General features: G+C 43.7%; 3 protein-coding genes across 7 annotated transcripts in view; 1 reads left to right on the top strand and 2 right to left on the bottom strand.

Moving 5' to 3' along the window:
- Positions 1-21,473: 21,473 nt before the first annotated feature.
- Positions 21,474-27,858, top strand: LOC139925858 (EF-hand and coiled-coil domain-containing protein 1). 3 transcript variants are annotated; one of them, XM_078283715.1, is made up of 9 exons: positions 21,474-22,244; positions 22,933-23,359; positions 23,533-23,667; positions 24,246-24,325; positions 24,728-24,902; positions 25,237-25,390; positions 26,299-26,412; positions 27,358-27,427; positions 27,554-27,858. In XM_078283715.1, the coding sequence occupies exons 1-9, from the start codon at positions 21,638-21,640 to the stop codon at positions 27,724-27,726; spliced, it is 1,935 nt and encodes a 644-aa protein (XP_078139841.1). In that variant the 5' UTR covers positions 21,474-21,637; the 3' UTR covers positions 27,727-27,858. The 3 variants fall into 3 exon arrangements, with proteins under 3 accessions (XP_078139841.1, XP_078139840.1, XP_071773462.2); XM_078283714.1 differs by having other exon boundaries at positions 26,266-26,412; XM_071917361.2 differs by having other exon boundaries at positions 26,266-26,412; positions 27,543-27,858.
- A 4,526-nt stretch (positions 27,859-32,384) lies between these two features.
- slc41a1 (solute carrier family 41 member 1) lies at positions 32,385-54,135 on the bottom strand. Of its 2 annotated transcripts, none has more exons than XM_071917340.2 (10): positions 52,950-54,135; positions 46,386-46,493; positions 40,365-40,436; positions 39,084-39,228; positions 38,813-38,959; positions 36,541-36,688; positions 35,927-36,006; positions 35,034-35,168; positions 33,724-33,872; positions 32,385-33,617 (listed from the first exon to the last, which is right to left on the bottom strand). In XM_071917340.2, exons 1-10 carry the CDS (start codon positions 53,433-53,435, stop codon positions 33,432-33,434), a joined length of 1,656 nt encoding a protein of 551 aa, XP_071773441.1. In that variant the 5' UTR covers positions 53,436-54,135; the 3' UTR covers positions 32,385-33,431. The 2 variants fall into 2 exon arrangements, with proteins under 2 accessions (XP_071773441.1, XP_071773443.1); XM_071917342.2 differs by lacking the exon at positions 52,950-54,135 and adding an exon at positions 47,260-47,303.
- Positions 54,136-67,565: 13,430 nt separating this feature from the next.
- Positions 67,566-71,623, bottom strand: part of klhdc8a (kelch domain containing 8A) — a 12,949-nt gene continuing 8,891 nt past the window's right edge. Inside the window, exons 5-7 of one of the 2 annotated variants that reach the window (XM_071917370.2) lie at positions 69,641-69,742; positions 68,751-68,935; positions 67,566-67,795 (exon numbers count right to left, since the gene is read on the bottom strand). In XM_071917370.2, coding sequence (XP_071773471.1) covers positions 67,742-67,795; positions 68,751-68,935; positions 69,641-69,742 — 341 coding nt within the window. In that variant the 3' untranslated portion in view covers positions 67,566-67,741. The remainder of the gene's footprint in view (positions 67,796-68,750; positions 68,936-69,640; positions 69,743-71,623) is intronic. The other variant, XM_071917371.2, reaches the window with a different exon arrangement.

Below are 71,623 nucleotides of genomic sequence, written 5' to 3'. Positions count from 1 at the left end.
CCTCTGGCCATGGTGACCTCCGCTTGGTACCAGGTTCCTTGGGCCTCCAGGATTTGATGGTAATCTGAAAAACAATTAGCAAATGATCCAATCATTCCTTGTGCTGTCCTAGATAGTGCACTTTTTTTTCCAGAGGGGTAAAAAATTGACCACACCAACCCTGATAATAACAAAAGCTGGTTTCCCGGACAGCTATTAAGCCAGGTCCTACACTACAGATGGTTAGTTGCTCATTAGCATATGCCTGAGGAAATGGAAAAGGGAATTTAATGTCCCAAGAAATAAATGAATTAATAAATAAAAAATATGGTATTTATTCATTGATTGATTTATTTTTGAAAATATTTATTTATTTTACTCATTTCTATAAATATTCCCACATTTATTTTACCACTTAATTCATAAATTTATTGATTGATTTATTCCTCTATTTGTTAATGCATTTATTTATTTATGCAATTATTATTTCATTCATTTATTTATTGATTTATTCCTTTATTTGTTAATGCATTTATTTATTTATTCATGTAATTATTATTTCATTCATTTATTGATTTATTTATTCCTTTATTTGTTATTGCCTTTATGTATTTATTCATTCATTCATTGATTTCTTAAAATGACAGTTCTGGTCCTTAATAGCTCCAGGCTCTAATAGACCTCGTACGTTGAATCACGTCAGCCTTGCCCACAGTTCCATAGCGATTTCTCCGTAATCGTCTCTGTCACAGTCTACGTTTAATGCAGTATTTTTTCCGTTCTACCTACGTATATTTATGTCTCTAATGGCACTGGGTCCGTTGATTTCTGTAACCGTTTTCTAGTCTAAGTAGTATTTTTGCTAGCAACAAGCTAAACACTTCAGTGCATATAATCTGTGTCACCCGCTGGCAGTGGGCTTCTACTCTGAGTCTCACCGCTCCCACGTTTTTTTTAACATGTTCCAAGTTTTTACCTTTTTTTTTTTTTTTAAATAATCAGTTATTTTGGGAGGCAAAGGATCAGCGTTGTTGTCGTGCCTCCTGTCAGTACCTTTCTGCAGGAAAACTAATGATCCTAAAACAATCAAACAATTAAATTACTCTTTGTTATCCAGCACAGGAGTGTTCAGCGCTGATGGGTCCCTTGGTTTTATTCGGGAATGTCGCTGCGTACGGCTGCTGGAAACAGTCTCCTTCTTCTCAGGCCTCCAGTTCTGGCTGGAAACTCTGTTCAACACCGTGAAGAAAGTGAGCTGTATCGCGGGCCAAATGTTTGCGTTCATGTTCATCTTCGCCCTGACTGGATGTTGCTGTTTTGGAGACCCCGACACGGGAGATCCTGAGCGATGGGGAAACCTAGGCTCTGCCCTCCTGACAGTTTTCCGCTTGGTGACCATGGACGGCTGGACAGAGATTCAGGAAGCCCTGGACGACCTGGGAATGGGCTGCAGCCTAATTTTCACCATAGTCGTCATCATTATTGGCCACTTCTGCTTGCTCAGCATGTTTTCGGCTGTGGTCTGCCAAGAGGTCGTTCGTGCACAAGAACGATGAGAACAATGTGAAAACCGAGCGGGAGAAATCACTGGCCCTGAAGATACGAGCCATCACCCAGAGGCACAAGGAAGAAATGAGACAGTTCATGCAAACCTGCAGGGGAAATGACAATTTTGAAAAGCTGGTAGAGCAGCTTAAGAAGTCTGCTCACTACAGAGACAACATGGTGACGAGCAAACCATGCACTAGCTTGGCCTTTGCTGATCTCTATCTCGCCACCCTAAACCGCCACGAGTACACACTGAACAAACTGAACCAGCTTAACAGTGAGATGGCGATGGTACTGCGTGAGCTGGTGGAAGAGAATCTGCTGCAAGAAAGGAGAGAAAGACCTGAGACTGGAATCTGAAAAAATAAACAAGTATTGATACTTGGATTTCTTGTTGACTTGTGTTCTGTTAAGCCAACTTCTCCATTTAGCACTGTCCTAAACAAATCTCAAAGAATAATGTTTGCATGTACCTAAAGCTCTGGGGGGAAAATGAAGAATCCTACTATAAAATGAGGAAAACTCTGTCCGTCCGTCCGCCCGCATCCATTTTGCTCCTCAATGGGTTGGCCAATCAATCTGAAACTGCACATGGGCATTGAGCATTGGCATAGGCAGGGACTGACGGAGCTGATTTTTCCATTTTCCCAAATTTACGCTGTTTATGCACCTTTTTGACAAGTCTGCGCGGAGCTGTGGCACGCGCATCCTCGGAAGTCTGCACGTAGTTGTGGCGCGCGTATCCCCGGGTATGGACTAGTTAAGAATAAATGAATGAATGAATGAAACTTGAATCACATTTATAAAATTAGAAAATGATCATATTGCCCTCTGGTAGTTGCGCTCAAAACTCGGCAAGAAAGGATTTGATCTCTGTGGGGAATTTGCTAAAAAGTCATGGGCTATTACCATAGACTGTAAAAAAAAAAAAAAAGATGGACATAGTGAGTGTGACGTCTGAAGGGCCCTTTTGAAGCCAAAAGTTGGAGTTCACGAGCGCTGCCATGTTGACATTTTTTGGAGCCTGAGTAGCCAGAGTGAAGCCGAAGGTTTCCCGCAGTGCCGCCTGCTATTGGTCCGTGATCGGCAACCTGTTGATCACTGGACAGGCGACCTGTCAATCACTCGGAAACCCTGTTTTATAACCGTTATATCCCGTTAATGATGCAATTAGTTTTGAAAATCGCCATACGGACACATATTAGAAGTAAAACTAGGATGCTGTCGGGGTCGACAGCAAGGGTATCTCCCCGAAATTCCCCAATCCTCGAAGGCCATTAAGTCAAATGTAATAAAAAGCCATTCAATAATCACACAATAAGACTCCAGGGTTAATCTTCCCAATTATATTGGTTGTAGGTCCCAACTATTTTTTATTTCACCAAATAATAAAATTTTCCTTCTGTGCTCTGTGAAGTAGGCCCATTTTCTCAGAAGCTTTTTAAAAAAAAAATTGGAGTAGTTTAATAACTAACTAAAAACGAATATTTCAATCAATGATAAATGCACAGTATATTATATCTGTGCATAGTATTGTGAATGAGTTTCATCTTCAACATAATGTTAAAGAGAGTGCTTTTCTGTAGCTCCAGTTCAGGGAGCGTTGGAGAGCCTGGTGATCAAGTAAAATACTTCTAATAGCTATAGTGAGCCCTTTTTTCAGGTTAGAGCAACAGCCCCTCAAAATGTCTGTGCACGTCCCTGGTGAAGACCATCAGTCGATCAAACCATGGGTGTCCAACAAGCATGTCCAGGGCTGTAAAAAACCTCCACCGCCAGACCTCGAGTCTTTGTCCCAGACTCATCTTTTCTTCTTCAGCTGAGAGAAAGTGAAGTGAGAGAGAGATGCCTACATTTCAAGCTCAGTCAGAGTGATTATTTTCTCTGTGAACTCACTGGATGTCAGTTGGTGGCAATGTCAACAAGGCTAATATTATATAGTTCCGGTCGAGTAATTTGATTGGACAGGAGGCATTCCATGAGTACTGATATGCAGTATGACAGCAGTGGGACATTTGACTATGTGTCACTCCACTTTACAGCTGTTCTAATATAAATATAAATTATATTTTGCTAATTTATTTTTCCTCACACTTTTAACACGTTCCACCAACATAATTTGCTCAAAATGATCCAGTGGCTTCTCTTTCAGTGCAGCATGTTTTGTCTCTAGGTGCCGGAGTAATTTCGATGGCTTCATAGGCTCATTTGCTAGCGTCTCCCCGCATACCACACACAAGGGGTTTAGCATCTCTTGTTGCGGTGAATCCATATTGTATGTAGCTGCTGTCATATTTTCGATTGAACAAGGGCTTTTTCTTCTTGTTGATGTTATCTCCAACCTCCACCTCGCCTTCGCTTGGCCTTTTCTCTGGTCTGGCGGCAGCCCCACCGAAAAAGTTTGTCAATGTCGTCTGTTTCTTCATGTTCTTTGTGTAGCGCTAGTTCGGTGCTAGCAAACAGGTGTATAGCGCCCTGCAAATGCTCAAGTGCTGTCATGGCAACAAAGCTGACGTAACTGACCAACTCGAATCTTCTTTGACAAAAGAGCGTGTTTTTACATGACATTGTTAACGTTAGATATAAAAAAAATGATTGGACTTTTTTTTTATATTTATTTTTTTATTTTAATCAAATTGGAAGAAAAGGCAACTGTGGGCATTCTCCCCACTGCCTTCTCACGGCCCGGTGGCAAATATGTTACAGTCCAGCACCGGCACCAACATTATTCCATAGGTTTTTGAAATAGAGCCGCCCCCAGGCCAGGAGTTTCAGTCCACACTCATTAACATAAATCGCTAGGAATAGACACTCGAGTACATCAAGGTGCCATCCTTGAATTTGAATCAACAGCGTCAGCTGTCCTGGCCACTATACAGATGGTGTTGATCACCAGCGTGAAGACGATCAGCCGATAAACCATGGGTGTCCAACAAGCATGTCCAGGGCTGTAAAAAACCTCCACCGCCAGACCTCGAGTCTTTGTCCCAGACTCATCTTTTCTTCTTCAGCTGAGAGAAAGTGAAGTGAGAGAGAGATGCCTACATTTCAAGCTCAGTCAGAGTGATTATTTTCTCTGTGAACTCACTGGATGTCAGTTGGTGGCAATGTCAACAAGGCTAATATTATATAGTTCCGGTCGAGTAATTTGATTGGACAGGAGGCATTCCATGAGTACTGATATGCAGTATGACAGCAGTGGGACATTTTACTGTGTCACTCCGCTTTACAGCTGTTCTAATATAAATATAAATTATATTTTGCTAATTTATTTTTCCTCACACTGTATAGCATGTTGGAATGAAGCTGCTCAGTAATACATGAAGCTTCACTCACCATTGTCCCTGCTGGTGTAATAGATGCTGGTCCAGTCATCCAGAGTGAGCTCCTGAAACAGAGCGAACATGCTCCTGAACAAGGAGCCAAAGTGATCTGGATCAGACTCCCTGAACAACCCGGTGAGAGTGACGGCAAACATGTAGTGGACGACGGCCTTGCAGATGGCGACGCCCGACGCGGTCCGGACAGACTGGACAGCCTCGGTCCTTTTATGTGTGTAGAGTTGTGACTTTAAAGTGATTATGTGACTAGACCTGACTGGTGGAAACTTGTAACAACTGTTTGTTTGCCTGGTTCCCACATCATGACAGTAAAAATTTATATTTTTGAATAGGCGGTGCTTTTGTGATAACCCTGTCAACAGAGCAGTAAAGGTCAGAACTTGAGAGTTAATGAATATTCCAAAATGAATCAAGGATGTTTAGGATTGTTGCATCAGGATTGTTTTTGTCTTCATCAGTTGGATGTGGTTTATTTATGTTTCCACTCTGATCTTATCCAACAGCCGTACTTTTAAATCACAGCTTTCTGGGATAACTTTTGCAATTGCTCTCTTGTCTTACGCTGTGAATGAATTTTTTAATTTAACTCAGGGACTGTTTCTGGTGTTTGTATGATCTTTATGTGCTTGACATACACCAAATTTCATTTCAACAGTGCTGTTTAGTTGTTTGAACCCTGATGTATGTTTCTTTTGTGAAATCTTTAGGGCTGGACCCGAATATTTGAGTATTTTGATATTCGTTCGTTGGGTAGGTATTCGGTTTTCAATTTTGGGATTCGGATATTCGTTTTTTTGGGGGGGGGGATTCGGATATTCGCCATGTTGAAGCTGCTTTTTTCCGCCGTTTAAACAGTAACGTTACACATGATAAAAACGTGCACTTACTTTGCTTGGAAAATAGTTGCAACTGATCCGAATAGCCAAAATAAAACATAAGGAGTAATGTGGGAACATCTGGGGCTAAGGCAATTATTGGCATAAAAAAATGTAGAGTAGCCCAAGCCTAATAATAACTTGTCCATAGGTGCATCCCCAGGCATCGCAGCCATCAACATCCTCAACCACACCCAAAACTACAGCAGACCCTACAGTTCCAAAAACTGATAATGGAGAAAAGAAAGAGAGAGATAACAGATGCCATAGTAGAGTTCATCGCTATGGATATGAGACCCATTAATGTAGTCGAAGGCGAAGGCTTCAGAAAATTAATGAAGAAGATGGAGCCTGACTACACTGTCCCCAAACGCTCCAGTATTTCACACACCCTGTCTCTTGGTGAGTATGGAGGCGTACATGGCTGTCACCTGTCACTTTATAACTCAGGAGTGGGAACACTGTGCCTTCGTATTGGAAACCAAATTAATGGAGGTGAGCCATACGGGAGTCAACATTGCACAACAGCTTGGAGAAGCGGCGGACGCCTTCGCCATTCCAAATTACAAGCGAGTAGCCGTTGTTCACGACAATGCCAGCAATAAGAAGCTGTGCACGGAGATGCTGAAGAAAGAACCGGAGAAATGGGGCAACGTTCAAGGGGTCTGCTGCTCAGGACACACGCTACAGCTGTGCATAAATACAGCTCTAAAACAGGACAGAATACGTCACACAGTTTCGGCTGCCAGGAATCTCGTGGGACACTTCAAAAAAAGTGCAAAGGCTACAGCTGCCTTGAAAGAGAAACAAAAGCAGCAGAATATTGTAGAGCACAAACTCATACAAGACGTCGCTACTCGTTGGAACTCTACATGTGAAATGCTTGACCGACTGGTGGAGCAACGATGGCCAGTGGCAGCTGTTTTGTCAGATCCCAGCATCACGAAGAAAGGAGATCGCACCCTGGACCTGACAGCAGACCAGTGGAAACTGGCACAGGAGACGGCAGAAGTGCTGGGGCCCCCTTATCACGCTCACAGAACTGCTATCACAGGAGGAGAACTTGTCGTTGTCTGCAACAGTGCCAATGCTCTTCAACCTGAAGAAACGCCACCTGTCACCGGAGGAGGATGACAGCCCTGCCATCAGAGAAATGAAGAAGAGCCTCGTCACGGAGATCGACAGAAGATGGCAACTGTTAAGTTTGGAGCCCAGCAGCATCTACCTCCTTTCTTCAGCACTGGACCAGCGATTCAAGCAACTGAAATTCCTCGAGAAAGAGAAGAAGGACCTCGTCTACATTGAGGTTAGACTAATATTTTATATTTAAAATATTCGGGAGGTGGAAGAAGAGCCGGCAGCAAGCCATGGAGAAGAGGAGACTGCCGCGCCACCACCAAACAAAAAGAAACAGCAGGAGATTTTTTCAATGCTGATGCAGTCTGAGTCCGATGATGAAGAAGAGGAAGAACACGATGGAGACAGCGCAAAGAAAGAGATGGAACAATATTTGAGAGACACGACTCAAGTCCAGTCTGGCCCACTTGCATGGTGGAAGCAAAACAGCGACCGCTACCCTAAACTGGCATTTTGCAGCCAAACACTGCCTTTGCGTTCCGGCCACTTCAACACCGTCAGAGCGCATTTTCTCAAAGGCTGTGAACAAGACCAGAAGGTCCCTTTTACCTGAAAATGTGGACAAACTCATCTTCCTCGCACACAACATGAAGAGAGTGTAGGTAGGCTTACGGCTTAGTCAAATGAAGCTTGCAACCTGATTGTGATTTATTTGTTTATTTGAAAGATTGGAAAGAAATTGTTCGTTTATTGAAATGTGTGCTGTGCTGCTGTTATTATAACTGCGCTAATTGCGCTACCTACCTTGTTCTATTTATTACAGTTCGTTTTATTCTATATAAGGCCATTCATTTATTTTCATTTAAATTGTTAATTTATTGAAATGTGTGCTGCTGTTATTATAATTGCACTACCTTGTACTATTTATTACAGTTTGTTCATTTATTTTTCGTTCTTCATATTATTTAAATACCCGTTGGTCCCCGGGCGCTGCACTGCGGCTGCCCACTGCTCCTAGTGTATAGGATGGGTTAAATGCAGAGGACAAATTTCGTTTCAATGTATGCGAGTACTGAGAAATGACAATAAAGAAATTATAAATAAATATAAATCTTATAAATATAAATCTCAAATCTTAAATTTGTTGGAGCTAGTATGCTGTTTCTGCGCTTCTGTTTCACAGCGCTTTGTCAGGCGTTGTCTCGGATTCGGAGCCGATTATTATGAGCATTTATGTAGGTCTGTAATTTATCCATGATAAGAAAAATTGTCACAAGCTGTTATGTCACAAAAAGTGCATAGATAGGACCTCGTTCAACCAAACCCCTCGGGATTACAAACATGCATAAAACACACCAAACCTTTTGGAAAATGTTTTTTATTAACAAATAACAATACAAACAACAATACTGTAGAATAACAGAATCCTTAAAAATGAATGCCTTTAATTAAACCGAAAGACACGTGTTGCAGCGCTATGCCGTCCATCTCAGCCGAGAACGGGAAAATGTCTGGCTGAGTCCTTCCGGAGTCCTGCTCAACCCCCCCCCCCATCCCCGCCCCGCCCCGCCCCGCCCCGCCCCCCCGGCCGAAGCTTCGAATAGTCGCTGTTGATTACTACCGAAGCTCCGGAGCCCAAAAAATGGTATTCGGGACAGCCCTAGAAATCTTAGCATTGGTTTATCAGTGTGGTATGAGAAAAGATCAACTTGTTGGTTGGTCTTCATATGTTTGCACCTGTTGTGATCCTTTTCCTTGAGCTTACTGTTAAAAGTGACTTGTATAAGATACAAAAAAATGCTTTTAAAGACTAATTGGATCGATGCTTTACTGAATCATTTAGTATGTTAGATCACTGGAACAGTGTCTGTGTATTCCATGCTATGCAGGAGGAATTTGACCTTGTCTAGTCAAAGGAGATTAATGGACACTCAAAGGATCAAAAATTGTTTAAACGCAAAACTTCCAAAGCTTTGATTTATGAAACCGTTACCAGTAAACACTTACCTCCGCCAAGGAGGTTATGTTTTCGGTGCTGTTTGTTTGTTTGTCTGTTTGTTTATCTGTCAGCAGGATTACGGAAAAACTACTGGCCCGATTTTCATGAAACTTCGTGGAAGGGTGTAGCATGGGCCAAGGAAGAACCCATTAAATTTTGGAGCGGATCCAGATCCGACTCACGAACAAGCAATAATAGCACGAACCTTGGCGGAGGTCTGCACTCTCCAAGTACCCTTGTAGTTACTGATAGTTTATGGATGGCCTCTGTGCCCATTTTTCTGTGTGGTTATCTAATTTCCAGTCAAAATAACCATTAAGTGCAAGTTTTTTATTTTTCAGTGTCAGAAAAAAATGCAGGAAACATATTTAACACAAAATTGCACAAAAGCCTCCACAACTAAATCATTTTTTTCAGTATTTAATGTGTCTGCCCTTTGCCGTTCTTACAGCTTCCATTCTTTCCGGGAGACTTTTTCAGATCTGAAGCAGGATTGCAGCTTGTTTTTGTTGTTGTTTTTTTCCCCCTCTCTCAAAGATGAAAAGTGGTGTCTATCTGATGGTGATAGTTTTGCAGGTCTTGCACTGTCAAACTCCTGTTCTTTCACTTATTTTCCTTTGACTTTCACCTTCCTAAATATGACTGATTAAGTAACTTTATAAAATACCAAAGCACTTGTTGGCAGGTCATTCTGGTTTGAAACATCACATCTCATGCCCCACCAGGACCTCTAGCAGTGAAATTCATCATAAACCTTCTGTGGCGTTGCTTTGTATTGAAAACAGGGTTAAATCTTTCTATTTTATACAATCATTTTTGCTCATTTTCATGAAGGGTGACAATAATTCTGGAGTTGACTGTATGCATCATGCAATTCCTGTATGATAATTTCTTCATTTTACAATGCATCAATTCACAGTAAATAACAATGACAGCAAATTGACTGACATGGATTGATTGACTGATTGACTGATTGCAATGCAACAGTGAATTTATTTGTTGCAGTGGGATTTCAGTCCCTCTGTTTCCTTGGCTGGACAGCCGGCGAACGGTTTGAAACAGCCGGCGGAAGAAGCGTCGGACACTGTTCTTCTTCTTGGTTTTTTTCACGTCCTGCTTCTCCTCAGTGTCAACCAGGCTGCTGGTCAAGCCTTCCTGGACTGGAGCAATGGCAGAGGAGCTTCAGTAGGGAGGCTCAGAGGAACCAGAGGAGCTTCAGTAGGGAGGCTCAGAGGAACCAGAGGAGCTTCAGTAAGGAGGCTCAGAGGAACCAGAGGAGCTTCAGTAGGGAGGGTCAGAGGAACCAGAAGAGCTTCAGTAAGGAGGGTCAGAGGAACCAGAAGAGCTTCAGTAGGGAGGCTCAGAGGAACCAGAGGAGCTTCAGTAGGGAGGGTCAGAGGAACCAGAAGAGCTTCAGTAGGGAGGGTCAGAGGAACCAGAAGAGCTTCAGTAGGGAGGCTCAGAGGAACCAGAGGAGCTTCAGTAGGAAGGGTCAGAGGAACCAGAAGAGCTTCAGTAGGGAGGCTCAGAGGAATCACAGGCGCTTCAGTAAGGAGGGTCAGAGGAACCAGAAGAGCTTCAGTAGGGAGGCTCAGAGGAACCAGAGGAGCTTCAGTAGGGAGGCTCAGAGGAACCAGAAGAGCTTCAGTAGGGAGGCTCAGAGGAACCAGAGGAGCTTCAGTAGGGAGGCTCAGAGGAACCAGAAGAGCTTCAGTAGGGAGGGTCAGAGGAATCAGAGGAGCTTCAGTAGGGAGGCTGCTATCTTAACTGCTATCTGTTGGGACACAGCTTTCCAGGGGAACATTGCAAAATCATATAAGAAGCTGAGGTTAGTTATGCTATATGCAAGCTACATGTAAAGGTTATTTCCAAATAATTTGCTTTGTGATATTGCAAGAAAATACACAATTTATTCTTTTGTGAATATAAATTAGTTTTATTACCTCCCGGAGGTTATGTTTTCGGTGCCGTTTGTTTGTTTGCCTGTTAGCAGGATTACGGAAAAACTACTGGCCCGATTTTCATGAAACTTCGTGGAAGGGTGTAGCATGGGCCAAGGAAGAACCCATTAAATTTTGGAGCGGATCCGGATCCGACTCACGAACAAGCAATAATAGCACGAACCTTGGCGGAGGTCTGCGATCTCCGAGTGCCCTTCTAGTTGGAAACTGTTGACATCAAGTCTCATGACTTCCAATGTGTCATTGTGCATGTGCTTATGGATGTATACTCTTCAGTCATCAGGCAATATATTGTCTCCAAAATAGCTTCACAAGCAAGTGTTCCCACTGTAACTGTTGGGAGTAGGCACCAATGGCCGCCTGGAGTCTGCATCACCACCGTTCACACCCACACCTCTGAAGCCCATTCGTCCTGCCAAAAGGCCGCGCCTGGACTTTGATTTTGAAGGTAATTAAATTAAAAAGCCAGGGTCAACAATTGCCTTGTGTCAATGTGATCAGACCACAAGTCAAATATAACAGGGATTCCTTGTAAACTTGGATTGCTATAAGCAGGGTAAGGCCTAGGAGGTTGAGTAACAATTGACAGGATTAAAGAAATTTGGTCCACAAAGCTGGTTCCAATATGTTGCCATAGCTACTTATGGATCTGCCAGCCACTGTAACGTTAGTCAGTAAATATAGATACAGCATTATTCATTCAAATAAATTGCTAACTTTAGATTGCCTATTCCTTAGCATACATAACTATGTAGCTATGCTAATTCATATTAGCAAACAATTAGCATACATAACTATGTATGCTAATTAACATTAGACTCATCATAAAGCTAACGTATGAAGGCGCGTCAGTTTACAGTTAACCAACACGGCATCAACTTACCATTCTGAAACATCTTGCTGTGACCTGTGCTGTTGAACTTGTTCCTCTTCATTCTCTGGATCTGATTCGGGCTCGAACATGTACGGTCTTGGAGCGGCAGCCATTATGCTAATGTCTTCTTGTTTGTTTGCTCTCTCCGAAGGAGGAGGGGGCGGGCCTTCCAGAAGGGCCAGCCAATCAGAGCAGAGGCTCATTAGCATAAGAAGCTGCTTATGTAAAACAATTCTCTTGTAGGTGGGAAACAAGCACTGGAAAGTGAATAGCTAAAGATATAGTTAAACGATTTTTACTGGAAAAAAACTTCACAGATGTATTTTATAGACACTAAAGTTTCAGAATAAAACACTGACACAGCTGTGTAGTAACGTTATAACTTATTTAGTGAACTTAATCGACAATACTGCCGAAGAAACAAGAGCGTCCATACCACAACAACAAAACAAAGAGCGCCCCCCGTGGACAAAATAAAACACCATCAAATTACAACATAAACATCACATGCGTTATAAGCCATAAACATTACAGACACCAGGTAACCCCTCCTTTAAGTCTCATAGTAAAGTAGTCACCAGTCAAAATATTTTTTTTTTTTTTTTTTTTTTAAACCAGGTGAGTCCCTCTGAGACTAGGAATCTCTTTTTCAAGGGAGACCTAGTCAAGAAAGCGGAATGAAGACAAACATAAAAGTTGCCAATGTATAAAAAGTCAAAGTGCAGGCAATGCTGCATAAAAAAAGAGCAAAGTAAAACAATGTATAAAATCAAATGCAGTCGAAATCACATAAATGGGAGAACAAAGTAAAATGTTCTTAGCGCTCCAAAAGGAAATAGTCCAAGCAATAATCAAAGCAGCAGGCTCATAGGCCAAATCTGCTTAAAACCCTCAGCCCCTTATTGAGTCTGACTCACAATAGATGACAATACCAATTCCCAACCAAAGGGTGGCAGTACAGTGATGAAAATGTCTGTAGATTACTTGTCTGATGAAGAGTACTCTGACTCTGAATGTGTCCCATTACTGTAGATGCTGTGTGAGAGGGCTTCCCAAACGTTTTCATGTCAAGTATAGATACTCTTTAGACCACAGACCCCCATTTGATAAACTTTGTGTCCCAGGTACCCCATTTGAGAAGGCTTTTGCTGTGTATGGCAGATAACAGTAGAGAGAGTGAAACGTCTGATCAGTATTGTCATTTTTTATACATTCTCTCCTGTTGAAAACTTCAAGTGAATGCAAAGAAAATTAAACTAACCCTCTCAAGGACCCCTGGAGGTCCCGGGACCCCACTGGTACAAAGGTTCATATCTGAGTCATCCACATATTCATGATCTTTGGATGTTACTTCATGCTTGTGTGAGAAAAAGGTTTTGTGGATGAAATATTTCAAAACATAGAACATGACAGTTTTTCCAGATGGTACATCAAATCTTTGATGCTCAATAAGTCAGAACTGCGCTCCTCCCAGACTGAACTTAGAATTCCAAGCTCATAACTCATAACAGCCTCACTGGCCGTGACTCTGCTGTCTGTCACTGGGGAGCTTGAACAATAAAAATCAAACCGAACAGGGGTGGAGGGGCAAGGGAAAAAGACACGGCCCTCCGGCCACATGAAATCTGCCCAAACTTGTTGCCGTCCCTAGAAGCAACCAATCACGGCATGCAGGGGTTTGGCCAGTGTGTGTTCGCTGAACATGGCCAAGGTGAATACATAAAGATGAGTTCACAGGAATAGCGAGCCTTGGGAATGTTTGTAGCTCTGTTGCAGTTTGGGAGTAGGGAGTCAGGAGGGTGCCCTAATGAAAAATCACTATAATATTCGTATAGGGATTTATAGTGTGCCAGTGGTACTCAATAGTGAGTTTATAGTAAGCTAATCATACTTTAAGGTATGTTTTTTTTTGTCTCCTATGGTGTCACTATGATAATAAAAAAAAGGAAAAGGTAACGGACGGACAAACCCGTCTTTATTTGTCATAAACAACCATTTTTCACAATGCTCGCACACGTGCACGGCGGCTTGCACACACACACACACATGCTTCCAGTGGCGCCGTGAGATATGTCCTCCGCATTTATCCCATCCTGGCTCGTCCTCCTCCACGGGCAGGCCAGGAGCGGTGGGCAGCTTGCAGTGCAGCGCCCGGGGACCAACTTCTTTTTTTGACCATCGCTGGTCAGGCGACAATCTTACATGTTTTTAGTGGGGAGTTCTTATCGGTGTTATATGGAGGAAACCCCAGGTGAGCACGGGGAGAACATGCAAACTCCACACAGAAAGTAAATAATAAATACTAAAAAGTAAAAAATAATACTATTATAATTCCTATAGTATATTATATATAGGGTATAGTTTTGCTGTGATATTTGCACAGTATTCTTCTAAATGTATTATAGGATTACTGTAGTTCTTTTCATGAGGGGAGGCGTGTCTTTGAAGCCAGGTTCTGACAGAGCAGGGGAATGTTGCAGTAGCAGCAGACCCAGCACATTAATGCAAATCTGATGCTAGCAAAAGTGAAAGTCAATCAGTTACTTTGCTGAATTTATAATATTTTGCTCGTTTAGTTCAACTAAGTTTTTATTTCAACATATATTCAGACATAGTTTCACAAACGCACTTTAGATGTCACTGAAAGGTAGGCAAATGCAGCCTGTGTGCAACCAACACCACTTAATTTTGGGTATGCGGACTGCAGTTCATAAGCCAATTTGATCAGGCCATTAATTAAGTTTGTGTCTCCGGGACTATCCTGGACTGGTTGTCACCTCACCTCTCAAACAGAAAATCATTTCCTTTCACTGCTATGTTGATGATACTCAGCTGCACCTCTCAGCTAATCCAAATGATCCCAATAAGTCGTCAGTCTAGCTTTAGAATTTAGTAATTTATATAATGGATTTTGAGATTATCATTACTGATCAAAATTAAAGTTCCTGGCTAAACACCAAAGATCACTGGGCCTTGGCTTTGTTGTCTTAGCCCCATAGTATCTTTACTTCTTCAAAGACACTTTTACATAATTAGTCTTGGCCTATGTTGTTCTTTGTTATTATTCGATTTCCCTGTTTCATTCTCATTCATTCATTCATTAATTTTCTTTGCCAGCTTATTCCTATTCAGGGTCCAGGTCCGGACAGACAAAACACACTCACTCACATTCACACCTGTGGGCAATATAGAGTCTCCAATTCACCTGGATGGACCGGTATGGGAATCAAACCCAGGTGACAGTGAGAACTACCGGGCCATCATGCCGCCACCTGTTTTATTCTTCTGTTTTTAATTGATGCCTATTTATCTTAATGCCTTTTATTATTCTTATTCTTATTGTTACTGTTTTTGTTGCAGCAGTAGTAGTAGTTTCAACAGCAGTAGTAGTAGTTTCAACAGCAGTAGTAGTAGTTTCAACAGCAGTAGTGGCAGTAGTACAGTAGTAGTAGTAGTAGTAGCAGTAGCATTAGCAGTAGTACTAACAGTAGTAGTTTCAGCAACAGCAGTAGTAATAGTAGGAGTAATAGTAGTAGTTTCAGCAACAGCAGTAGTAATAGTAGGAGTAATAGTAGTAGTTTCAGCAGCAGTAGTAGTAGCAGCAGTAGTACTAACAGTAGTAGTTTCAGCAACAGCAGTAGTAGTAGTAGTAGGAGTAATAGTAGTAGTTTCAGCAGCAGTAGTGGCAGTAGTACAGTAGTAGTAGTAGTAGTAGTAGTAGTAGTAGTAGTATTAGCAGTAGTACTAACAGTAGTAGTTTCAGCAACAGCAGTAGTAATAGTAGGAGTAATAGTAGTAGTTTCAGCAGCAGTAGCAGTAGTGAAGTCCAGTAAAGTCCTGTGCATGTGGGAAGGATACAGTGGGATGTGTTGGTGTCTGTGGTCACACCCAGACGCTGTGCTTCCAGGAGGAGTGTGAGTGTAGCAGTTCAGACCTGCTGCTCTACCTGTAGCCACATGCCTCATCTGCTTTCCCTAAACTTAAACCGGCTCTTCACTGGCTCTCAGGAATGCAGCTGGCAAATTGGTTTTGTGTGCATGTGTGTGTGTGTGCACGTATATACATGCATGTATGAGTGTCAGCCATGACCTTGCACACAGGTTTGTAGGTGTGTGTGTGTGTGTGTGCACATACGTACATGCATGTATGTGTCTCCCGTGACCTTGCACAGAGGTGGGACAGCTCAAAGGTAGGCCAACGCTCCTTTAATATCTCAGGAATGAGGAAATGTTTACATTGTCACACACACTGCAGTTCTGTTTACAACCTGACGCACCCACACACACACACACACACACACTCACAAAAAAACAGATCATAAATCAACATCTCCATTGAAAAAGTGCACTCCGACCCTCCTCCCGCTCTAACCTAATTTCTCATGTCAAGGTGCATGTTGACACACACCTCATTTATCAGAGATGGTATGATTAGACTGAATGGGGGTGTTTGGGAAGTAGGACCTCAGCACTCTACCACATGAGGACTGTTTGCTTTCACACACAAATTCATAACATTTACACACACCCACACAGAGAGGTTGTGGCTTCCTTTTAAAGTTGACAGATGTCCTTTGGGTGCCTTAATGTGCACAGTTTATGACGAACAACAACAAATAACTGAACGGCCGGTCATTCAAGGACGTCTGACCATCTGGACACTGTAGAGCTCTTTGGACTGGGGGACTTTCATAGACTTTTCTGTTTGTCTGCTTTGATGTACTTGCTTTGTTGTTGTCATCTGTTGCCACTGTCTGAGGCTACAGGTGATAGCATAGCCATCTTTGGTCACAGGAATATTGTAAGAGCACTAAGGCCCTGACCTTTGACCTCCTTATTTTTGGTTGCTTTTCAATTTTGGTGTTCTCGGAATTAAAGCAGTTTCTACTGTTGGACTCTTGGAAAGTTGCTGTGGAGAGCGGCAGCTAAATTGCCTAAATGTCAAATCGAATAAATCTGTTGTTTCCTCCACACGTGATTAAATTGTGCACTCCCCCTCCTCTTTGCTCCCTGTGTGTGTACTTGGTTCTGTCGCCTTTTCAACTTTTCACCATTTTATTCATTCTCACCTACTCTCCCTGTCTTTTCACTTCCATCCCTGGTGCCGTCTCTCCCCTAGCTGCTTGCGTTATTTAAAGTCTCCTTGACATTTCAGAGTTGGAGTTTTGTCAGAGATTTAGGTCAGCGATTGTCCCATTCCAGACGCTGCAGATAGCCACACCTGAGCACACAGAGCAGTGAGATCACCAAAACACTCAGAGGTTGTGCACTGCTGAGAATAGCTTGTTCGTTCTATCACAAAATAAAGCCGGGATTACACACTCACTTACATACAGTGGCTTTGAAAAGTATCCCCCCCCCCCCCCCTTTCTGTGAGGTTGCTCTTTAACTTTACTATGGATGTCAATGAAACCATTGGACAGAAAAAAATCTCCTGAAAAGTGAACCCTCTGTACTTTTATTGTACATAAAAGTACATAAAAGTAATGATGGAAGGATGATAGTTTATTTTTTCTTTGAAACAAGAGGAACTAGAATCAAATGCCATCCATCCGTGACACAGCTACTCCACACTGTGCTCCAAACTACACCCTGAAATCCCAAAAGATGTATTGGAGGGAGTAGTGATAGTACTTTGGAGAAAGAAAGGTAAAAAAAAATGGGTCTTACTATTACCTAAAGATGAAGAATGAATACTATACTGTTTGTTATTAAATGTTTTTGCCAGTGAGAAATTATAGCCCACATGAGTAAAAGGGGTGACTACTTTTCCAAACTAGATATTACCATTATTTACCGAATTTCCATTCCACGTCTATCGAAAATAGTACATGGCATATTCGCTACCAAAAGTTCCTAATAAATGTATTTTGAACTAATTTTGCAGCACAACAAAATGCACGAAACGTCAAGGGGGATGTATACTTTGTCTAGCCACTGTATCACTCTGTCTTCGTAAATCCACACTATACAGGAACTATGTAGATGGTTGTGTGCGCCCCCCCCCCCCCACCCCATCCTGTCCTTGACATGGCTCAGTATCTGCGACCTCACGTTTAGAGACCTTAACGTCCCAGCAGGGTTACACTGGGACGAGCCCTCAGTGAACTGGGCGCAGCGTATCGCTCAGTGTCACCACTTCAAAGGAGTGGCGTGTGTGTGTGTGTGTGTGTGTGTGTGTTGGGAGTGTGTGGCTGTCTTTGTCTATTGTTGACCCCCCAGTGGGCCATATGGCAGCGAACACAAAGCTTTAACCCAAACCCTATCAACACTGATACTGCTTGACTCCTCCTCTCAAAGGTGAACGACAGGCCATGGAGGCATGCATGCATGAATACACACACACACACACACACCTCCAGACCCCTCGACCCACACCCCTCACCCTTATTTACCACCCCTCTACTTGCCTTCCATCCTTTCATTTTCAGATCAGGCCCTTTCACCCAGAGCAGGCAGCAGCTGGAGGTTCGGCTCTCAGGGGGAGGCAGGCTGACAGCAGGCCTGAATGGACTAGCTCTAAGCAACACATTAACTACTAATTACCCCACACATGCACACCCCACACTCACACACACACATTCAAAGGAATGCATGCACACACACACACACAGCAAGAACGGATTAAGCAAGCATCTATCCCTCACCAAAACACCCATTATGTGTTTTGCATAAGCCTGCGCTCTCTTTCATGGTGATCCACGTGGAGTCAACGCATCTTGAAAGAAAATCTAGAGCTTCTATGCAAAAGAAATAGGAGGGAGGGTCTCAAAGGGGATTCGACCTACAGTACAGGTTACTTCAGCTAGAACAGCAATGCACAGAGCTGCCATGACGGCATGTTCTTTATGAAACCCTCAAGTGATGACTGATCCGCTCGACCCATTTCTAGCGGGGATATTTGCCGCTGGGAATGGGTGTGAGGCTGCAGGTATGAGTGACAACAGGTTTGAACCCCCCAGCCTCTCTCTGACAGCTAATGGTTAACTATAATAACAGCACCAAAGGGTGTTCACCGGTCCTTGTGGGTGGGCATGGTATGTGTGTGTATGTATGCAGGGATGTAGCGGAAGGTAAACCCAGCTAAACTCGCTTTACCCACATTTTTATTACAGTAAGAATACAGTTTATCCACCTTTTTGGCCTGACAGAAATCCTTATGGCATAAATTCATAGTACATGACATAGTACGTAGTATCAAACTGTCCTTAGTGCCCGACCTTGAACAAAAACATGACTGTCTTATCACAGATTCTCCCTTGGAAGCCTGGAAGGAAAAACACAGTTTCCAATACACTGCTAGAGGATCCAACAAGATTACTGCCACTAAGCTTTGCTTGTCTCCACATGTCCATGAAAAAGGGTCCAAAAGTTGATAGTGTCTTTAGATATCTTTATGACTGTGTATGTGTGTGTGTGTGTTGGGGAGGGTACATTAAGCCTCTGACAACATGCACAGTAGGCCCCAACCAGAACAGCCACTCATTTCTAAATGTAAAACCCCCCGATGAGTCACTGTGAGACTTGAAATTCGCCCATATGCAGATTAGTCCTGACGACCAAAACAAAGACAAAACAGTGTCGGAAGTTTCCCTCTATGAGTCTGTGTGTTTTGGATGACTCACCTACTGGCCAATGCATTAGACATAGGTGTGTGTGGCGTGTGTGTGTAAAGACTGAAAACAGTGGTCTCCAACAACACTGGACATTTTTAGGCCCGTTGATAATTAAGGTATTAAAAGTTTAGTATATCTTTTGCTTTTATACTTCTCCATGTGTAAAGTGAATGTGAGGCATGTGTGCTTTGAAATGTGTTTTCTTTTCTTTTATGCTGGCCTACACAAAGCAAATCTCCTAAATTACAACAAAAAGCTATTTTATTTGTGTGTTTGTGTATGTGTAGTGTAATGTAGTGTAGTGTAGTATATTGTGGTGTAATGTAGTATAGTGCAGTGTAATGTAGGATAGTTCAGTATAGTGTAGTATAATGTAGTGTAGTATAGTTCAGTATAGTGTAATATAATGTAGTTTAGTATAGTTCAGTGTAGTATAGTGTAGTGTAATATAGTTCAGTCTAATGCAGTGTAGTATAGTGTAATGTAGTATGATTCAGTGTATAGTAGTATACTGCATGGTATAATAGTGTAGTGTAGTTCAGTGTACTGTCATGTAATATAGTTCAGTGTAGTATATTGTAGTTCAATGTAATGTAGTGTAATACAGTTCAGTGTAGTGTAGTATGTTTCAGTGTATAGTAGTATACTGCATGGTATAATAGTGTAGTGTAGTTCAGTGTAGTGTAGTGTAATATACAATGTAGTATACTGTAGTTCAGTGTACTGTAATGTAATATAGTTCAGTGTAGTGTAGTGTAGTATGGTTCAGTGTATAGTAGTATACTGCATGGTATAATAGTGTAGTCTAGTGTAGTATAGTTCAGTGTAGTGTAGTGTAATATACAGTGTAGTGTAGTGTAGTTCAGTGTAGTGTAGTGCAGTATAGTTCAGTGTAGTGTAGTGTGCTGTATAGTTCAGTGTAGTATTCTGTAGTGTAGTGCAGTATAGTTCAGTGTAGTGTAGTGTGCTGTATAGTTCAGTGTAGTATTCTGTAGTGCAGTATAGTTCAGTCTAGTGTAGTGTGCTGTATAGTTCAGTGTAGTATTCTGTAGTGTAGTGCAGTATAGTTCAGTGTAGTGTAGTGTGCTGTATAGTTCAGTGTAGTATTCTGTAGTGCAGTATAGTTCAGTCTAGTGTAGTGTGCTGTATAGTTCAGTGTAGTATTCTGTAGTGTAGTGCAGTATAGTTCAGTCTAGTGTAGTGTGCTGTATAGTTCAGTGTAGTGTAGTGTAATATACAGTGTAGTGTAGTTCAGTGTAGTGTAGTGCAGTATAGTTCAGTGTAGTGTAGTGTGCTGTATAGTTCAGTGTAGTGTAATATACAGTGTAGTGTAGTGTAGTGCAGTATAGTTCAGTCTAGTGTAGTGTGCTGTATAGTTCAGTGTAGTATTCTGTAGTGTGGTCTAGTCATGCGTAGGTGGGTGTTCCCTGGTATCTCTTTGTTTTGGCTGTCAGGTGTGTGAGGAGTGGTGAGGTCAGGTTGGGGAAAGGTATTTCCGCTGGGAGCTGCTCGGTTTCCTGAAATTGGATTCACATTTGACTTCCAAGTGAAGGTAGCCTATGTGTGCATAATGGTGGTGAGAGCGGTTGACTGCACTTGGAAAGCGCCAAAGTATCAGGTGTCCTTTCATTTTTTTCTTATTTCTGTGACACAGGTGGTGACTCAGATCCACTTAAGTTAAATTCCAGTAAAGATGCAAATTGAGACCCACCATGACTCATTTTGGACCCTTTTGTTGTGTTTGCCACTGGATGACAGGGCTGTCACTTCACAAAAGCCCTAAGTTATGACAAAGTCCCTGCATCTAATATCATTTACTGCCGAAACTTCCCGCTTGTATGGACTAAATTTCTGGGGACAAAGTAGAGCAATGACTGATGACTGACAAGATATTATTATGTGATCAATTTGATAAATTATTAGAACTAGGCCAGCAAACTATCAGCTTACAGGGAACATTGGTCTTGAATGCTTCCCTAAATGTGAAATGAAAGACATGGCTCACAGACTGTTTTGTGGCATCTTTTGCTTGATGGTTTATCTCCTTTATAGCGGAGATCAAAATACCCAAATGACGCCCATGCTGGATAATGTGAAAAGCATTTTTCTGGCACAGTCACAGACGCACGCGCACACGGCCGCTGTCAGAGCGCAAAAGGGTGGAGTCGGGAGCGCGCGTCCTTAATTGGGGCTTTTTTCACCAGAGGAGATCAGATGCCGGTCCTGACTTGATGGCTTGAGGAACGAAGGTGAGGTTTCCTGGGTATGACTCTGCGTCATTCGGCTGTAAATTACATCCGGTACTAACTTGGAACACCGAATCTGTTTTTATAAACTTGGTAACATCTTAAAGAAAACCACTTTTACGATGGACCGAGGTGCGGTGGCTCTGCCGTGCGTCCAGCCCTGTCCGCGGGCAGCGCGTAAAAGCGAGTGGCTGCGGAGCGCCCTGGCCCACCACCACTGCCCCGATCCCGGCGTGGAGAACGAAATCGTCGTCCTAGCCACCGGAATAGACCAATACCTGCAGGAGGTCTTCCACCACCTGGCCTACCCCAACCGGGACGATACGGTGTCGGCGGAGGATTTCACTTCGCTCTGCGCCGTGCTGGGGCTCGCCGGAGAGGAGGAGGGAGAGAGGAGGAGAGGAGGAACGGGAGATGGAGAGAAAGAAGAAGGAGAAGAGGATGAGTTCAGGGATGTGTATTCGGGGCTTCCTTCTGCGCTGTCCTTTAAAGACTTCCATTCCCGGCTCTGTGGGTATTTCCGTGTGCGCAGCGCGCGTAAAGGCACCGGGGAGAGTGCCTGGCGCTTGCCCGTTACCGAAGAGACGGAGCTGGTGGAGCGCCAGATTCGGCTCCGGTGGCCGCGCGCCCGGCGGAGGAAGTGTGTCAGTTTCGACCTGACGAGGGACCAGACCGGGCCCGTTAACAGATCGATTAAAGCTCGGACCGGTGCAGAAGACCACGAGACAGGTATTTTAGTGCATTGTCTTTCTATGCTGCATAATGTTATTGCACGTAAGAGGTTCCCAAAGTGGGGTCCGGGTGCCATCAGCGGTCCTTGAAGCGTTTCCAGGTGATTCCCAGCTAAATGAGGCATAGTTTAATTTCACTACTATTTCACTCCCTGGTTATCACAATGAGATAATGTCTAAGGATTTCCTCTGTTATAGACAATTATGCAATTCTGTGCCAAGTGATATCCAACAAAGGTCTTGTCAGATGGGGCTCCTTTTGGGATGCAGTCAAATTGGGATCCTGGCTTTAATGTGAATCTATTTGGGGGGTTCTTGATATGAAATAGATTGGGAACCCCTGATCTATGATACCTGCTCTATATAGTCAGGGAGGGTGGCCCCCACTGCTGGATGACTCCAGTACTGTCCATCTATAGAGGACAGATGATCTGTTGAGAAATGAATAGAATTGATCCATAACCTAATGGGATGGTTTCACTTCAACACGTTTAACTGCTCCTCTCCTCTCCTCGCCTCTTCTCTTTTCTCTTCTTCTCTCATTCCTCTCCTCTCCTCTCCTCCTGTCTCCTATCCTCATCTCTTCTCTTTTCTCTTCTCTCATTCCTCTCCTCTCCTCCTGTCTCCTCTCCTCTCCTCATCTCTTCTCTTTTCTCTTCTTCTCTCATTCCTCTCCTCTCCTCCAGCTCCAGAGGAGGCAGCAGCTCTGAGGGAGTTGGTGGAGGACCTCCGCTGTGCGCTGCAGGGGAGCGATGCTCGCTGCCTGGCCCTGGAGGTGGCGCTCCGACGGGAGAGGAACCACAGCCGCCCCGCTCCCTCCGGCTTCAACGCCACAGTGTCTTCCAGCTCCCTCATACTGGGGAAACTGGTAGCAACAAACAGAATGAAGGGACAACTAGGGGGAGACGGGGCGAGGAGGGCGGCCAGGAGGCGGGACATCAGGGACCCCCTGCTCAGGGAGCTGAAGCTGATCCGCTCCTCGCGTGACGGACAGCTGGAGGAGGCCATCAAGTTCAATCGGCGGCTGGAGGAGGAGCTGTGCAGGGCCTATCAGGAGGCGCGCAGGCTGGAGGGGGTGGAGTCTGCGCTGCGGAAGGAGAACGCTCAGATCAGGTCAGTTATGATTGGAGTTATTCTTTGTTATTGTGAATTTTTAAAGTTGACTGTCATTTTATAGGTCAAAATTGTTATGCGCGCTTGGAATGGATGAAGGGAGGGATTGATGGTTGAATGGAGGGATAGATAGACATTAAAAGGAGGGATTGATGATATTGGTTGCTGATCAGGAGGCGAGCGGAGGAGGCCAGGGAGGCTCTGAGGCTGGGGTTGCAGAGAGTTCGGCTGATCCAGGAACAGGCCCAGTCTGTCCCACAGCTCCAGACCAGGATCGCCCAGCTGGAGACTGAACTGCACCAGTACAGGTACACAGACACTGCGAATGTGTGTGTGTGTGTGTTCTTGGGTGCATGGTGGAAGGTGCATGGGTGTGTTTGTGCATGCATTTACACAGCATTTGCCTCTCTGCCCTACTGATTTGAAATTCAATGCGCTGAAGTCCACAGGTTAAGTTACACAAGTTACACTTGATCTGAATAAGGCAGTGGAGGTAAAAGCAGTTGGGGTTTATTTTCAACAACACACCAACAAAGACTTGGGTGTTGCAGGGATGAAACCTGTGACCTTTGACCTGTGACCAGCCTGTTATAGGATGGTCTCCTTAACAGCTACTCTACCCTGCTACTGTATCATGATGTGCAACAGCCAGAGTGAAGCTGGGTGTATTACATAAACGGTCTCGCTGCCTGCTAACAGAGTGGAGCAGGGCTTGGCTTCAGTAGACAGGCCAGAACCTGCTAATGGAGCTACAGGCATTCAATAATACACACACACACACACACACACATGCAAAAAGAGAGAGTCGCAGAGATGCAGTCTACAGTCTACAGTATTAGCTGATTGCCATGGAATTTGAGGTATGTCCCACCTTTACCACCCTCAGATCCCGCTGCACCTGCATCCCTGACCCCGCCCATCAACCCAACCACCCAATGGGAGCAGATGACACCTGTAGCAGAACAGGTGAGTGACAGGAAAACTGATAAATCCCTGAACCAGACAGAGATCAGATTAGCTGTCTCTAAACTAGGCCAAGTATGTCAGCTTTAAATGTATCTACAGTAGCACTGCCATATTTATATCCTTTATTAGCATGGCACTGTGGCGCTCTTTTCTTTGTTTATTCAGCCATGATGGCTATCGCTGCTCATGCTAACTAGCCAGTTCTTCTTCTATTGATTCCAAACAATGGTTGAATCACTCTGTTGATATCAATCAGACATTTCATATTTATATGAAGTCACAGTTTATCACTTCACTAGGTGCATTTCTTTTAACACCAATCCTAGACAGGTGTGGAGTCTTACCCACTAGACCTTCTTAACCGCTTTGGGCACTTATGCAACTATTTCCACTGTTTTCCAGATGCAGAGTGTCTGCAAAGAGCAGTAGAGGGAAGAGCTGCCTCTGACGAAGAAGAGGAGGAAAGGGGGAGGGGGAGGGAGGAGCAGGAGGAGGTGAGGAGGAGGAGGGAGGAGGGACAGTGCTGCCTGCTGGAGGTGAAGAAGCTCATCAATCGACTGCACGGCTGTGGCAAAGGGTTAGCTAACATCAAACACACATACACACACATTTGTATTACCACTTACTTGTGAGGACGTTCCACTGACTACATTCATTTCCTAACCTCTACATGCCTAAAGTTAACTCTTAGCCTAACGTAAACCAAATCCTAAATCTAATCTCAGCCATAAACCCAAATCCTAATCCTAAAATTGCCCAACATAGAAGTGAGAACCAGCAAAATGTCCTCACATTGGAAGATTTTTCTAATTTTTCTATCCTTGTGAGGACATTTAGACCACCTCAGCATGGAAATACACACACACACGCACACACACACACACCTCTAACTCCTCTTCCTCTTCTTCCAGATGTCAGAACCCCGTGGTCCACCATCTTCTCTCTCAGAGTCATCTACATGATAAAAACCTCATCTGCACTTCTAAGGACAGCAGGGGGCGCTGTAGCCGAAAAGGTCAAACCCAAAACCACCCAGAAGGCAACAGAGGCTTTGAACTGGAACAGGTGAGAGAGAGGGAGAGGGAGAAGGTGAAGTTATCACTGGCTTTCTATATGCAGGGAGAATTCTGGTCTTAACTCAGATTGCTACTGGATAGCTAGCTAGCAAGGGAACATCATTGTCTTACCTAATGGTTAGCTTAGCTGGCAAAGTAGCCTAATGTTAGTCTAAAGCCCAGTTAAAAGACAAGTGGTAAGAGAGGAAGAAGCTAATATGAAGCTGAGTGCTCTCGCTACCAGCTGAAAACTGGTGGTTCTTTGGCTCCGCCCATTGAGGTTCAACTCAACCAATGAGATTATTTCTTCCTCCAGAGCAGCTCTTAGTTTGTAGAACTAAAACTCCAACCTTACTCCTTTCACTTTTGGTTTTCGTCATCTCTGGGCAAACTCTGGGCTCGAACAGCAACAAAGAACATCACACATATTAGTATTGGGATCATAATTTCTTTCCCCTGTATTAGAAGTAACCTACTCTTGCTCAGTAAAAGAGACGGGGAGGACTAGTCTGTTAACTGGTTTATTCTTGGCAACCCAGGGTCATGAAATATACTAAAAGTTTGTGCAGTACAGTACAAAAGACAACGTGATTTTCATAATTATCAACAGTGTTGGGCTCTTTACTAAAAAAAAAAGTAATTTAGTATTCATTACTCAGTTACCTGTCTGTCACACCATCATCCTCTCTTCACTTCTCAAATGAGGATCAGTCAGTTTCCTCGATCGGTCTTCTTGTCGTCCTTTTACTGGATCAAGTCAAAGTAGAGAGAACACTTCCACCCCAGAGAAACACAACTTTTCCACCATTTCTTATCAAAGTGAAATGGACTCGAATAGACTTTTACTTTCTCTGACGTCCATCCGTTCTTGCTCCTGTTTGCCAGAGGCCTGAGGCGGAGCGGGAGGCGAGGCTGGAGGAGAAGAAGAGGATGCATCTCTCTCTGCTGGAGGAGAAGAAGAGGATGCATCTCTCTCTGCTGGAGGAGAAGCTCACAGATGCCCTCACACTCCTGCTGCAGCTACGCAACAAGGTACACACACACATTCTTTTTTTGACTTTTGTCTAATCGTCTTTGTATTTATTCAGGTAGGTTTCCGAGAAAGACCTGACAACAACAAAAATTCATAAGACTGACAGAAAAGCAAATACGCAATAGTATCAGAAACCAGTCTGGTTCAGTATTTAAATCAAGGCAGTCCTGTGATCTGGTGGCATAATTACTGGATTTAAAACACAGTAGAGATGTGAGGAACAGGGAGCCTTATAGATCAATGTAATATGATGCATTTCCATTCTCTTTGTTAAAGATCAGCTAACGTTTTGCTAGCAATCACAATGGTGAGTGTGTAATAACACACAAGGCACTGAGGTAAACTGCATCCAGTGGCTCTGTCTCAAGCGATACAGTGGAGTTCAGTGCAGTTGGAGGATAAGACCCTGCAAAAATATTGTAGTTGGTGTTAAGTTGGTTAGGGAAGCTGTGGAATAGAAGCACCCTTCTGGGCTGGGTATTCAAATCAAGCTACAGACAGTGCAGCGCTGCTTTTTCTTGCAAAGTAGAAGGGGCATGTGAATACAAAATGTCTACACACACACAATACACACACACACACACTCACAGTTCCACTCTTCACCTCAATCATACAAATTCACCTCTTCAGTGCCATCTAGTGTTTATGCTGACGTCCAACATCTCTATTTCTCAGTATCAGAAACTGCTGGAGGTGGTCTTGGCACATTTTATGGTAGATTACATGTTAATTAAAAAAACGATATTGTCTTATTGATGAATGTTTTGGGAGTCTGACCTGTTTGTCGGCACTGTAGATATTATTTTTGCTTGTGTGTCTGTGTGCATGGAGGGTTTAGGTCCTTTTTTCTCTGTTTTGTTGCGAGATGTCTCATTAAAGAACATCAAAAAGTCTCTCTCTCTTTCTCTCCCTCTCTTTCTCTCTCTCTCTCTCTCTCCCTGCAGAATGTATCCCGTAGGGCTCTGGGGAAGATCCTGATGGACGCTCTGGACATGTGCAGTCGGAGTGGACATGGTAGGCCTCCTCTACAATCCCTCCCATCCCCCGAAATGTTCTGCACGGACTGGAACACTGTTTGGCTTCCTCTTCTTCTCCGTCTTATTTTTTTCCCGCTTTCCCCCCCCTCGAGGTCCGTCCCAGGTCCTCCAGGTCGCCGAGGCCCTCTGCGTCCAGCTGTCCTCCAGCGATCTCCTTCAGGACGGAGGGGACGATGGGGGAGGAGGAGGAGGAGGAGAGAAGGGGGAGAAACGCCTGCCGTCGTCTTCAGGCCCTCTGCTCATCTCCTGCTGACAGATCCACCCTCCATCTACTAACATGGCACTTATCCTGTACTGTAGCTTGACACTGTATCCTGCACAGGCAAATCAACTGTATTTATCTTTGGCCCACATGTGTATCCCAGATTTGTAAACCTGTTTAATGTATTTAAAGATTAATTTTATTTACTTGATTGAATCTACTAGTGTTCTATGCGGTATTTATTTAATTTTAGCGATTAAATGCTTTTTTTTCCAATCTCATGACTCTCTGCCTAAGAGTTGGAGCTCGGTCATGTGCAAGCTAAGTCTTCTGCTCAGGGTCAAAGTCATATTTCACAGACGCTGTGTGTTACATGGTGTCCATGCAAAGAGAGAGAATGACTTCAGAAACTCACTGTTGCACCTTGACACACAAATTATAATGTGTCTACACACTATTAGTGGATCAACCAGCTCCTAACTCAGCAATTTGCGGTGGTTTAATATCATCCAAGCAACACTGCAGTACTGTGACACACTGATAACCTCTCAAAGTTGAGTATTAAGGCCTGAACATGGATGTTTGTCTTTGTATTGAGAGAACAAAAAGAGGGGAAACAGACAGGGCTGCAAAAACTGAAGATGCTGTTAAAATATCTGTCAAAATGATTACATTCTTAATTATTTAATTATATATAGTTTGAGGGTTACTATTGAAAAATCTGCTATGATTCCAATTTAATCAAAACTACCATCAAACGAGTATTTAAAGGAGTGAAACTAATGGTTTGACTACATGTAGTGCCACCAGCTAATGTGATGTTATGCCAGGGCCTACTTAAAATAGATTTAATTCCTAATTTTTGATCAAAAGTATAACTTGAGGTCTTGGGATCTGAACCAAAATTTTTCTTCACTTCATGCACACCAATGCTTTGATATAAATGTAGTTCAATTATATTTATTATCAATCAATATTTTCAGAAAATAATTCATTCATGATCTTTCCCTTAGCAGACTCTATCCTATAACTTCCATCAGTTTGACACTAATTACTACACTATTAATTTAAAAAAAGTTGAGTAACCTGAGTTTAGGTGGGTTTCCCCTCCACTACATCCCTGCTTCTGATGTACCAACATCCTAAAACGAGAGAAGAAGAAGTGACTCGTGGCTGATGAGTGCAGAAACAAAAGAACCCACAAAAACACACAGCGCCACAGAGGAATGGTATGAAATAATATAGTCCTTTATTTCCAGCAATTTACAAAGTCCTGCAGGGAGAGAGCCTTCCTCCGGCCTCACAGAGGGAGGGCTTTTACAAGGGGGAACACACAGGGAACGCAAAGACCTCGGCCCAGAGTGGGACCGCACGTCAGTTTCTATGAATCCAGAGCCGCGATGGGCAGGAAGTCATAAAGCGCTGTACTGCTACTGCGACAGGTTGTTCAGCCTGAGCGTCGGGCTGAGGTTCCCTGCGGGTTCAGGGGCTCGGGGGTCGGAAGCACTGAGGTTAACAAGGCAGAAGGCGGGCTACGGGTGGGAAAGGCTGGGTGTTGTCTTGGTTCTACGGGGCGTGGGAAGAGTCTGGAATCGTAGGGAGAAGTGACACAAGTGTATTTTGTCTTGTTGCACTTGTTTTCCAGGGTTTCCAAATGGAAGCGAGGGTTCAGATCCTACTTCTTTTGATCACAAATTGGCAGTTCTCGATTCCAGACTTTTCCGACGCCCCCCGTGCATCTAATCCCTCTGACGTTTTTATCAACCTTGGAGTCACTTTACAAACCATGGCTCATAGTCAAAGCCTTCTGTTGATGGGGCATTTTTGCAAATTCATGTGAACAGAAGGTCCTGGCCTCTGCAGCCCCCCCCCCCCCCCCCACTCCATGGCTGCACCTTATAAAGTCATTATTACATTACAACATCATAATCAATCTACTGTACATCTTGTATTAATCAAAGCTAATTATAGAGACGCTACTCTGTGGTGAGCCTAGCTCCTGATTGGTTACTCTGAGTTGAGCCTGGCTCTGATAGGTTAAGGCCATTCTATGTCTTCTGAGTATGGTTTTCCCTATGCGAGATAGGGTGTGTGTGCGTGTGTGTGTGTGAGGTGTGTACGTTTTTTTTTGTTGTTTTTTTCGAGACTGGTATTAGGCGCCATGCTATTCATTAGCCTCGCTGCCAATCTAGCGCCAAAAAGCTCTACTGGCCCATTGCAACAAAAAGACAAAAAAAAAAAAAAGGAACAAAAAAAAAAATAACAGAAGAGAAGAGAAAAAAGACAATTACAAAAAAACAAAAAAACACGGTGACAAAGAAACTGAGCCAAAAATGAAATGATAAAATAAACAACCTTATTTATAGAATAAATATCGTATGTACAATTTGCTTTGTGTGCATCTAAAAATAAATAGACAAAGCGTTGCTTGCCCCCACAGAAGTATTCACAACTTTCCATTGACTTAGAGGCAGAACGCCGGCACCTGGTCAGTAAGATAGCAGTGGAGGATACAGGCGGAGAGTGAACCGATGTGGGGATGCAACCTTTACAACACGATACAAGCCACAGGTTGTAGAAAAGGAGAGAAAAACAAAACAACAGTGTGGGTATACGTGGTTTTGAATCCAGAGGACACAGAGATGCACAGAGAAGTTTTACAGTCGAGTGAACTCCTGCATCACAGTGGCGCCCTCTGGTGCCCATTTTGTAGATTACAGTACTCTGCATATGACCAGCGCTTTTAAAGTTGCTTCATCTTACAGTGGTTGCTTGCTTAAATCCATGACATAAAACAAAACTGAAAAGTTAAAAAGATTAGGGAAAGGAAAAAGAAAGGACAAAAAAAAATCACCATTTTAAATGTAAAATCTCACAGAATCGACACATCTCTTCCGCTTAAAAATCATCACATAATCAGTCAGACCTACACGTAACATTTTTTTTAAAGGATAAAATAATCAACATGTTTTGCATATCCATACTATGTGCCCTGCACATGCATTCGGCTGGCCCCTTCAAAACAGCACAGAAGTCTGACAAGCACCGAGCATCACATGCAGGTTTCGCTTCAAACACATGGGCTCTCCCTCTGGGCCGAGCGTCTGTACTTGGTACAGTCAGTCAAAACAGCCGTGTGCTTTTACTCTTTTTACTCTTCATGACTTCCTCTTCCATTCTCCTCCTCCTCACCTGTATGCCCTTACAGAGACTTAGCTAGAGGCCTTCAAAGCACAAGTCAGACACAGTTTGTGCGTGTGTGTGTGTGTGTGTGTGTGTGTGTGTGTGTGTGCTGTGCACTAGGGTTAGCCTGATATGTCGGGGATGATATTGGCCTTTTATTTGGTCACCTTACCCGGTATGTGACGAGAGGATTGGCACCAAAATCATCTCTGTCTCTGGGAGATAGCTAATCTTAGGCAATTAGCATTATCCTAACAGCGAGAAAATGAGAACCTGTAGCAGCTCTAAGGCTGATGGTTAGTTAATTTTAAAGACACACGTCTAAACCTGCCAGGCTTGTTGAGGGGATTGGTAAAATAGACATAAAATTCAACAAAGAGAATTCACTTTCAATTTCTCCTCCCATGAGATTTTGAGCGTAACTTGTTTTGTTTACGCAGAGTGAGCGAAGTTAACCAGATAGTTTTGATGCTGTTGATTTGTAATGGACCTCACTAATGATGAAGAGTGAGATTTATTTAAGTTATGAATCTACAGGCCATAGAATAAAAACCAACACCAATGCTGGTTTACTAAAAGATTTATCTTCATACTTTGGATAATGCTAATCGCCTACGATGACTTAACATACTGTATGCTAAATGCTAATTCGTTAGCATGTGCCCGTACCGGACAGAGCTATCTACTGGAGTTCACAGAGATGATTTTGGTGCCAATTCTCTTGTCACATATTGGGTTAAGTGACCAGTGGACCAAAATTCCCAAAAGGTCGGTGTAGTACTTTAAGAAGCTGATAAACTGACCAAAGAGAATTTCTTTAGTCTGGCTTTCAGTGGAGAGTTGTAGATGGATTTGACCATTTTGATGGATCAAAATGGTCGGTATCGGACTTCAAAAGCCCGTATCAGTCGAACCCTAGAGTGCACATCCTGAGTAAGGCAACTTTACACACTTCTGCAGTCTGTAGCACGTGTGCCAGCGCAGAGTGTGCGGATTACAGTGTCCCTCGGCCGGCTGAGCTCTGCAGCCGTGTTCCAGTACACTTCCAGTCACTTACTGTGAGCCTGGGTTGGGCAACACACCTCCACTAGGGACTTGGCAGATGTTTGCAGCGAGGGGACCGGCACTATTCTCACCTGGAATAGCCCGTGGCGCGATAAGACCCCTCTGACCTCTTGGCTCGGACGCGCGAACCCTAGTGAACTCAACAAACAGCGAGGTGTGTGTGTATGTGTGTGTGTGTGTGTGTGTACCTAACCAACAGTCGCCCAGCTGAACAAAAAAACACATACCATTTTCCACCGTCTCCGTGTGTTTGCTCGCTGAGTAAACAAGGACGAATTCTCAATCTGACTTAGGACGTTTCACAACTGCAGCACTGAGCAGATTTCTTGTGTGTGAACGACCATACGATCCTCATTAACAGAGGCTTTGGATGGCCCCGATCGTACGTGACCATTTGAACTGCTGAAGCCGCCCCTGGGGAAAGGCGACTCTCAACCGCTGCTACAGAATCGGAGCTAAATCCGTCCCTGCAGCGGTTAATGTTAGAGTACGCCGGCCCGCGATCTGACCTCAGATCTGGTGGACGGTTGAGGGCAGCTTCCCGCTTCGGGAGGCCGGGGATTGTGAGGGAGCGAGGGTGGGAATTACAACCTCGATTTCAGGTCCTTGTTGCCGACTTAAGTTAAGCCGCCCGCCGGTGGGAGCGTTGCCTAAAGGGATTTAGGTTGTTACGTTTGTGGTCCAGACCCCTGTAGTACAGCAACCCCCCCCCCCCTGTTCCTACTGTCACAAGGCCAAAGAGACAGAGAGAGAGAGAGAAAACAGCTCTGCCGTAGCCCTATGCAGTCTACTAAATCAGATACATTAGATTCACATTTCGTATAATATTCATTCGCTTCTCTATACATAATATAGCACTTGGTGATTAAGCATTCTAGGCTTCTCTGTGTATGTTTTTTTTTTTGTGTTTTTTTTTTGCTGTCTGTCGGTCTTTCTATTTTTCTTGGTTTCAAGTGTTAAAAGTTGATCTCGTCTTCAAAAACGGGCGGGCTCACGTCCCCATTGAAAATAATGAGGACTGGCCCTGCAAATAGAACAGATATCGATTCATATCAAATGCATTATTTACCAACAATAATAATAATAATTGTCAAAATAATAATAGGATAATAACAAAAGTAGTAGGACTCTGTTATTTAGTAAAATAAAGGAATAGTGTAGTCTGTGGGGGTGGAGAGGTGATGGGGGGGCTTTTTGTGGATGAGGTGCGATGTGTTCGTTCAGGTTGCTCCTGGGTTGAAACACAGATATTGTCCGGATACTGAGATGCTGTAGCGGTGTTTCTGTGTCCTGACGTCCTGAAGATGAAACGCCCCAAGAAGTGCGCTACCATCGATCGGAGCCCTACGGGACGCGAGGGGGGGGGGGGATGCGGTGCGTCGTTTGAGATTAGCCCTTATACATGTTGTCCGGTTTCAGAATAACGTTCAGGCATACAGAAGAGGTTTGTCAATGTGCGTGTGTGTGCGTGCGAGTGTGTGTGTGTGTTTTCGTGTGCGTGCGTGAGTGTGAAGGTGGTGCGCGCGCGTGTTCAGTCGCCCAAGCTGGTGTCTCTGTCCCCGATAAGCCAGCGGATGTGGAAGCAGAGGGCCAGGAAGCCGGTCCCCAGCAGGTCGCCCAGGGCCGTCAGGTAGGGGATGGAGAAGTTGTCGGGGTCCATGCCTCGGCCCCACATCCAGTGGACCATCCAGTCTGCCAGGTAGAGCAGGATCATCACCTGGAGAGACACAAAGCGCCGTCAAACAAACGTGAGCACGTTCTGGGTTTCTACATATTTCTTTCTCCTCAACCAGAGGTTAAGAACAACGAGCGTCTGCGTGTACCTGCAGTAGTGCAGCGGCCAGGTAGAAGGCGATGAAGATGGGTGTCAGAGTGGTGTGTCCCCCCCTCATGGAATTGATGGTGTAGAGGAAGACGAGGTGACCCGGGGCGACCAGCAGGAAGAGCACTCGGGCCGAGCGAGAATTCACAGCTGAGACAGAGAGGGAAACAGGAGCTACTTTTTAACCTGCCAAACATTTACCTGTTACCTTCTACATTTGACTACGGATATGCTAATTTAGGACAGATGCATTACTGTTACAGTAATGATCTGCTACATAAGCAATGTTGATTGATCTGCAAAAACAGTTAGGCACAAACAAACTCACGAGCCAGCCAACCAATGAACACACAGAGATTGACTCTTATTTATTATTTTTTCTTACTGTTGTTATTATTATTTTAATTATTATTACTATTGATTCTATTTATTTATTTTATTTTATTATTAGTTTATATATAGGCTATATTTATATATAGATACTACTGCCATTTTATATGTTGAATTATTACTATATATTGTTTCTTCTTTTACTTCTCGTTTTCTGTATCCCCCTTCCCCTCACACAATGTTTACATGTTTGTCTTTTGTCTGCTTTTGTCAGTCTTAAAAAAAGAGATGGTATCTGTAATGTCATAATTTACATATTTACAAATGTTTCTGTACCTCGGTCTCCATTATCAATAAAAAATGTTCAAACAAAAGAGATTGACTCTTATAGAGGTGATCCTGAGCAAAGAGTTTTTCTGGCTAAAGAACGTTAGCTAGTAAAAAGGTCAAGGGGTAAGAGGCGAGGAAGCTATCAAAAATGCAATCTAGCCATACTAAGATATCTACGTTAGCTAGTTAACCTAGCTGGCCTTCCAGGTTCAAAGTAGCCATACTAGTCTATAGCTATCTATGTAAGCTAATTAGCTAGCTGCTGACCTTCCAACATTATGAATGCCATGGTCATGAATGGATGAAAATAAGAAACTTTTGCCATTTATATTTTTTATTTGACCAAGGTTCCTTCTTTGCCATTCTAAAGAACCACAAAAACTGTGGTTCTTTGGCTCCGCCCACTGAGATTTAACTCGGATTGATCAGCTCTGAGAAATGTTTGTGTGACTAAAACTCCAATCTGTGGAGCTGTTTGGGACTCTCTATCCGAACAAATGCAGGATAGGGGGGGGGCTTCTGGTTTCCACTGCGGTGTTTACCATATATCACCCATGGAATCCCAATGAGAACTCATCATGGAAAAACATTTTATGTGATAAAACCGGGAGAGAAGCAGCGGAATATTCCACAGTCCACCCAGCAACTCACTGGAATCGAAGAAGGAGGTGCAGGGTGTGGGGCACTTCCTGGGGGTGGGGTTCGGATCCCCCATGGGAAGACCGTTCATGTGCAGATAGGTGGAGATTCTACTGGCCTGAACCGCAACCAGGTTACCTCCCACGCCTGGTACACACACACACAGAGAGAGAGAGAGAGAGAGAGAGAGAGAGAGAGTGAAAACATGGAAACAGACAAAAACTCAAAATAATGACTTGATAAGTACACCAGATACAAACAGACAGCGACTGACTTAATAATGAAATGATTATGCATGCATGAATATGTGTTGTCATGAATATGCATGTTGTCACTATTGGGTGAAAATGTCCTAATTTCCCAATTTTGGTGATTTTCATGTTTTGTTGGTTGAGAAAATTCTTCATACGCGACCTCCATCTGTCAGTTTTACAAGGTGATTGCTAATATTGCACATATGCTCATTCTGCACGTATTTCTACACAATTACACACATATTTTCTCTACAATTTCTACATCCATGTGTTAATCTGATAATGGAAAATGTGAACAGCTTTCAATACATATTTGCATGCCGGGACACATTTGTTCTCCCATCTGTGCACTGACAATGTGAACAGCAAGGGATGCACACTTGCAACATCAATGTCAACCTGTAAATATATCAATGAAGATGTATCTTTATTGCTGTTTATTTGCTTTATTAGTATTTAGTATTTGGTTGTTGTAACCTTATTGCTGTAATAATTAGTTTTATTATCTACTATATCTACTCTATTACTCACTGTCTGTCTTATTCTTGTCTATATCTTATTCCCTGCTGCTGCAGCGACCCAGTTTTCCCAAGGGCATCATTAAAAATTCATCTAAATCTCAAATCTAATCTAATTTTCATGACTTCTCACCGTTGATGACTGGAGTAAAGACAGCCATGCCCGCAAAGTTTGGGTTGGTGACAGTCTTGTCGAGGATCAGACCACCAACACTACAGGACCAATGAGAATGAATAAGAGGAAGTCAGTTGCAGAGAAACACAAACTGGAGCAACAGTGATCATCATCCTGATCCCATAAACAGAAGAGGTTGATCTAGCGTGTAAAGATGCATCATGCAATAAAGGATACAAAGGATCAAAAATACAGTCGGTGATTTTATGTAGATTTCGATTCATCAGGTTCACGGAAAAAAAAAAACATTGATCAAATTACAGCATGTAAAGTGAATACATTATGTTCAATTTTGAAGGAAAAGTAAGTAAAAATGTAAAAAGATGAAAGATTGCTGACTATAATTTCAATGAAGGGATCAGTGATGGATTAAGATTTTAAACTCTTAGTGTGTGTTTACAGTATATATGTATAGTATGTAATGTAATGTACATCCCTATAAGTTGTTTGACTGATGGAGCAGATGACTGAATTGTATTATATATTTTCCTTTTCTGTCATCTTTATAAATGTTTTGTTTAATAAAGGACAAAAAAAAATTCTGCACGTGTGTGTGTGTGTGTCCACGCTACCTGCTGATGGCCATGGCGATGATGACCGGCTCCCAGCCTGAGTAGAGGACCTCCCTGGTTGATGGGATCTTCCTAGCTATCAGCACCCATAGGGGGCACATGGCCACAAACACGGCACACACCAGCGGGTTGGCGTAGTTGTTGTACTCTGCATGGAAACAAGAGCAGCTGGGGTTACACGCTGAGCAGAGAGTGACGCCATGTTCTCACATATTTGTTCCTTAAATGTGGTCTGCTCTTTGTTTGGTCCGTGATGTGATGAGTCTGCCATCTCTTAATCTGTTGTGCTGCATGTAGCGTTTGAAACATCATTATATCATCGTCAAATTAATTTTAATACCTTGGAATAATTATCGTAAACAAATGAAACCGTGGTGGAGATGATTGGTCGCCTCTATCTCACACCAGTGATCTTGTTAGTGCTGTGTTTCTCAAAAGTAAGACCACATTTCCCATAAACCTCATTGTTTCCTGTTGTCCCCTCTCCCCCTCCCTGACGTCGCTAAACGTTTGTTTGTTTTGAAGAGCAAGAGGCAGGATAAGAGCCGATTACAATACATAATTGATAAACATTAATATCTATTAAGCTTTAGCTCTGTTTGCCCTCTTCCTGTTTTGTGCCATAAAGCAATGCAGTAGATTTCCCGAAGCGGTGGCACACAATGTAAAATGTAGTGTAGAGGCTGCCAATCTTCTTGGGGACGGTACTCATTTGTTTACATTATTACATTCATGTTAAATAATATTAAAATTCAAATTTTCCACATAAGCGCTCAGAATAGCCCGATATCAAATTAGCAGACTCATGGATCAAACTGGTCAAACCTATTTAAATCTTGACAAAACAAAGCAAAGACAGCTCTTTAGTGAGTGTCATTAAACTGAACTGAACTGAACTGAACTGAACTGGACTAGACTGTACTGGTCTGAGAGTAATAGCATGTTATTCTCTGGTCTGGTCTCCAGGAGGCGGTGTTACGCCTAAATTGACTCTACAGCAGGCTACAACTACCACAAACACAGTAAGTAGACAGCCCACACACACAAGACACAGACACCAACTGTGTGTGTGTGTGTGTGTGTGTGTGTGTGTGTGTGTGTGAGCCAAAATAACCCAGATAAGCACAGCATATATCATTTTAGCACACAGCGAGTGAAACTGTGAACACTCAGACGGGGTGAGACATGATGTGATTACCCCTCCGCGGTCAACATGCTTCCTGCGCGTGTCGGTGTGCGTCTGTTTGTCCATCTGTCTGTCTGTGGTATGGAAACTATCGGGCCGCGGAGAGCTTAGTAAAGCTGGGTGTGGTGAAGACACTATCACTGAGCTAACAATAGAGCAAATAGCTGTGGGGTTTCTCACCCTAACACACAGTGAGGTTAGGTGTGGGCGGCTTTCATCGACACCAGCCCGTCTTTCTCGCTCCCCACATCTAGCCAGAGACGGGACATGGAGCTTTTCTCAATTCATTTGACACATTTCTCCAAACTAAGGGGCACGACTCCCAAATTTCCAGACTTTGACTCCTGTATTAAACATAGAAACCTACATTTGAGGCCGCTGTGTATGCGGCACTCAAAAGGCTAAACTGTTTTAGTCTGATAAGGTGGATTTATTTCTAAATTTAGCTTACTGTGGTAGTAAACTGTCTTGTCTTTAGCTCTACTCTCTACTCCAAAACACTCTGAGTTGTAGCTTGAGAAGAGTCGGCTCAGTTAACCTGAACAGACTGTTAGCTAGCTAACTAGCCAGCAGGCTCATTTAACAAAATAACTGATGTTAATGTTATGTGACTACTAGCCACTGCTAACACCAGCTTGAACGTTAGCAAGTGTCCAAAATGAGAGCTGAGGACCTCCAATATGGCCGCCAGAGGGGGTGTTATGTCACTTGAAAGCCCTTCACTGATTAGATACTATATTCAGCAATCCACAAAGCAATATTAAAGGTAAGGCATGTTTATCAGAAAGTTTCAAAACCCTGATGAACATGATAAATCACAATTTGCTTTGAAACAACAAACATGTTTACTGTTGTAACCAATTCTTCATTCAATGACTATTGATTCATTCAAAATGGTATATGAAGTTTTGTGTTTTGCAAGAAAACAGTGAAAAGTTTTGCGAAAGTAGTGTGTCAAATCAATTGAGAAACACTGTCTTAACTGAATATTACACTTAGACACTGAATAAGTCACATTCATACTCTGTGACTGTAAACTGTGAACTCTGTGTGTGTGTGTGTGTGTGTGTGTGTACAGTACATTACCTAGTTCCTTGTACAGTCCTGTAGAGATGCCTGCCAGCAGAGACAGGGTGATCAGGTCTCCCAGGCTGGCGGCGATGGGCGTGGCCACGTTATCCGGGTTGATGCCGACCTTCCTGGACGCGATGATCACACCGATCATGATGAGCCCTGAAGACGTGAAAGGTGGGATTCAGGGTCAAACACAAACGCATCTGACCCAAACGGTTTGCAGATCAGAGACACTTGAACGCACTTTGTCTCTGTCTTTCAGCGGGCTAAACATGGAGTGTACCTAGCAGCAGAGAGGCTATGAATGCAGTAGCCACGCTGGAGGCACACAGCAGCACGGCGTGGCCCAGCCTGAAGTGGCCCTCTGGGATCCAGCCGAAGATCACAGCAGCGATGGAGGCCAGGAAACCCACCACTGTGGCCTGGACCTGACCACACACACACACACACGTGCACAGACACACACAAACACATTCAAATGGTTCATTTACGCAGCTATCAGTCACAATAAATCCCAGGGACATGACAACTCCACATGCATGTTTATAAGACTTCCCAGCATCTTTCACACTCTAATCATTGTCTGTACAGCGTCAGTTAAGCAGGCAGTCAGCAGTGAATGTTATATTCCATCAAATGAGGAATAGTTAGCTAATTCAGCATCGGCTTTTAAATCACTTCTTAACATTTGCTTTTATGCAAATGTTTTGGATCTTGCCCACATTTAATCTTGCACTGTCATTTTCAGAATTTCATTTCATTTTTTTCATTGATTTATGAGAGATACTTCATGGATACAATAAACTCCAACACTGGGGGAGGAGGACGCGCTCTCGTATGGAGCACCAGTGTGACCCAGTGCACACTGACCCCAAATGCCAGGTTGTGTCAGCACCCAGCACCCAGCACCCAGCACTCAGCACTCAGCACCCAGTCCTAGCTTTAAGTGTTCCAGGAACTGTGGACTCACCAAATACATTACATAACAACAATCCTTCAAATGGCAGATGTCTGATTTATCGGGATCAAGTGAAGAGACGCTACGTATCCATTTTAGGAAATGTTTACTATGTTCAAAATGTAGCCTATTTTTTGAATGTATTTTGTCATAATTATTCTGTGCTTTTGTATTGTATCATTTTCATTCTGATTCATTTATCGTTTCTGGTTTCATTTATTGCTTCCATGTTTATTTACCTTGTAAAGCACTTTGTAGCACTGTTTTAATAAGTGCTTTATAAAGAACGGGTATTATTGGTATTAGTATTATTACTGTTATGTATGTATGTAGGTATGCATGTATGTATGTATGTATGTATTTATTTATTTGTCTATTTTTTTTAACCAAAGACTTAAAATACCTACTATACTCTAAAAAGCACAATTTTAAAACTTTTCTTAAAAAGGAATGAGGAATTTTGAAGGCTGTTATCTGTTTATTCCCAGTGATTTCTGATCAGAGCTAGTCGTTCAAAAGCTCTTGCCCAGCATGCGAGTGCTGCTGCTGATCCTACTAATGAGCAGTGATGCTCAGTGTATTGTCCTATAACAGTGTTCAATGTACCTGGATGAGGGCCAAGTTCCCCATGATCATCTTCCACATGTCCTTGGCTGTGTCCATCTGACCAATATTAGCCTGGAGGAGCGAGAAGAGCACACACTGTTAGTCCAGTAAAGGTCAACACATTATCATATGTGTGTGTGTGCATGTGTGTGTGTGTGTGTGTGTGTATGTGGAGTGAGCGTGTGTGTCTGTGTGAGTATCCGTGCATGCTGTTGCCTCCCATCAGAACAAAAGGCTGTCAGTTCTCCGGACAAAGACACTCTGATCTCTGATCCCCCACCCTGCGGCCGACTCCACTTATCTCATCTCTCTCTCTTTCACACACACACACACAAACACACACACACACTCATGGTCTCAAGCGTCAAGTGGCTGCGGCTACAGTAGGCCACTGTGTATCCGGGGCTATGATCCTAGTGCTCATCCACAGTGAGAGGACACGAACAGAGGATCTCCTCTTCCTTCCTCCCCTCCAGCATTTACATATGCCGGCTCTATAGGCTACTGGAGGCCTGGGGAACATCTGGACACATGAAAACACACATAAACCCCTGTATGAGAACGTCTATATCATATTGGGCACCGACTAATACCTGGCTTTAATAAATCAGGGACGTCGCCTTAAAAGAGAGTCTATAAAAACTAAATCCCATGTAAAAATTGAAATCTTTCTAAATCTTGAATGCAGTTTTAATTCTAGTATTGAGTGTTGGAATCTTATGAAACAGATTCAACTGCATGAAATGATTGTTTCACACTTCACATCACAGTTGCATGTGTGGCTCAACTCATACAGAAAGACATTTTGCATATATATCAGAATATGTTCAGAGATATGCTTGCACAAAATGGTATTTGTACATGTAAATGATATTAATTTGAAGTATATTTTGAATGAACAAATATGTATTCTGGGTGTACTAGACAGATATGTCAACAGCACATAGAAAAAAAAATATTTCCAGTGTGTAAAATACATTAGTACATGATACATGATACATGATACTAGTGGAGTGATCCACCTTCACTCAATATACTGTTTAAAGAAAATTATGCAAATAAGTGAGTCAACATGAGACTAAACGACTAGTCAAGGTGGATGCTTTTTTTTTTTTTTTTCCAGTGTACAAATCATCATATAAACCTCCTCAGCTGGCTAGTTTTATCTTATGTACAAATGAAAAAGAGGAGGAAGAAGAAAATAGGAAGAAAAACAATGATTAGTGTCAGATGATTTTAATGTTTAGTGCAACTTGATGAATTTTACCCAGGTGTTGTTTTTTTCTAACCACTTTTTAGTAACCACTATGTTGTTGCAGGGATTAGAAACACCAAGGTGGGGGAAAACCACGGAGATTAAGCCGTGCTGTATTCATGAGTGAAATATGAAACTGGGCTTTTACTATGATTCATTTCATCTAGACCAGAACAGGATGTATTGAATGATGAAATACCCTGGGAATTTACCTGAGCAGGATGATCCTGAATAGATAAGAGGTGAAAAAACACAGAATACAAATACTTCTGTGCATAAAAAAAAAAAGTTAAAGTTAAAGGCTACAATGGAATTCAAGCTCACCTTCAGAATCGAATATTGATAGAGAGCTATGGTTGGTTGCTGTTGGTGAGTGTGTGTGTGTGTGTGTGTGTGTGTGTGTGTGTGTGGGTGGGGTTGCTTCCATCTGAATCAACTTCTAACTAATACTACCAACAGCCCCACATGACAAATCTTCCTGGCAGTAGCACAGGAAAAACCCACAAGCCTGATTCGCGTGAAGAGTGTGTGTGTGTTTGTGTGTGTGTGGGAGTGTGTAAGTGTACGTCACTGTATCTGTGTGTGTCTGCACGGCCGTGTCAACATGTGCGCGCACGTGGAATGCGTCCTGGTACAACAGTCATGCTGCAGATCAGCGGGGGGCAGGCTGCCACAAACAGCGATAAGAGGGGTTTAGGGTGGGCAGATAAGAGGAGGAAGGCAAACATCTGTGCACAGCGCTGGGGACATCACACACACACACACACACACACACACACACACACACACACAAGAGACGCATACCGTCGCTGTTGAGTGCAAACCTTGTATCTCCAAAATGCCAGCTTTTTAGTTTGATCATGTGTTTTTGCAATGGTTTGGAAAGGATTTCATCAGCCAAACAGGTCGGAGAATTCTCTCAACCCATAGAGGTCATAGTCTCATTTTTTTAATTGAAGTTAAACCATGAAAATCACCACAATTTGAGTTGTTCCACGCGGTTTTCACACGACAACGGCGACATGCAAACCAACTCACTGCACAGATGAAGCTCAAAAAGCTGGCGGAAGCATCGGCCGGTGTTATGTGATGATGTGTGATGATGCTGTAAAGCCAAGTCCTCAGCTTTGGATGTGTGTGTGTGTGTGTGTGTGTGTGTGTGTGGGTGGGTGGATTAGTAGTGTTTGGCACATCAGAGAGAGACAGAGGGGTGAATGTTATGAAAGTGTCATGAGTCACGGATGACATAAGATGCTGGCCTGACACACCGTGTTTTTTGACTCGATTTGAACCTGAGTGAGTTGAGTGTATGTTGAGAATACACATACAGGAAGGCTTGTGCAGAAACTAGTACGACCTGTGCTTCATTTCTCCCCAATTTGGAAACCTTTGCATAGGCGCTGCCAAGTTCCAATAATCCACACAATATCATTATCCAAATACGTACGCTCAATCAGGCTCAATAACACAAGGAGGGATAGCAGAGAATTGGGAAAGCGACTGTTTATTCCATTTAAAGCGAGATAAAAGATAAAAGGGGGAAAAGGAGAAAGACTATCCTCATTTTTTCGAAACACTCAAAGACAAAGAGGCGAAGCAGACCCGAGGGGAAAAAAAGCAACACGGTCATGTGAAGTGAAAACTCCCATAGCCAGCCGCTGCCAGGGATTACAATATTTTTTTTTTTTTCTCAGGAATAAGCGCATTAGGAAACTTACAGTGGTCTTAATCTGCTCATAATTAGCGGCGGCGTGGAAAGAAACATGGTCCAGTGGGGCCAGCCAAGAGAGGGGAAACGGTAATGTGTCGGGACAGCCACCAGACTCTGGCCTACTTGGTGATGATGGTGGATGTGAGAGTCCCTTGATGCTGAAGTGAAAATCATGCACACTGACGGAGGCTTTTGGGACCACGCATGCACTGCAAAAAAATATCCAAATATCCATCTTAAGTCATTTGGTCTGCTATCAAGTGAGAAAATGCTGCCAATGGGGAGGGATAGTTCAATGCGTTTTAGATATCGCCACTCATGGGCATTAGTCGGGACACTTGACCTTGAGTCCAAATTTGATCATGTAGGATTTATCTTTATTGAGAGCAAAGCGCTAGTAAAATTCACCAGAAATGTATTTGGATTATTTTTGGATTATCTAATATGTCTAAATAAAATCCCATCAGGGGAGCATTCAGGGCCAATGTTCCCTCTCAAGTGTGTGTGTGTGTGTGTCTGTTAGTTTGGTGACCAACCAGTATGTCGCACAATTTATCACAATGACCAAATATTAATATCTTGTCAGTCATCATCATTGCTCCACTTTGTCCCTAGTAATTTAGTTGATATAAGTGGGTTTGGAAGTTTTGGTTGCACATTATATTAGATGCAGGGACTTTGCCATAGTTTAGGGCTTTAGTGAAGTGACACTGAGACAAGTGAAACTGCATTGGAAACAAGTGACATTTTTTCACTTGTTTTAAGAAAAACATAAGATTGTAAGACTGAATATGAGAATAAATGACTTGCTAAGATAGACATGTTTGCAGTGTGAAGCCTGAATGTGTTTGAGCCCCGGCTCTCCATGTTGGGTGGGCCGCTGCTAGCGATGCTAATCAGCTTCGTCACTTGTTTCCCACAGGCCAGTGGAAAGAATGTGAGGATTGGTGCGCTTAAGAGCAATACTGGGCTAATTCTCTTAGTGCCTACATAACTGTAGGGTGAACTACCGTAGCAGCTAGCTCCTCTGGTTAGCCATGCTGCTAGGTCAATGACCTCTCTGGCTATACAAAGGACAATGGTATTGTTAGCGGTTAGCTCAGAGTGTAGCGTTAGCCAAGAGCTCAGTGGAGATGTAAACCAAAGATGTGGACTTAACTATCAAGATAGTTCACACCCTGTTCCAGCCAATGGAAACTGTTGTCCAATATACAACTAACATGAGAATATTAACAAACCAAAGTTGTTTTAGTCACCTAAGTCATCCTAACCAACGTTGTTTTACTTGACTAAACTTAACCGTTAGCTAACCTTTTTACATGATGAACAGGTGAAAATGTTCCTGTCCAATTCATGTGGTAGAGGAAGATAATGTTCACATAATGTGTGTCCACAACATCTGCATGTCAGAGTTTGTGATCATTTCAAGACACTGTGTTGGCTAGCAGCATGGCTAGCTAATACATACAGAAGCAAAATTATGCAAGGAAGTTCATGAATATTCATACTGATATCAGACATCAAAATACTACACATGCAGGAGCAATTTTTAACTGAATTAAAGACACAATTCTACCAGCAGCTTAGGCCTACTAAGACCTTAAACATTACGCTGTTTGAATCAAATACACTAAGCCTGATGAGAGACTCTCATTTACTCCCTGCCAAAGAAAGTAGCGATTTAGTCTGCCGAACAGGATTTTGCTTTGCCTTTGCTTTCTGTATAAACACCTGTCAGGTACAACAACGCCAAGGCCTTTGGTGTGGCTAAAAAGTCAAACCAGCATAGCAATTAGCAAGTTGCTATCTTTGTCACTCAGCCAACCTGACAGCGAGGACAGTAAATCTATAACTGACTGGTGACTGGAACTTCCCACAATGCAAAGGAATACATTTCACCTCTACTTCAGAATATACAGTACTGTGCAAAAGTCTTAGGCACCCAAGAGTTTTTATATACAGTAAATTGTGTCTTAGATGTTTATTCATTTTTTTTCTGCATTAGTGTGTCAGTAGACTGCTCTTTATAGTACATTTTTTGATATTTAGAAACTTTTCATTTAATTATTTTTGAAAGCATCTTCACTTTACTTTTTTGTGCCTAAGACTTTTGCACAGTACTGTATATGGAGATATGTTTCAAAATATGCAAAATATGCGCTGTTGACATATCTATAAGAACACCCAAAAGACATATTTGTTCATTCAAAATATAATTCAAATTAATATCATTTGCATGTATTAATACATTGTTGTGCCAGTTTTTTGTATAGTTTGAAACATATCTCATGTGAAATGTCTTTCTGTATGAGTTGAGTGACACATGCAGCTGTGATGTTGTCCAGTGTTGCTGCTGCTCAGCTGAAAGTGTGAGATAATCAACACTAAAAAAACTGAGAAACAAAATCGGTCATCCAGTGTTTTGCCTGGAGAGAGGAGAGACGACTCGGGTTCAGCTTTTCACGCATCAGCAGAGGAAAAGTACGGCGAACCAACCTGTGTGGTCAGGTGAAGGGCCGGGCAGGGTCACTGAGAATGTTATAAACCAGAGAAAAAGGAGAGGAATGTTGCTATCAGTGTGTCTGAAACCCGGGTCACGTTTGGCAATATGACCTCTGACCCCTGGAACAACCAGCTGCCTTGGTCAATCAGTCTTAGGATTGCCAGGAAATGAGGCAAAATAGATTGGGCAACGTTTGAGGGGGAAACACTTCACACCATCACATGTTTTAAGACAAATTGGATTTTAAGACCAGTGCTAGATGTGCTAGGTTGTTAAGATGGATGTTTTTGCAGTGTAGTTAACATTTCCATTGAGAGGATAAGAAGTTGTTTTGTCTTTTGTTTCTGTCAGATGATTTACAGAAAATGAATTCATATGTCTGTAGAATATGTATTTATAGACACGACTGTTTGACAGATAGGATGAAATGTTTTATAAGGAATAGAATAGAATGCGACTGAATGTAACAGAATGTAAATTTGTGATGTTTAGAAAGTATTCACAATAAAGATAACACACTCACACACACACACACACACACGTGTTCCTTACCGCTGTGGAGAGTCTAGAGGCCAGTGTCATCTCCAGGTTGCCTTTGAGCCCCAGCAGCGCTGGAACCAGGATGAACACCTCCGTCACCTCCGTAAACACCGTCCAGTGCTGCAACGTCCACCAGGTAATGTCAGTGACACAACATCACAACCTCAATGAAGACACTCCCACATTGAAACACAACATATCAGATTCACAAAGACCCAGTACACTGTCACCTCCATAGATCTGTATTATCATGACTTGGGCAGAGAACGTCTCTCTAGGTCTCTCTGACCTTGCTCTTTGTCCATTCCATATTGATTCAGTGGTGAAACCAGACCTGTTTGATGGGCTGGATTCTCTGTCTCCATAGAGCTTTAATGTATCATAACTGCTCTCCTTTAACAGGGACAAGGTCATTGGGACTTCATGCTGCAATGATTTATCATCCTCTCTTGGCCTCTCCATTCTTTCTCTCCTTCCCTTTCTACTGCAGCTTATAAAAAAGGCACCATAAGCACCATGATATATTAAACATAACTAATACTAATGAGGTCATTAATTAAGCTAATTCATGCAATCATTAGCAAATATATCTATGTCAATATAAATGATGCATACCACTTTACATAACACATGGGCGGTATTAATATGAACTACTTTTCAAGAAAGTAGTTTCAAGAAAATCAGGTTTTTTCTCATGAATATGCAAATTTATGCAGCAAGGCGCTCCAAAATCTAATCAGATAGGGGAACCTGTGGTATGAGTAAGACGTTCTTCATACTTTACTGCATGGCATACGAACCCTCTGCCTCAAAGTAGTTAGCACAATCACCCTGTCCACCTCAGCATTAAAAAAAAAAAGCCCCAAAGTTCTGCTGTGCCAATTACCTCCGGAGCCAATGACGTAGAATGAAACAAAGTCAGCCAGGAGCTAGGCCAGCTAAATCTGAAGGGCAATTTGGACTGGTGGTGGGGGATAAGACTCGCTCGAAGAGAGAGAGAGAGAGAGAGAGATCTATAATAAATCACAATCGCATGAGGCACGTGCGAGAGGACACGCGTGCGCTCGCATATGCATCCGGATTCGAGTACGACCGCCTCTAATGAAATTTACAGTTGGTGATTGTATTGTTAGGCATGACCCTCAATAACCTCCCTCCCTGGCTGTCGTCCAGTCCTTGAGAGGCAGGCTCCCCGTGTGTCTCGGAGTCCCTGGGCCTGTCACTGGGGGTGAAGTGCCTCTCTCTCTCTCTCTCTCTCTCTCTCTCGCTGTGTCTCCATTAGAGTCCATGCAGCGGTAGCAGTTCTGTGGTCTAGTGTGGCCAGAAACAGAGCTGAGGCTGAGGCCGAGGCCATCGATCTATCTCCAGTAAAAGTGCTTATCTTTGGAGCGACTCCCACAGGCCCCCGGCACTTACAGTCCGGTCCGCCCAGAGCTAAATCAATATTCACCGAGGCTGACACCGAAAAGAAAGGAGAGGAGAGGAGAGGGAGAAAATAGAGGGGAGGAGGAAAATAGAGGAGTAGAGAGGAGAGGAGAGAAGGAAAATAGAGGAGAGGAGAGGGAGAAAATAGAGGAGAGGAGAAAAATAGAGGAGTAGAGAGGAGGAGAGAAGGAAAATAGAGGAGAGGGAGAAAATAGAGAGGAAAAAAATAGAGTAGAGAGGAGAGGAGAGAAGGAAAATAGAGGAGAGGAGAGGGAGAATATAGAGGAGAAAAATAGAGGAGTAGAGAGGAGAGGAGAGAAGGAAAATAGAGGAGAGGGAGAAAATAGAGGAGAGGAGAAAAATAGAGGAGTAGAGAGGAGAGGAGAGAAGGAAAATAGAGAATAGTAGAGGAGAGGAGGAGGAAAACAGAGGAGGGGAGAGTGGAGTGAAGCGAGCCCTCTGAGCTAAACAGAAGGAACAGCGGGAACCTGCGTTTAAACACTGTTCGCAGGCGGCTCTCACAGGGACCGCCTCTCGTTCCTGCACAGCCGCCGCGTCGCTCTCCGCCTGCATCCAGATGTACGGGGACGATAAGAGGCGTCGTCGCCTGCAGCGCAGTGTGCGTTGTATCAGTAGGTGTGGCACCCGAGAGCCTGGTGTGGGCAAAACTACCGCCGTCTCTCCCCTTTCCTGTCAGCGGGCCAAGCGGAGCTCCTTTCAAACGGCCAGCCCCTCGGCTTGGCTCGCTGCCCCCCTGCCAGCCCAGCAGCCTTGTGAGCACCTCTGTGAGCCCCGCGAGCCCCGAAAGCACTCCTCTCTGCTTTCACAGCCGCATGTTTTCAAGCTTTCTCTCTCGCTCTCTACTTCTGTCCCGCTCCCCTATCTCCCTCCTCTCCTCCCCTGCGGTGATATATGTTGTTGTCTCCATGGAACATTGGCCCCTAGCCAAACAAGCCTTTCCCTCGCTCCCTCTCCCCTCTCCTCCCCGTAGCCTCCTCCTCGGTTCTGGGAACTCTACTGGACAGTCCCAGTATCTCGGTCTACAGGCCTATAGGCTCTCTGGTATGCGAGCCCTGGAAGGATCAGGTTGCCCGGTTGAGTAACATGCCCCCATTTATTTGAGAGCGCTGCACTTGCTGTATATGGACAGCGGGGCAGGACGCCGAGCCTAAATGCCACGCAGTGTCAACGCAACGCTGGCAACGTCACAGCAATGACATTAGAGAGGGCCGTTTGCGTCCAGCGGAAGACTGAATCGCGGGACAGTGGCGTCCCAGGACCGGATGACGGTGGATGGCGTTTTGGGGCGTGAACTGTGAACTATCTGACCAGAGGGGAGTGCAAACACGCAACCCCGGACCTTCCTAAGGATTCCTGAGGATCCTGGACAGAGTGAAAGATTTGCCAGAGCTTAGAGCCACACAAAAGCAGGCTGACCCGCTAATCCTTTTAAACGCAATCACTCAGACGCTAACCAAGTAGCTGTCTTGGCTATTGTCAGGCGTTAATAGCTGAGGGCTGATATGATGTCAATGATTGGCAGGATGCAACATCTTTAGCTGACAGGAATGACTGCGCGATATGAATAGAAGTCCTGAAATAAGCAAGCACTTCAGAACCGCAGTGTGCCGCCACAGAGGGCGCAGCATTAGAGCGAATACAAATGATCGACTCTCAGTCAAGGTTGTAATAGGAAATAGAAATTATGCGACGCTAAAAGCTTGAGAGTAGAAGCAGGGGGAGGCCGCAATGGCTTTCGGACTTGGACTTGTTATTGCTTAGGGCTCTGTAGTCACGCTATTTTATCTTTTAGTGGTGTTAACAGGCAGGAGTCAGACTGGTCCTGGAATGCATGGAAGTCAAATGACGGGAAGACAATGCGTACATTTGAATATGAGCTGAGTTTCACCCTCTTCCAATGAAGGGAGCTGGGGTTGGAAGGAACTGGCCAATGAGTCGGTTTGAGGGAATAAGCCCACGCTCTGGTTTTCTTGTGAAAACCAGGCAACTGGATGTGGTTGGACCAAGCTGGCGTCTGGTGGGCAGAGAGGGCTTGGCTGGTGTCAGAGCTCTGTGTCAATTGTGTTTTCCTGTTTACTGGTGCCTGTATTTTTAGACTGTTTGTCTGTTTTTTGAGGCTGAAGCCATGTCCCACCTCTTTGCGTTATTTTGGTGTTTAGGATGTCTGCTGACACCACAGTGCAGGACAGACGACTAGACTCTGAGGCAGACAGATGGTAAGAACGATATGCCGACAGGTTCTCTTGCATTCTTGGTTTGCAGTTAGACTGGAGGATTCATGTGATAGAATGTGAAACTTGGTGACGGATGGCAAAAGTCATCCATCTGGCCTCTGACATTGGCATTCCCAAGAAAAACAATACTAAGTGACCTTTATAAATCGTGTGTAACCTTTGGTCCGACTGAGCCGGTCATCTTCCGGGTCCCAAGCTTCTGTCCTGGTGGCGAGAGATTGACGGATTTAGGCCATTCTGCTGCCAGGTCACCTAGCTGAACTATGCAGACCTGTGACTCCTATATACCAGCCATGGGAATGAGGCCAGCAGTGTGTGTGTGCATGTGTGTGTGTGTGTCTGAGCGTGTGTGTCTGCAGCAGAGAGGGAAAGTAACCCAAGTTAAAGAGGTCACATTTCAAAAAAGCCTTATAGAGGACGGTGCAGAGAGCCAAGTCATGCACCAATCCAATCCGCAACTTCTAAAACCAGGCCAGCCAGACACATTAACTACAGGCTCGGGCTCTTTACAGTGTTCAACAGTTCTGGCTTAGTTTTAACAGAGGAGCTAGTGCCATCTGACCAAACCAGAGAGACACACAGAGAGAGAGAGAGACAGACAGACAGAGAGCGAGAGACAGAGAGAGAGAGAGACAGACAATTACCTTCCAGGAAGGACAGGGGGGGATTAGCTGAGTTAGCGTTTCACGGTGTCAGCGAAGGGGAATTAGACGGCGAGAGGACTTGCTAGACGCTCAGCACAACTCACTAGAATAATCATTTCAGGCTGCCTCTCAAGCCTCAAATCACATTCCACTGCGCTCCTTTCTTCACGTCGGCTATCTTAGGGTTTGTACCTTCACATTTGTCCCGAGCGCTGCCATAAGACTTGGGCACGACTGAAGAGAGGGGAGCGATGTAGGCCTCTCCTTCCTCTGTCTCCTCTCTCTCTGCCTCACCTCCGGAGGAATGGCGCGCTCAGTGTTTTGGAAAGTGGAGAAACCACAGCAGCATGGTGCCTAACTTAGAGCAGTGCGAGAACTTTTGACCTCAAACCTCTGCATTCCTGGTCTAGTGTGGATACCTAACCGCGCAGTAATGGAGGCTTTGACACCATATAGCGTTATTTTTTTGCCCCATGGATCTGCAGGACGGTACGGCCGCTACCATTCTAGGCGCTCATTTAAAATAAAGTACACTTTCCCTCCGTTCCTCTGCCCCTTCCCCCCCTCTCTCTCTCCCTGTTCAGAGTTCCTGGGGTCCACCATGTTGGCAACCATATGGGCGATGTGTGCCAGGCCTGGTCTCCTGGCAGCCGGACACCTCCAGCTTTATCTGCACCAGAAGCTGACCTTAAAGAAATATATGACCTGTCAGCTTGGCTTTGGCCCGCATTTCTACACTGACACTGCCGCGCTGCACATACATGAGCACAATGTAAGGTACACAGTGACACACACACACACACACACTCAGCGAGAGAGAGCAACTACAGTGAGTCAACAGGAAAGAAGGAAGGAGAGTAATTATAACTCGAGTTAGATTTTTTTCTGGGAGGCAGCAGCGGACCCAGCAGCACTCTGGCTGCACGCTGTTCATTCGTGCCATACTAGAATAAACACCTATTCCTGCCTCTATTCTATTCTATTCTATTCTATTCTAGTACTAACTCTGCACTGATAGAGGTGCCACAGTGACTAAAAACAACCGGTCTGGGGCCCATCTGCATATCTCAGTTTCATAGCGTATCAAAGTATGCCAGATACATCAAATAGCGGGGTGTGTGTGTATGGTTATTAGTGTACAGTGTGTACCAACTGTGTATGTGCCAGCCCCGGGGACAGGCGGGCGGCGGAGGAAAAACAGGTTATGTAAATACCCCCATGGTCTCCGATGACCGCCCCTTCAACCCAGCCTCACAGACGGGCCATCAGATAGGCCCCCAGGAGCATGATTGACACATGCCAGGGCGAACAGGGCTCACTAAACCGGTTCATTCAAACGCTCCCTAGGCCAGCCCACCCCTCGGTGTGCCTCAGTACACATGGTCTGCCTTCAGCGGGAAGCGCCGGCTGTGAGGCCACAGCCACGGCTCAAAAACAGAACTGTCAGGCCTGATGAGCTCCAAAGGCTTTTTGACGATAATCCGTTATTAGTACGTTACATCATTCTAAAAACGTCTATGACTTTACACTTTTTCCCTGCAGGTGATACTGCTGGATATCAAAGGGTGAGCGGACCGTAAACAAGACTGAACTTCTTTTGTATTACAATGGAAACTGGCTGATAACTAAAGGTCGGGTGAAAACACAGCCTCTATTGTACAGTTACAACTTAATGCTGGATTAGTGTGTGAGTGAGAGTCTCCGGAGATTTCTGTATCCAGTCAATCCTGTGATCACACATTCATCTCCAAATAAAGCCTATATTCTTTTTAGAGAGCTTTTTGGGGAGTTTCGTACATTTTAAAGGTCCTGTAGACCAATTTCAATTCTGAAAAGTATTCCTTAGTATTCCTTATAGTACAACCCAAAAGAATCAACGTTTTATTTACACTCTTAACAAAAACGTTCTTTAGGTTCTTAAGGTTCTTTAGGCTTGTACCAAAGCAGGACCCCCTTTGGTGCTATCAAGAACTGTTTCAGGATGTATGAAATATTCAAAACCAGCAGTATTACAATAACTTTTTATGACACACTAAGGTCTTTATTCCATTTTTCCTAATTAGAAGAAACCTTGAAGAAAAAGAACCCTTGAAGAACTCTCTCTTTCTGTGCTCACTTAAACTTGGAAACAGCTTTCCAGGATATATTCTTCATGAATATAGAATCTATAATATAGGTGAATATAGAAATAAATCCAGAATCTGTGGTGTATGCAGCCTCACTGTGTGTGGGGAAGTGTTGGGATTTCTCACCTGGACAATGTCTAGCACCATTCCTGCCGCCACTGTCCCGAACCCGGCCAGCAGGAAGGGGAAGACCACCTGCAGGCCGATGGAGAAGGAGGTCTCCTTGAGGGGCGCCGGCGGCTCGGGGCTCTGGTCGGTGCTGGTGTCGTCGCTCTCGTTGCTCTGGCTGGCGTTCTCCAGCAGGGCGTCCTCCTCCCGCTGCCCCTTGGCGTTGGCCCGGCAGTCCATCACCGCCACGATCTCCGACCGCTCCTCATCCTCCCCGGTCTCGCTGGCCCTGTCCGCGAAGGAGGCGACCTCGGTGAGCTCGTACTCGCCCCCGGCCTGCGGTCTCACCTCCTCGGGGCCCTCGGTGAGGATCACCGGGTGGACGAGGCCGTTGGAGTTGAGGAAGGCCGGGGTCAGCGGGCCTCCCTCCTTCTTAATCTCTATCGCCCCGGAGGACATGTCGATGTCGGGGAGTTTGTCTTGCTCTTTCGACCAAAGTACCATGCGGACGCCTTGGGAAGACAGCGGGCTTGACAAGAAAAGGTCAGCTTGCCTTGGCCTAACAGTTTCGGGGGGGAAGTCAGAATGGATTTGACCACCTGATCTGGTTTTGAACCTGATCAGTCCAATTGATTTATCCCATTAAAGAGGGTTATAGGGAGTGGTGGTCACTATTAAAGACCAGGAGAAACCCGCTCTGTTGGAAGAAACCTGCAGCAAGGCGCATCTAGCCGTGCGTCTGCAGAGCCCGTGTTCCTGTCGGTGCTTCGGGAGCAGAACCAGTATGTTCTCCATTCACTGCACGGTGCTCGCGGTAAGCAGGCGAAAAATACAAGAAAGCATACTGGTTTGAAATAGAGGAGAAAAGAAAATGATACTGATAGGAGCGCTTGGGGACTCACCGAAGCAATCCCCTCCAGGAGAATACGCCAGTCACTTGGAAATAGTCCTCTAAAGTTTATTATAAGGAAAAAACAGAGAATCAAGGGTGTGAAGCGTCCAGATTGCTGTCTATCTCCAGCGCAGACTGGTCATGCTCTCACTCCACCGATCATGTCAGACTGGTCGGTGTACCGGGATGGGAAAGTCTCACCTTACACCACGTGGCTGCTGGGAGGTTTTTGAAGGGGGATATTTAAAGGTCTGCAGTGTGCGGATTGAGTTACCGGACTGCGGAAAAGTGCCTCTCCAACCGGAGCGCACAATCACCTGGGAAAAGAAGGGATTCATTGATTATAAACGGCACTGGGTTACAGAAATAGCCTATTGAAATAACATGAAATCTTCGGATCACGACAAAATAGGGCATGACTAACTTTCTGGGAAACCCGCATTGGCAGCTTTTACGCACTGAAACGCATGGTGTAGTTCAGGACTATATTTTGGGGAAAACGCTGTTTATTTATAGACTAAGTATTGTGGTGTAGCCTACTAGAAATGTTCCTTTTTTCTTTTTCATTTTTCTAAGCACGCGTTTGCCAATCACTGAGGTTAGGCTACTGTAGTAATCCTATAATACATTTTATAAGGATACTATACAAATATCACAGAAAAAGTCCCTGAATATTATAGGAATATTATACTGGAACCATAAAGATAATCCATAAAGTACGATAAGTTCACTATAAACTCACTATAAGTCCTATATGAATATAGTGATACCAGACGACATTATGACATAAAAAATATCATAAAACACGATAAGTTAACCACAGGCACACTATAAGACCACTTTAAGAATATTATAGCAATATTATAGTGATACCATAGGATATAAAAACACCATAAAGCACAATAAGAATATAAACTCATTATTGAGTACCACAGACACACTGTAAATCCATATATGAATATTACAGGCTATTATAATATTTCAGCGCCCTCAACCCACCGGAGTAACGGCAGAGGTGAGGAGTGACCAACTGTGCGTTTAAAAACAGTTTTCATCCAGCGCCAAACATGTAATTTCCTCCCGGCGGCTATAAATATTCTGCCATTAGCAGAGGTGCTGTGTACATCCTCTGGAAACGGACTCTCACCACTGTCAAGTCAGCCAACGTGTAGAGATGCGACTTCCTGTCGCGACTTTCAAAATAAAAGCCCTATTGACCAGCATATGTTGCCTCCAGTCAACATACCAACTTCTAAACAAAAATGTTGCAACGGTTTATGGAGCAACACAAAGTGACAAAAGTGAAAATACATCATATATTTAAGGAGGAAATTGTAGTAAATAGAGACTTTTAACAAACTGTTAATTTTCACAGCATAGGCTATTCATAGATAATCAATAAAATGAACAAAAAGTTGTAGCCTATTATTCTGAAGATTTCTAATAAATTATGAATCTTCATCTTCATCTTAGCTGCAAATGTTAACCTTTCACACTTCTCTTTATATAATCAGAAGGAACTAGGCCTTTACATCATGGCCATAGAAATACAGAAATGGAATTATGCTGCAACCCAGGGAACGGAAAGAGCATTTTAATGGTTATTTGTTTCTCAAAAACAACCAGATACGAGACAGAAGACAAAGATGCTGTATTTATTGTTGTAATAGGCTACAGGAAAAGTTTTGAAAGCTCCAGTGGGGACCTACAGGAAGCATTCATTTTAATATAGAGTGGTAATGGGGAGCCTCCTTTATGTGATGTCTGCCTTCCTGTTCTTTCCGGTTGCTTCCTTCCCCTCCGTTTTTATACATGTGTTGTGGGACTGCACACAGAGGCGTCCATTCACTCAACTATAAGGCCAAGTCCCTGCATCTAAAACTTCCAAACCTCCTTGTATATATGGACTAAATTTCTGGAACAAAGTGGAGCTATGGCTGATAAGACATTATTATTTGGTCAGTGTGATGAATTCTTAGACATACAGGTCACCAAACTATCAGCTTAGAGGGAACTTTGGTCCTGAATGATCCCCTAATGTGTATTTCTTTTTTAGATATGGCTTCCAACTTGATTCAATGCCATTTTTGCTTGATCTTTGCTCTCTATTGTAATCACAAAACTCACTACAGCTAAGGCATGGGAAGTGCCACACCTTGCCATACCTAACTGACAGCAGGTCACAATCTGTACTTTTTGTACTGTTTTCCCAAACGTGGCAACTTTTTTTTTAAAAACTTTTGTTTTGAAGGCCAAATCGCCCTACTTCCAGTGTCGCCCCGGCTAACTCTGGCTGACTTGACGCAGCTTTTCTCCGCCTGCATGTTGCGACATCCGCAGACACACTTTGGTTTTCCCCACTGAAACAATCCTCTGTTTAGTAGTCAGGACCAATACCCCCCGAACCCAACATGGCAAAGGCGTAAATTAGTGCTCCCCTGGTCATAGCTGAATAGGGGAGCCCTCCTATTCTATTCTACTGCTCATTTAAACAAGGGCAGGGGTTTTGTATTCCAACACCAGGCTGTAGCCTATGTCAGTGCCACCATCACCACTATAGTATAACCTCATAATAATTCATGCAAACGCACAATTCTGCTGGCAGCCTTTGTCAAGTATCCTCACCACCAAAAAACATATACACCTAAAAGCTTGGATTTTGCAATTGGAGCCGCCAAGTGACAAATTCCGTTAGGTAAAGGCATTAGGCTGCATGACTCACACAGCCAGTCGGTTAATCCGTGATATAAAATTACAACTCAAATGTCCAGCAGGTAGTTCGATAAAGACGCTTACCTTTGTTATTTCAGAGGTCCGGAGAGGAGAAGCGGCGGAACAGCAGCGGGATCAGTAGTAGTGTGGGAAGGCTGGACGGTATCCTCCACCTCCTGGTAACGCGCTCTGGCTGAGGCGTGGACGCCGGTGCGCACGGCTTATGTACGGTACCGGCCCCGCACAGCCGCCTTAATGGTTAATGGTGGTTAATGGTTAACCCGCCCCCGCACGGTTAAAGGCTGCGTCCCAGTCCCTCCCGACCCGTCACATTGTCCCGTCCAGTGGCCCCCGCCGCCCGGCTGCTTGGATGCGCATCTACAGTATAATCCACCCAGTGCAGTGCGGGGGGCCAGGAAGCCACAAGGCGGGCCCTCCGCACACGGGGGCTGACGATACAGAGATGCCCCCCCCTCCTCCTCCTCCTCCTCCACCCCCCCACCCACTCACCGTGTGTGTGTGTGTGTGTGTGTGTGTGAGTGTGTGTTTGTGGGGAGAAATGTGTGCCCATGCGGTGCCAGTCTCCTCCACAAGCCTACTAATTTACTAACGGCGGGCCGAAATGCTAAGTTTTAATTTAACAATGGGCCCCGGGAGCGGAGCGAGTGGACACACGCGCATATATCAGCGCAGTGGAACCTAACCGGAACAAGGTGGTTTCTGGTCACTCATCCACCACCACAAGCAAAAATAAATCAATGCAATTCTTATATAAGTGATTGTTTAGAAATGAGATTAGAGTAGCAAGAGAGAGAGAGGGAGAAACTATAACTAGGCTTTAAAAAAACCACTATAATATTTCTATAATATTCACATAGGGACCTGAAGTGTGTCTTTGGTACTCCACTTTATGGTATATATTTTTGAATCGGTGTCACTATAATACTCCTATAGGGGCTTAGTGTGTTTGTATACTCAGTAGTGTGTTTATACAACAGTGATCTTACTTTAGGTATTCTTTATCTCCTATAGTATCCCTATAATACTCCTATAATAGGGACTTATAGTGTGTCTGTGGTAGGCTACTCAATAGTGAGTTTATAGTGACCTTATTGTACTTTATGGTATTCTTGGTAGTCTCTATCTCCTATGGGATCACTATAATATTTCTATAGTAATCTTATAGGGTTTTACACTGTGGTACTCAATAGTGTGTAGAAGTGCGTATAGCTGTAGCCTAGTTTTATATCTCCTATGGTATCACTATAATTTCCTATAGGATCTTATAGTGTGTCAATAGTGAGTTTATAGTCACCTTATTGTACTTAATGTTATTTTGTTCTCCTATGGTATCACTGTAATATTCCTATAACATTCAGGGAGTCATAGTTCTCCTGTGATATTTGCATGGCATCCCTCTAAAATGCATTATAGGAGTAGGCTACTCCAGCTCTTTTTCATCGGGGAAGAAGAGTGAGAGAGAGGAAGGTCGACAGAGAGATTGCACGCTACATCAGCCTCCTCAGGAGAGCGGCTCTAACGACGTCCCCGGAGGAGCGGCAGCCTTGTTGTGCTGTTTGCCGGTTGCCATACACAGCAGCTTCGCCCGGCATCAGCAGCCCCAGCATCACCGTCCGCATCCCCCCCCCCCCCCCCCCCCCCCCGGCCCTGGTTCGTACGCTGCAAAACATCCAGTAATGACAGGGGGAACGGGAAGAAAGATGCTGCAAGATGAAATCCGTCACGCCACGGCACTCTGTGGTCTGCGGCTGTGCATGTTTTGGTACCCAGGCTCGTGGGTGTGCAGGAAGTTGTGACTTTCTTGTGCTTTCTGGAACACGCAGCGGCTGTGTTACTCACAGCGTAAGGCATTTGTTATTTCGCATAATTCCGAATATGAGTCATGCATGCAAACACGCATTTCTCGGTCAGATGTGTTGCTGGAGCAGGTGGGGGGGTTCAGGGTCGTGCTCAAGGGCACTTGGGCAGGGATGGATGCATCCTGTTACATAGGCAGGGATTGAACTTGTGGCTTTCCAGATAGGGGAGCGTCTTTCCAACCAACAGGCAACCCCGGCCTGTCCCAGGACCAAATGCTTTATCTGACTTGACATGTATGTTCCATGCATGTCTTGTTCATTACACTATCATTTCACCTATAACACATCTGAACTTTAATTTGGCCCAGCCGCAAATAAGAGAAGATGAAGCTTTATTGATCGCTGTGGGGAAATGAGGTTGTTGCAGCAGCAAAAGCAACAAGATTCAGCAGGGGAAAGGAAATAGAATATAAGCCGATAAAGCAGCTAGTCAAGAAGGTGATGATCAATAAGGCTGAGGCTATCTGAGGTTATCTTGACCTTGCTCACACTGCTGTTTGTCATAACCACATTAACTCACTTACACACATACACACACACACACACACCCAAAAACCACACAAACAACGGATATCAGCGTGAAACCAAACCTGATGCAATACTGTCATTCATTTATTGAACAGGATATCCTGTAGGCAGTGCATCAGCAACATGTTATTGCTTTACCAAAAATATAATCAGCATTCACTGGCAACCATTCAAAGTCAACTGCATTATATAGCACAGAGATAAATTTATAACTAGGTAAGAGCACAGTGAATAAGACATCTCCAGTGGTTTTTGATCAACAGTATCTGAAAAGGTCAAACCAGTAAAGTAATGATGGAAACAGAATGGGAGCTGCGGTACTTCAACCCTATCCTGTGTGTGTGTGTGTGTGTGTGTGTGTGTGTGTGTGTGTGTGTGTGTGTGTAGCCTACAGGGGGAAACATTCAAGTAAAGTGGTTTTACTCCCACTTACAATGCTGACAAATCATGCATTATCACATGAAAACCCAAAGCGAATACAACAACGGAAACGTGCTGCAATAGAAGGAAAATTCAGAGACGATGCAAAGTCAAAAACGCACGCAAACCACGGAAAGCGCTGCATGTGCAGTCAACACAACGGAAGTACGTGCTTCAGTGGAATCGGTTGATCTTACTCCTGTTTCTGCTTGTAAACAAACATACCGCTTATGGATCACTACATGACCAATTTCCACATTTTCTTCTCCAAAATAAAACTTTCAACCAATAGATAACGTTCTCTGCCTCTCCCCTCTCAAAGCAGTGGAAAACGATACAGGGATCTAAAACAGTAAGGGAATACAGGGAAAGAGCCAAAAACCAACCATGCTGGAATTGTCCTTTAAAGCAATATTCCACTTAGTTTTAACATGGGGGTTATTCTGCACTTGACCGCCATGAAAACCAGAATATAAACTAATCACCAAGATCGGATGCAGCTGGACGAGTTTGTAGCGTTCAGATTTTTACTTCCCATTCATTTGAATGAGGTCATGAAAACAGACTGAAAACTGACATTTAACACGTTTGTGAACAGATTCAACAACAGATCCCGCTTTCAAGACAACAAAGCACTCCTGGGTCCTTCATCATTTTGCATTTCTATTCTTGGTTTACAGAGATCCGGTCTCTCAAACAGGAACTATCTCTCCTAAATGATATCCCTCCGCTATGTTCTCCTCTATCAATAAAAATGCTATTTGGCGCAATTATGTTCTAAAACGTTGGACCCACAGTCAGTCACATTAGCGGGATCTGTTGTTGAATCTGTTCACCAACGTGATAAATGTCAGTTTTCAGGCTATTTTTCATGGCCTCATTCAAATGAATGGGAAGTAAAAATCCAAACGCTACAAACTCGTCCAGCTGCATCCGATCTTGGTGATTAGTTTATATTCTGGTTTTAAAGGCGGTCAAGTGCCAAATAACCCCCATGTTAAAACTAAGTGGAATATTGCTTTAAGTGAACGATAAGATATTTATCACTCCATTGGTAACTAATTTATACATATTTAATTTTCACAAGGGGGCCTGAAATTGTTGCTTAAATGAATTTAGGTTTTGGTGACCAAGACCACCCTGCGAGAGCTAATGCAATTAGTTAGTTTGGCTATTCTAGCAGTGTACCCCGATGCTCTGATGGCTTGGCGCTGCACATCCATCGCGACCCTGCAGGAATGCAGGCATGGAGAATGGAAACTCACGGGTTGTCCTTAAGAGGATTCATGGGCTAAGAGGATTCAGTCTCAGATTTAGTACACACGATGCAGTATTTCATGCAGGAGATGTGAGTCTTGTCATATGTGTCCGCATTCCTTACAAGACATTTTTAGCATCTGTGTAAACAAGGTACAGTCAAACATAGATGAGCGATATGGGACACTATAAAATACTCAGTAAACGGTTTTATCTCATTGTTCTGATCGGTGCTTCTTCTGTGTTTGGTTTACAAAGTATTGGAGACATCGAGAAATTCTGTGACAAGGGCTAAAAACTGGGACATTTTAGTATTTTCAATTCGTCGGGACACCAGGACACCTGCCATCAAACCAGGATGTCTAGTCTCCCAACCAGGGACGGACTGGGACAAGAAAATGGCCCTGGACTTTTTGACCCAGACCGGCCCACATCCAGCCTGCGAATATTCCACACCATCCCCACCCCACTGGCGCACACATGAATACAGCAGGACTTAGTGTCACTACCGAGCCCATAAAGCGAGCGGCCCACAGGGAATTGTCCCGGTCCTCCCGCTGGCCAGTCCGCCACCGCTCCCAACTACAACAGCACAGGTAAAAGGTTGCAAAGGAACATTTGTCAAGTTCTGATCAGTGCTTCTACTTTATATGGATCACTGTCCCGCCGCTGGTGGATTTGAGGACACATTTTTAATCCAAAGGTTATACTGTAAACTCTAGCTACGGAGACAGGACACGGAAAAGTCTGGCCTTAGCCATTTTGTCAACTGGTCCGTGTAACTACTTCAGATATGAATAATCTTTGCTTCAGTTTGTCCCTATATCTGCTCGACGACAACGCTGGATGGATGTTTGTTTTAGTAAAAAAAAAAAAAAAGCAAGCCACTGGGTGCCAGCGAAGACAGAAATAGGTAACCGAATGGAGCTGTTGAGGCGGAGGCTAGTCCTGAGGTCTGGTTGGACGTGGACATACAGTAAGGGGTGCTCCGGCGGTTAATGATCCTCCAACCTCTTTTTCCAAACCAGGAAGTGAGGTGAGGACGGGACACAAAACAGCGCTGGGCCCCAGCAACGCCTCGGCAGAGTGGCTGTCCCTGGCAACGCCGAGGCGGTCTGTGCCAGTTCTGGGCCACTTCTGTCCCGGGGCTTCTTTGAGCCCAGAAGAATGTCAGGGGGGAGATTTGGAAACCTTCCCTCAGCCCAGGATGAATGGCTGTCCACCAAACACACTCTCTCCCCCTCTCGCTCCCTCTCTGCCCCTCCATGCCAACCAACCTACCTCCTTTACACACTGAAAGGACAAGCAGAAAGCAACTGCGACAGGCCTGAGTTTGGGCGTTCGCTTCTTCTCCTCTCTCCTGCAGTCCGGCCCTGGTAAAAGCACCGTTTCCACATCGTTGGCCGGTGCTTCATTCTATTTCTGACGCCGAACATCATCCAATCACGTGATTCCGTCAGATTAATTAGGCACATAGTTCAACGCTAGCACTATCGGCACAAAACCATCATCGCTATTACAGTTGACCTCACCTTAGAACAAAGCTAATTTATTATGTGCATATTCTCCCATACCTCCCAAAACTTTGAACATGCTTGCATAAATGTATTTTTTTTAAGAGTTATTGAGTCATCTGGAGGACACTCATTCCATATAGAGTTAATCAGTGAAATGATGAACATGAAAACTAGCATAGTTTTCAAGTTAGTAAGTTGTTTTATATTCTTATTTCAGTGAATAGCGCTTTATAGGATTTCAAATCAACACAATTGCATTGCAACCAATTCATGAACAACTACTACTACTAGTACTACTTGTGCTACCACTACTACTATTACTATTACTACTACTTCTACTATTGCAACTACTATTACTACTACTAGAACTACTACTACTACTACTACTAGAACTACTACTACTAGAACTAACACTACTGCTACTAGTACTAGTTTTACTACAACTACTATTGCTACTATTACTACTGCTATATACTGAGTTAGAGTACATTATAGGTCAAGGAGTTCGATGGATTATGGCTGAAATGCCCCTTGGAAAAAGTATTTCTGTTCCTGTGACCCAAGCTCGTATAATGAATGAGCTGAGACCTTTCAAATGGCTGTACCATTAGTGAAATACAACATGCAGCCGGTGTTCCAAGTAGGAGGATGTTATGTCACACACAGAAGGACCGGTGTGATGATTACAGAAGTTACTTATTCAGATCGAAAGTCAGAAACGAAGAGACGTCGCTGTGAATGGAAGATGCTTCAACCGGCTTCTTGAGAGGCGTTAGAGAGTAACGAACAGCCTCACCAATTAACCACCCTGTGTGTGTGTGTGTGTGTGTGTGTGCTTGTCTGCGCGTGTGATTGTGAGTATGGGCGGGTGAACAGTAACCTCCTGCAGGCAGCACATGGTTCATCCATTAATCAAAACACACCTCATCATCACATCATGGAGCGATGGGAAAATGTGAGAGTGAAGATAAAAATAGTGTGTTTGTTTTTGGAGTAAAGAGATGAGTGTGGACGTGTTTCCCCTTAATCGTGCCAGTAATCAAAGGAACATCCAAGGTTGTGAGGACAAAAGTCATTTGTGGCGTGTGCGTGCATGCATGTGGATTAATTTGTGTGTCTTTGTGCATATATATTTTCCCTTTACAGCATGTATAGTCAGAGTGGTATGCATGCCTGACCAGTCTTTCCAGAGAGATGCTGGTTTTGTATTCAAACCAGACAGGCATGGCCAATCCGGTATAGTGTTAATTTCTTCATGTGGCCATAGCGAGTCTTTTGCTATGCGTGCATGGTCTCCAGTTGTTCCAGGTGGGCAGGATTTCCAATACCAGTATCTGTATGATAAGATGAAGTCATTGTTGAGACCTCTGGAGGTGTTGGACACAGTTGCTGTGTTAATAACCCCAATGACAACCATCTCTCAACCACCCCCAAAATAGCACATAATGCCGTCACATTTGTGGCGTCAGCTGCGTCATGAATATCCTAGCTACCATGTCTGGCGCCAAAATTGTCTGTCTGCAAAAAAAAGGATAAATATATGACAACCAGGCATGAAAAAGAGAGACATCTGAAAAACATTGTTATGGTGTGGTGCTAGTCTGATAAGGAAGATTTGTTTTGCAAATGTAGGATACTGTGACACGTGTCTTTAGTCCTGGTCTCTCCTGCAAAACACTCTGACTTGTAGCTTGTGCAGATTCGGCGCAGTTAACCTGAGCAAACACTTTTGAATAAAACTTGGTTTTTGACTTTGTTAGCTAGCTAACTAGCCAGTAGACTAATTTAGCAAAGCAACCGATGCTAACCTCTACCATATAGCTAGTGGGCAAATCAGATGCGTTTACAAGACTGTGATGTTATTTAATCACTGTGTGGTTAGCTAGCTAACAAGCTGACATTATCTAAACACAAACTCGACCACATGTATCAGTGCAAAATGATGAGCTGAGGACTTCCAATTTGGCTGCCAGAGGGTACGTCACCTGGAAGCTCTCTGTAGGTAAATGAAATGCTTATTCAATTGCTTCTGTGTGTTTTGTATGCGTCACAAAAGCCTCATTTAACTTGAAACAGATTTGTTCTTATGGAGCTCCTTCAGTAGCTCATGACAGAAGGCCAATGAGACTATTTAGTGATAAAACAAGCAAGAGATCCCATCAGTAGGATGAGGATGACATTAAGCTTCTGTTCAGACCTGTGGAATAGCTATAGCACAGACTATTTTCTATTCTCTGCTGTACTTCCAGTCCCAAGAGTTTTGGTTCATGATTGTGCAGAATTGTGTATTCAGTATTTTGGTGTTGTCTTGTTTACTTGTTGTGGGTGTGTAGGTACAAAAATCCAATAGACTTAAGAAAGCATAGCACTCCAACAAATCAAAATTCTTCATAAGATCATATTCTTCTTGACATATTTATTGTATATAGTGCAAATGTGCAAAGTTTTGTTTGCAAATTGCACAGATGAAGGCCTAGCGTAGGCCGAGACGTTTGCAGTTTTGCACTTTGAAGAAGAAGAATTGTATTATTATAATAATACGTTTATTGAGAGGATAAAAGTTGATTTTAATTTGTTGGAGTGTGGGTCATTTGCCCAGTACAGCATTTTGTACTTTTATTTTGATGGATTTGTTAAGGGATGTTTTGTAATTTGTAATGAGAGATTTTTCAATGTTATTTGCTCATCTCTATATACTGTATATCATGCTATAGGAGGGGACTGACCCAGCTAGATCATGGTACACAGCATGTACTTTGACCACACACACACACACACACACACACACACATGCACACACACACACAGACATACATACGCACTAGGAATATTCCTGTAAGATAACATCTGACTGTTAAAATACACAAATTACGCAACTGCTTTTGGAAACCTTGTGGTCTGATCAAATAAGACCCTTCGACAGATAAGGACCAGACAAGATCTAACCTTGGTCAGGATGAGTCAGGATAGTTTTCCATTGCGTTTTCTTCTTTTTAAAAGTGTCCCTGTATGCTCTGTGGAACAGGGGGGAAAGTAACTGACAGGTGACATGAAGCTCAGACTGCTGTGTAGAGGACGAAATTAAATGCTAATAATGTAACAAAACTAAACACGACTTTTTGACGGAATACTGTAATAATAAAGTAAATAATAATGTAAAAACACTCAGAAATCTCTTTAAGTGTCTTTTCCACCTCATGTAAGAAGTAAAACTAAGTGATATTGAGCTGCGCTAAGAGTTTATGAAGTCTTTACGGGTCAAAAATAAGATAAGGCTCCTTCACCTATAACCACTTCCTACTTATGGGCTGCAATTTGGAAGACAATTTCTGCCCTAGTAAACGCCTCTCTCTCTCTCTCTCTGGCTTCGTCAAGGCAATTAGCCTAACCGAGTTAATGTGGAAAAAACACAGAGGCGAATACAGTGGCCGCAGAGAACAGCCACAAACACGCAGCCAGCCACACTTGAATGCAATCAACCCATTTAGGACTGGAGGAGGTGTGTGTGTGTGTGTGTGTGTGTGTGTGTGTGTGTGTGTGTGGGTCACTGGGGTCGTGAGAGGCTATAGAACAAATTTAGATCCTCAGTGGACGGCAGAAAATGCTGCGCAGAGGAAACTAGTGTAGATGTACAGTAAGCAGTGGATAGGCATTACATAAAGTGCTGTGACGTTTTGAATGCAGTATTCATTGCTGTATCACATTACTTGACTACGAATCACTTCTGATGGTCATGTAAGGACTTCATAAGGCCTGTGGTAATGTGCACTGGACATTACAGCATTGTATAGTGCCAAATATCTCTCATTGGGATAGACATGACTATGAGATAGACTATGGCAAATCACAAATCTGGAGTTTCAAAATAAAGTCCTGAGCATATTATACACAGTGATAAGTGTTAAATAAAAAGGAGGGTAAACTATGACCTCCAGTTCATGATCATCATAAGGCAAACGACCACTTATGTGAACAAAAATCAATTATACTCTTAGAAAAGCATTGATTTCTGTTTTCCTCTCCTTAAAAGATCCTACCCTCCTATAACGTACATCAGTTATTATTGTGATGTGTACTATGAATATATTAAGAATCATTAAGATTCAGCTTAAAAAAGTGGGTAAACTCTATTCCACCCATAAACTGAGTTCCCACTGCATCCCTGTTTATACAATATTATGTACTGTCACTTTGTAACGCATTAATACAGAGAGTATGGGAGCTGTGAGAAGTGATGAGTAGCCGCTCTTTCATGTGTGCAATCACTGCCATCCAGTGGAAAGCAATGGGAACGCAAACTACAGATTCCATTTAATTCACACGATGGTTCATATCCTCAATATCATATTACATGTTTGAGCGTAGGACACGGCAGGGATTGACCATTCGTGGGATGAAGATGAAGTCTCAACACGCTGCAACATTAGAGAGCTTATCCATCTGTTAACAAACGGCCGAAACCAAAGACACAATATTTCAATAACAATCAATAGTTGTCCTGTGAAATCACAACCTGAGAGTAGTGCTATTAAACGATGATGCAGTTTAACCAATTATTATTATCATTATTATTATTATTATTAAACAGTACATTGCACAAATGGACAACACTGAAAAAGAAACAAAGAAAAAACGGTATTGCTGCAGGAATAGAAGGTGTACAATCAGTGCTAGTCAAACAGTATCCTTTTCTTTGCCTAGAAAAGCTGTAAGGACTGAACAAACAACATATTGTTATTTAATATACAGCATTTGATGATGGCTATTGACTGGATTGGATCTATGAACGCACGCACCCACGAATGTGCAATGTTACGGCACAGGTGTGATATTATAGCATTCTCGGTGTAATACTACAATACATTATACTAGGAAGTATCGACGGTAAAATCAACTCCCCTTTCAGTGTCGACTGCCTTAGTGCAAATGTTATTACAGTGTAGTTTACTAGCCAACTTAGTTTCTAATGCCTGTCTTTAGCGATGTGCATGCCCTGATACAATATACAGATACTGCAGTCATATCATTTGCCCAGAAATCCTAAGGGGACAATAAACCATCTACAAATGCTCAGTTGCTAGCAATTTGCACGCAGTAGATTAAAAAAAAAAAAAAAAAAAAAAAGAAACCAAACACAACATGAAATGCATATGCAGTATTATGCCATAAAAGAGGTCATTCGTATATTTTCTGTCTACAATACTAGACATAAAAGCTACAAAATGTGTTCTTCTCCAAGTATGCACTACAACGTACAATGCAGAAGTGTAACATACTAAAAATCTCAAGAGACGGAACAAGAGAAAGAGCCAGCTCCTCTGTTGTGTGTGTGGTGTGTGTGTATGTGTATGTGTGTGTGTGTGTGTGTGTGTGTGTGTGTGTGTGTGTGTCTCAGTGTCATCAAGGCCCAGCAGGGGGCAGTGTTTTCTGTTACATTGCGTTGTGCAGTAAAGGACATTACTCAGACTCCTCCGTCCCCTCTCACTGTTTCCCTCGCTTGCCTACGTATTGCACTACGGTCTGATCCAGGAGCTTTTGTACAGGAAAGACAGAGGAACCGGAACCGCCGCTCGCTCCCGTTGATCCGGCGCCGATCGCTGCAGACTACAGATACTCTTCTTCTTTGACGTAGAGGATCTCATGGGCCGAGCTGGGGACCTGAGAGACGGGCGTACAGGGAAGACGGACGGTCATAGGGCTGGAAAATCCTCCATACTGACACTGCATCCCATACTTTCAATTTGATACAGTTCATAAGATGAGACACCTTTGTTGACACACCTCACAAGGCTTTCTGTGTTATTATTTGTACTTGCCTTAACATTTCCAAATGATATTTAAACCGAATTTAATTGATTTTCTTGATAAAAATGCTCAGAAACTGGTAGAAACATCCCTTTATCTATTCGTTTTTTATATTTTCCCAAAGCAGAGAGCAGCAGAGAGCTGAGCCTCCTCCCGGCCTCGACTGTGATTGATTTAGAGTTTGGAGAGTCAATACAGAGAGACCTATACTCAGGCATTTTCTTCTCTGCACCATCCCCAAGTTGTTTTTTTGCAAAAGACAAAAGGAACAGTTCGATCTTAGTTTGAGTCATAGCGAAGGCGCATAAAACCTTAATTCTATAAAAACTGGAATATCACCAAACCTGAAGTTAGAGTGTTTCATGCCAGTATGTTCATATGTTTGTGTACCAGGGTGGGGCTCTTTACTCAAAAAAGTAATGTCATTAACTGTTACTAAAATTATTACTCATTCCTCTATGGGAGAAGTAATTCATCACATTACTCATTAATTTACTTTTCATCTTCCTTTCATCATCCTCTCTTAATTCTTCTGTGAATGATGACTGGATAAAGTCAAAGTAGTGGGGACACTTCCACCCAGAGAAAGTCAGCTTCTCTATTCTTGGGCTTTTGTTAGTGATTAGATTTCATTTTGCATTCTCATATTTTCAAGACACAACTGGCAAGCTATATTCCACTTGTTTCTGATTGATAAATATACTATTATTACTGAAATTTAACTAGTAATTTTGTACACTGTTGGTTACTGGGGAAAGTAATAATGTTACCACCAAACACTGTGACATACAGTTTGAAGTGCAGAGACAGCTCGGGGTGGGGGGCGGACAGACAGCTGGGGTACCTGGTTGACTCCTCCCACCACCAGGAGGCGATCTCTGATGACGATGGAGGAGGCGGAGCATCGGGGGACGGTCATGGGAGACAGCCTCTCCCACTTCTTCCTCTGAGGATGGAAGGCCTCCACTGTGTCCAGCGCTGAGGGCTCATGACCTGGGACACCCGCACACACACACACACACACACACACACACACACACACACACAAAGCCTATGAATATTCTCTCATGTCCTACTTGTAAATACCACTAGGAGGCTGACATGAACGTTTTTTCTAAGTTGGTAGCTCATATTTACAGTAAATCTGACATGTCATAAATGCAGCATTAGGCCCGCAACATTACACCCAATAATTTCCAACCTCACTATCGATCTCAGTAACAACATACTAATGGGACGGCTTACCCTGCTAGCTTTAAACTAAAGGTGTGCTGGCATTGGTTAATGAAGGTGTCACCTGGAGACTTGCGCTGCATTCAAGTCACATGAGAAAGACAGTAGATACAAGCTCCCTGCTGGAAAAGGACACAACTACTCGCTGGATTTTTTTTCATTTGTGGTTGACATTGCGATGTTTGGTTTGCTTTAAAACGTGAACTCAGTTTATCACTCACTTTGTGCGTGTGTGTGCTAAGTGTGAAAAAGCTGGAGTCTACGGAAAACGTCAATCGCGACGTCTTGATGAGTTCAGACAAGTTCAATCGTGTGCACACTTCCAAGCCGCCGCTTTTAACCGTGAAGTCGATCTGACAGTTATTCCCATGCGACATGAACGCAGCATACATTTTACTCAATATGGATTCCAGACTGAGAAACGTTTATATCCCCACGTTATATGAAGATAGGAAGCAGTTTTACCCAGTCCCCCTGCTACGATCATCCGGCCACGGAGGAAAGCGGCGGCAAAGTCAGCTCTCTTTGTTTTCATCGCCACCGTCTCCTCCGTCTTCAACCAAACACCTAGAGGGGAGAGGCGAGAGCGTGAGGAAGTGTGTGTGTGTGTGTGTGTGTGTGTATAAAGTAGCTGAGGCTGAAGACAGCGGCACTTTTTTTCCACCTCTGCTTGGACAGGATGCTGCTGAACTTATTTTCAGTCTGTGACCTGCGCTGATGTCAGAGGTCACCGACAAGCCAGCTGCAGGCAGCATGTGCTCAACCGCACACACACACACACACACACACACACACACACCTGCCGCAAGGACACACAAAGGTTACAACAAACACAGACTACAAAGAGAGAGGGAAGGGAAGGTTGGAGTTAGGGTGAGATGAGTATATAGGGCCGATATTTTCCTTTTATTAAAAATAGGATATCAGCCGCTCAGTGTTGTCCGTCTCTGATATGACGCAGTTTGATTGATGACATATTTATTGTAGAATTACAATACTACTCTGGTTGTCTATGGGAAGCCTTTAAACTGAATTGATCCTAATGAGACATTTTGCTCAAGTCTTATGATGATTATTATTATTTTTATCCTGGGTTTAAGTGGAGAGTTTTAGTGTCCCATGAGGGTCTAAATGCTGTTTCAGAGGCTTTTCCACCCTGAAAATGGTCAAATTCAAAAATATTGAATATCGGCACAAAATATTGGCAATCGGCAGCTTCAATCCAACAATATCGGTACCGGCCTTCAAAAATCGGTCGAGCCCACAGTTGGAGATAGCAATGCAATTCCTCTCTCCCTCTAATAACCTGACACTTGAGGCTGAAAATGAGGACCATTTTCTCCAAAGCCCACCCGGTCGGAGCAGAGGGCGGCATTTTCATTTTGCCGTTTCATTTACACTCAACGCTTAAGCGCTGCAGACGGTAAAGAGTGTTAAACCGCTCCAGAGTGGGGAAGTAAATACACAGGGAGGGAAATAAAACACAGCCATAAAGAACTATTTCTCTCTCTTTCCCCAGCGGATTTTCCAAAATAGTGAGTTTTCATTTTTTTTCTTTTATTTTCAGGTTCTCTAGCTGCCAAGGTTTGTTTATCTGAAGGAAACCCAGACCTGAGAGAATCGTGACTGAGGAGGAAGGAAGATAACTTCATTAGGGAGAGAGAGAGAGAAAGAGAGAGAGAGAGAGAGAACCACCAAGAGACAGAAAGACAAAAGAAAGATAGAGAGAATGAGAGCAAGAACTAGGGAGAGAAAGTATGAAAGAGAGCACGTCTTTCTATCTCCTCTCGTCTTCTCTTTCATTGTCTTTCTCATACCTGTTTTCTCTTATTCCCTCTTTTTTATCTGTCTTTCTTTGCCTTCCCTTTTCTCTCTTTATTTTTCTGCCTGTGTTGTTTTATCTTTCTCTCTTGCTCTTCCCTCGTCCTCTCACTTCCATCCCTTTCTCTCTCATTTGCCATTCCGTTTTTACTCCGTTCTCCATCTCGTCGTCGCACTCTTGCTCTTCCTCCCTCTCTTTCTCATCTATTCTCTCTCTCATGCGAGACGAGACAGAGAGAAAGGCAGAAAGAGAGAGCGAGGTAGAAAGGGAATGAAAGAGAGAGAACCAGCCAGACGGCCAGCCCCCCCCCCCCCCCCCCCCCCCCCCCCATGCTGCAGCAGTGTGTAATGAAGTGTTGTGTTTTCCAGTCCAGCCTGGTTACATTAAACACAACAGAGCAGAGAGCGCAGCTGCCCATCCACTCTGCTCTGTTTAAAGGGAAATTCCACCCTCACATACTTTCACACTGTTGTATATCAACAATTTGTGATAATTAATGCGTTCCAAGGGTTATTTTGTCATCAAGTGTTGTTATTTACTTGCCTCCTCTACTGATTTCCTACATTTCCCAGAATGCCGTTCGACAACCAGCAGAGAACTCGCCTGGACTTGTTGCATCCAGCTGT

This window comes from Centroberyx gerrardi, chromosome 5 (genome assembly GCF_048128805.1).
Source record: "Centroberyx gerrardi isolate f3 chromosome 5, fCenGer3.hap1.cur.20231027, whole genome shotgun sequence".
NCBI lineage: Eukaryota > Metazoa > Chordata > Actinopteri > Beryciformes > Berycidae > Centroberyx > Centroberyx gerrardi.
This window is presented reverse-complemented; position numbering and strand designations above follow the sequence as displayed.

Coding starts and splice junctions, on each gene's coding strand:
- LOC139925858 (XM_078283714.1), top strand. CDS start 21,638: ATGGACCGAGGTGCGGTGGCTCTGCCGTGCGTCCAGCCCTGTCCGCGG. Junction 24,903..25,236: donor CTGCACGGCTGTGGCAAAGG/GTTAGCTAACAT, acceptor CTCTTCTTCCAG/ATGTCAGAACCCCGTGGTCC. Junction 27,428..27,553: donor GTGCAGTCGGAGTGGACATG/GTAGGCCTCCTC, acceptor GGTCCGTCCCAG/GTCCTCCAGGTCGCCGAGGC.
- slc41a1 (XM_071917340.2), bottom strand. CDS start 53,435: ATGGTACTTTGGTCGAAAGAGCAAGACAAACTCCCCGACATCGACATG. Junction 46,494..52,949: donor TGGTGCTAGACATTGTCCAG/GTGAGAAATCCC, acceptor TGGACGTTGCAG/CACTGGACGGTGTTTACGGA. Junction 36,689..38,812: donor AGGACTGTACAAGGAACTAG/GTAATGTACTGT, acceptor GTTTCCATGCAG/AGTACAACAACTACGCCAAC.